This window comes from Anolis sagrei, chromosome 6 (genome assembly GCF_037176765.1).
Source record: "Anolis sagrei isolate rAnoSag1 chromosome 6, rAnoSag1.mat, whole genome shotgun sequence".
Taxonomy (NCBI): domain Eukaryota; kingdom Metazoa; phylum Chordata; class Lepidosauria; order Squamata; family Dactyloidae; genus Anolis; species Anolis sagrei.
In genome coordinates, this window is record NC_090026.1 from 22,113,789 (window position 1) to 22,185,877 (window position 72,089).

General features: G+C 42.3%; 2 protein-coding genes across 4 annotated transcripts; both read left to right on the plus strand.

Moving 5' to 3' along the window:
- Nucleotides 1-4,235: 4,235 nt before the first annotated feature.
- On the plus strand, nucleotides 4,236-43,139 carry SLC6A16 (solute carrier family 6 member 16). 3 transcript variants are annotated; one of them, XM_060780500.2, is made up of 13 exons: nucleotides 4,236-4,334; nucleotides 17,771-17,908; nucleotides 24,234-25,045; nucleotides 26,765-26,922; nucleotides 29,701-29,827; nucleotides 29,915-30,093; nucleotides 32,060-32,170; nucleotides 33,728-33,969; nucleotides 35,322-35,505; nucleotides 36,342-36,543; nucleotides 38,082-38,241; nucleotides 38,437-38,599; nucleotides 39,322-43,139. In XM_060780500.2, the coding sequence occupies exons 3-13, from the start codon at nucleotides 24,850-24,852 to the stop codon at nucleotides 39,577-39,579; spliced, it is 1,980 nt and encodes a 659-aa protein (XP_060636483.2). In that variant the 5' UTR covers nucleotides 4,236-4,334; nucleotides 17,771-17,908; nucleotides 24,234-24,849; the 3' UTR covers nucleotides 39,580-43,139. The 3 variants fall into 3 exon arrangements, with proteins under 3 accessions (XP_060636483.2, XP_060636484.2, XP_067326004.1); XM_060780501.2 differs by having other exon boundaries at nucleotides 4,237-4,334; nucleotides 29,918-30,093; XM_067469903.1 differs by lacking the exon at nucleotides 4,236-4,334 and adding an exon at nucleotides 9,407-9,469.
- A 6,793-nt stretch (nucleotides 43,140-49,932) lies between these two features.
- Nucleotides 49,933-69,514, plus strand: LOC132777943 (apoptosis regulator BAX-like). The gene is made up of 6 exons (XM_060780502.2): nucleotides 49,933-50,179; nucleotides 56,688-56,736; nucleotides 57,100-57,267; nucleotides 61,394-61,529; nucleotides 62,434-62,538; nucleotides 63,431-69,514. Exons 1-6 carry the CDS (start codon nucleotides 50,116-50,118, stop codon nucleotides 63,530-63,532), a joined length of 624 nt encoding a protein of 207 aa, XP_060636485.1. The 5' UTR covers nucleotides 49,933-50,115; the 3' UTR covers nucleotides 63,533-69,514.
- The last annotated feature ends 2,575 nt before the right edge of the window (nucleotides 69,515-72,089 follow it).

Consider the following 72,089-nt stretch of genomic DNA (forward strand, 5'->3'; position numbering starts at 1 on the left):
TAAAATGATCAAGGGTCTGGAGAACAAGCCCTATGAGGAGCAGCTTAAAGGACTGGGCATGCTTAGCCAGCAGAAGAGAAGGCTGATAAAAGACATGATGGCCATGTATTAATATGTGAGGGGAAGGAAGTCATGGGGAGGAGGGAGCAGTATTGTTTTCTGCTGTCCTGGAGACTGGGATGCAGAACAATGGCTTCAACTTACAGGAAAGGAGATTCCACCTGAACATTAGGAAGAACTTCCTGACCGCAAGAGCTGTTCAACAGTGGAACTCTCTGCCTCGGAGAGCGGTGGAGGCTCCTTCTTTGGAGGCTTTTAAACAGAGGCTGGATGGCCATCTGTCAGGGGTGCTTTGAATGAGATATTTCTGCTTCTTGACAGAGGTTGGACTACATGGCCCACTGGTCTCTTCCAACTATGATTCTAAGGTTTATACTAGACTAGGGATTTATCTATATATACAACAACAAGAATATTAACTCATTTCAAATCCAGCACTGGCAGTCTTCAAAATGGACAGCGACTTTCGCTGAATATCTCAGTTCTTCTATCTTTAACCTGACTTTGGCCCCTTCTACACTGACCATTTAATTCAGTTTCAACCTGGTATTGAAGAAAGTGGTTTTGCTGTGCAGGTGATTACATTGCTCTCTAGCTGCTGCAGTTTTAAACTAGCTTTGAACTGCGTTAAGTGATCATATAGATCAGTGGTTCTCAACCTGGGGTCCCCAGATGTTTTTGGCCTACAACTCCCAGAAATCCCAGGCAGTTTACCAGCTGTTAGAATTTCTGGGAGTTGAAGGCCAAAAACATCTGGGGACCCCAGGTTGAGAACCACTGATATAGATGGAGTCTTTGTTCTGTTTAGGTATAGTCAGGGCCCAGGGATACTCCAAACTTTGCAGTAAATTGGAGGATTCTACAGCTTTGTGGCCATCAGATCGGGTACATTTTGGTCTGATTCACTTCCCCAAAAAATGTTTCAAGGTTTCCTCCAGGCTAAAATGGTTTGGAAAGTCTGCATTAAATTAAACCTTTAGGGAAACTACTCTTTGGATTAAAACAGAACTGGGGAGATCTTGTTGGTCAGATGAAGTCCCCATCCAGCTAGAAATTTAGGGAACTATAGTCCAAAAAGTAATGTTTGGAAACACTGTGCTGATTCAGGCAGGTGGAGAATCTTAGATGACAGGTGCTTCTGCACTGTAGAATTAATGCAGTTTGATACCACTTTAATTCCATGACTCGATGTTATGGAATCCTGGGACTTGTAGTTTGTTCAGACATCAGCACTCTTTTGGCCGAGGAGGCTAAAGACCTTATAAAACTACAACCTCCCAGATTCCAGTTAAAGTGGTGTCGGACTGCATTAATTCTACAGTTTGGATGCATCCTACATTGCGGTCAGAAGGGAATTTATTTTAAGCTGCAGTTATGGCAACTCACCACAAGAGGTACACAGAATTGCAGCTTTGCTCTTCCAGCCCTGGCAGTTTCTGGAGTGGAAGATCTTGTGCAAACACCATAAGCCTCCATTCCTTTAGATTTCAGGGCGTGCGTGCCATGCTAACATCACAAAGCTCTTGGTCTTTTGTCTTACTTTTTTCATTTGTTTTGTGTTTATATTTTTCCCTAGATACAATATTATAAACAATGGTTTTGACATCACAAGGAAAAGAATAACTGGAATTGTATGAGCCTGTTGGTTGTTGTTACTGTGTCCCTTTTAAGGCCCCTTCTACACTGCCATACAAAATCCAGATTATCTGCTTTGAACTGGCTTATATGGCAGTGTAGAAGGGGCCAAAGTCGTTTTTTTTTTTACTTAGGTCAACTCTAAGACCCCTGCTACACTGCTACATAATCCAGATTAACAATGCAGATAATCCACATTATCTGCTTTGAACTGGATTATATGAGTCTACACTGCTATATAATCCAATTCAAAGCAGATAATATGGATTTTACATGGCAATGTAGAAGGGGTCTAAGGCAAAGCCCTCATAGGGTTTTCTTGGTAAGATTTGTTCAGAGGGAATTTGTCTGCCCCTGACACTGAAATAATTTGACTTGCGCAGAATCACTCAGAGTGCATCTACACTGTAGAATTAATACAGTTTAACACTACTTTAAATGCCACAGCTCGATGCTATGGAATCTTGGGAGCTGAAGTTCTACAAGGTCTTTAACCTTCCTTGCCAAATAGTGTGGGTGCCTCACTAAACCACAACTATTATCCTACCGCAGTTAAAGTAGTTATTTATTTATTTTATTTATCGTGTCAGTGCAACCAGTCGATTAGATTACATTTCTAACAGAACAAAGCAAAAAAAAAGTGGTTAAAGTTGTATCAAACTGCATTAATTCTACAGTGCAGGTGCACCCCCATTGGGTCTTCATAGCTGACAAGAGTCCTGGGGCACATCTACACTGTTCATTAATTAATGCCTCTTAACAGCAATTTAATTGCTATAGCTCAATGCTTTGGAACCGTGGAAGTTGTCATGTGGACCCATGCACTGTTCAGAGAAAGGACTAAATACCTTCTAAAACTACAACTCCATTTCCACAGCATTGTGACATTGTAGTTGAAGTGGTGCCAAACTGCATTAATTCTACTGTGTAGATGCAACTTGAATCTTCATCTTCCCCTCCTCCCTGTCTAGTTTGGTGAGGCACTAGCGGGCTTTGGCAGAAAAAGTAAATAGACCTTATAAAACTACAGCTTTCACGGTTCCATCTTTAGAGCGGCCTCACCGTACAATAAAGACGCACCCTGACATAATAGCTGTTGTATAGAGCCATATCATGCAATTTTATCTGCATTATATGATGACTGTTGAAGAAAATAATACAGTTCACTGGAGTCCAAAGTGCATTATATGGTTCTACACTGCCATATAATGCAGTTTGAAACTATGTTTAATGAGATCCAGAGACTTATGCATTCTTGCTCCAGGGATACCCGGGAGAGAGGAAGAAAAATTTCTGCATCACTGAGCAAATAATTTTGCTAGTTTTGGATATTATTATTTTTTTCTTACTCTCAGACTCTCCCCATGGCTCAAGGTGGATTGCAACATTGCTAAAAACCCATCATCACCACATCATCATCATTGGCGATCACTTGTGTCTGAGGGTGATGGCCTTCCAAGAGAAAGGTCTTAGCGGTGGGTTCGTAGGTAACTGTGGAGACCTAATCTTGACCCACATGCTCTTCCACAGTGAGGACGTTGGTTTCCAGATGGAAGGTGGTCCCGGTCAGGTTTGGCTTGACACGCCTTCCTCTTGGCTCTTTTCTCCCTTTCCTCTTGGCTCTTTTTTCCCTTTCATCCTCCATTCATGCCTCTTCAAATTCCACAGCACTGTTGGTCACAGCTGACCTCCAATTAGAGCACTTGGGGGCCAGGGCTTCCGAGTTCTCAGTGTTTATGCCACAGTTTTTAAGGTTGGCTTTTTGGGAGTTTTGGTTCACCTACATCCAGAGAGCACTGTGGACTCAAACAATGATGGATCTGGACCAAACTTGACACGAACACTCAATATGTCCAAATGTGAACTCTGGTGGAGTTTAGGGAAAATAGACCTTGACATTTGGGAGTTGTAGTTGATGGGATTTATAGTTCATCTACAATCAAAGAGCATTCTGAACCCCACCAACGATTGAATTGGGCCAAACTTTCCACACAGAACCTCCATGACCAACAGAAAATACTGTGTTTTCTGGTAGTCCTTGGTGGCCCCTCTGACACCCCCTCGTGTCCCCTCCTGGGGTCCTGACCCCCAGGTTGAGAAACTGGTTCAACCCATTGCACCAAGATGTTGAATAGGACCAAGCCCAGGATGGAATCCTGCTTATCGCACACCACTTATCACTTCTTTCAAGGATGATGAGGAAGCATTGTTGAGCACCCTCTGGGTTCGTTTGCTTAGCTAATTACAGATCCACCTTACCGTAGTTTTGCCCAGATCACATATATTCAAATACACAGAATAAACATTACAATATAGTGAATAGTGAACAGAAAACAAGGCACTAGTTTAAAATTCATGATGAAGACTTGACTTGGAGGCCTGTAGATGGCTTTTCTTAGAGGCAGGAGGCTGTGTTGGCCTCAGGCAGCCAATCCCCCTGGGTGGCACTGCTGCTTCCTTGAATCCAAGCAAGAGGAGGCCTTATGGCAAGACCACAGCTGCAGCATTGCAATGCCAAGCCCACTGGGCGGGGAGAAGGGCTGAGCCTCCTTCTCTTTTTCCTTTCCACTGTTTCTGGCTGATGCAACGTGGCCAGGCTTGCAAAGCAGCCCCAGCTCCCGCGCTTGATCCGGCACAAGGTATGGGGATTTGGGGTGCCAAAGGAGGGGGGAGTCCTGGGAAATGGTTAATGGAGGGGAAAAGAAGCCCGGCAACCTTTTTTTTTGGAGGAAATGAAGGCAATCAGCCCTGGTCCATGTGGCTGGGGAAGAATTGCATCAGAATGCCTGACATCTCCAGCCTGTAAGTAGGCTTCTCTAGGTTAGGGCTCCTGGCTTCACCTGTTTGGCAGCATCTACACCAGGTATGGGCAAGCTTTGGCCCTCCAGGTGTTTTGGACTTCAACTCTCACAATTCCTAACTGCCGGTAGGCTGTTAGGAATTGTGGGAGTTGAAGTCCAAAACATCTGGAGGGCCAACGCTTGCCCATGCCTGATCTACACTGTCAAATTAGTGCAGTTTGATACCACTTGAACTGCTATGGCTCAATGTTATGGAATCCCAAGAGTTGTATCTTGGTGAGACACTCGCTCTCTTTGGCCAAAACAGACATTGTCAGACTACAACTTCCTTGTTCCCGTAGCATTGAGTCATGGCTGTTGAAGTGGTATTGAACTGCATTAACTCCACAGTATAGAGGTGCATCCCAAGTAGCGTTCAGCGTAGAGGTTGGCAGAACAAGTCCATAAAAGTCCCTAAAAGAACAAGAAGAGGTTCCAAGGGCTGGAAAGGTGAGAAGGGCTATACAAGAAGTCCAAGTTATCAGCTTTGAACTGGATTATATGACAATGTAGACTTTGATCCAGTTCAAAGCAGTGGATTATCTATGGCAATGTAGAAGGAGCCTAAGCCATGGTAGAGGCTTGTGGGAAGGTGAACTATATTTGGAATGTGTAATTCACGTCTGTGACATCAAATAACAGCAGAGAGTCTAGTGTCACTTTAAAAACTAAGGGTGCATCTACAATGTAGAATTAATGCAGTTTGACGTAAGCGAAGCGTATTGGGTTTCTCTTCCAAAGAGTGCTAGTGCCTCACCAAACTGCACATCCCATGATTCCATAGTGTTGAATCATGGTAGTTAAAGTGATGTCGAAGTGCATGAATGCCACAGTGTAGATCAGACATGGGCAAACTCTGACCCTCCAGCTGTTTTGGACTTCAACTCCCACAGTTACTAACAGTCTCAGGATCCTTCCTTAAGCGGTTGAGCGGGGAAAGAAAAGGGCCTCAGGCTGTTAGAAATTGTGGGAGTTGGAGTCCAAAACACCTGGAGCGCCGAAGTTTCTCATACCTGTTGTAGATGCACCCTAAAACGGTTGTGTCTGCTATATACACGGCAATGAACCACATTATACGAGGCCCCTTCTACACTGCCCTATATCCCAGGATCTGATCCCAGATTATCTGCTTATCCCATATTATATAGTAGTGGAGGCTTATATAATCCAATTCAAAGCTGATAATATGGGATCAGATCCTGGGAAATGAGAAAGTGTAGATCACTGACTATATAATGCAGTTTCAAACTGCATTATATGATTGTATAGATGGTGCTTGAGATGATATTTCATGTGGTCTGGTCCGCGACAACTGGGGCATGTTTTTAATTTTGAGACTCACCTGTGGAACATATGACTTAATAATTAGGATCACAATGTGCGGTCTGTTGAATTGTGTGTATTAGTAATTGAAAAATATTATACCATTCATTAGGTTGAAAAAAAGTAAAGTCTAGTTTAGTTGTATCCAACTCTAGGATTTGGTGCTCATCTCCATTTCTAAGCTGAAGAATCGGCATTGTCCGTAGACACTTTCAAGGTCATGTGGTCAGCATGAATGCATGGAACGCCGTTACCTTCCCTCAGAAGCAATACCTAGTGATCAACTCATATTTGCATGTTTTCAAACTGCTAGGTTGGCAGAAGCTGGGGCTAACAGCGGGAGCTCATCCCATTCCCCTGATTCAAACCATCAGCCTCTCAGTCAGCAAGTTCAACATCTCAGCAGTTTAACCCACCTTGCCACAGGTTTAACCCGCTCCAATTCAATACCCACTATATATTCCTGGGAACAGTATCTACGGTTTCAATAATAGCAACAATAATTTTATTGATTAGCCCTTTGGCCATATCACAATATGAAACCAAACAACAAAGCTTGATAAGACTTGATTGCACTCTATGTAGTAAGTTAAAAGAAAACACAACAATGCAGTAAATAAATACGATAAAACTGAGTATATACATCATATTTCCTTATCACCCTTACAATTTTCCCCGATCAGCGCCACATATGTGGTTCTCAAATGCATTGTTTTGCTTAAATACAGAGCTGTTTTATATGTTATTTTTGAGTTTTGGCCACACATAAAATACATTGTTGTGATGGGAGAATCCCAATATCAATTTGATATATGGACCAAGGTCTCTCACCTTCTGATACAATTTAGAATCAAATAATATGGATCTACGGTTTCATTTATCCACATCTGACACAATTTATCCTCTATAGGCATTTTCTAGATCCTTGGGTATTCTTGGGACGGAAGGCCTATATTTCAACAAGGTTGCCATTTGTTGTGTTCCCTATTTCAAGCTGCCATTGTTTCTCCCCCACAGAACATGTGTGTATACATAAATTTGGTAAATTGTAAATAAATAAATAAACAACAACAAGTAGAAGTGAATTTACCCTAGCATGTGCAAAGGACTATCTTAGTATTCACACCAGTAAGCTACCACCAAATAGTGTGACGCAATGGAGGTTGTGGGATGGTCACACTAGATCAGAACTTTCCAAACATTTCATGTTGGTGGTACACTTTTTAGACATGCCTCATTTCCCGACACAGTAATTCAGTTTTACTTGCAAACCAGAGGTTAAACCAAGCTCATATAAGAAATATGGGCACACACATTTATTTTAATAACAAATTGTGCGGGGATCCAATATATCTCATGTAAACTTTTCATTTATATTGGCAGCCCCCAAGTTATGAACAAGGTAGGTTCTCCAGGTTTGTTCTGCACTAGATAAAAAGATAGCAAATAATTTGGATCTGGCTACAGCAGTGGTGAATAAAATTGGGGAGAGGTAGCTCCAGCATATTATTGTTGTTGTTGTTGTTGTTATTATTATTATTATTATTATTATTTGATACACAACAAGATTAGTGCACAACAAACAAGATCGCTATGCTGGCTGTTGCATTGGATCACACATCGGACACTTCCCAAGTGTCTAGGACTGTGATGTATCGGCGAGTAACGTGTGCAAATCCAAGTAGGTTGGCCTTTTGCAGCTGACAGATGGTAATTTTGTCAGTGCCAATTGTTTTTAAGTGCAGACCAAGGTCTTTAGGCACTGCACCCAGTGTGCCGATCACCACTGGGACCATCTTTACTGGCTTGTGCCAGTGTCTTTGCAATTTGATCTTCACAAGTGTGAATGGCAGGGACAAGGGACAGGGACTTCTCGGTGCTGGCCCCTCGGCTGTGGAACTCCCTCCCCAGGGAGATCTCATTTGCCCTATCCCTCCTAGCTTTTAGGAAATAACTTAAGACCTGATTATTTAAGAAGGCATTAGGTGAATGACAGAAATATGGAAGTAGTTAAAGATATTTTTGGGATGCAAGGCCTAAATGTTTTATGTATTGCGTGTGACTGTTGTTTTACAGTTATATGCAGTATCTAAGTGCAATAAATAAATAAATCCTCGTATCGTGCCAGCTTTTCCAGTTGCTTCTTGTCAATTCTGCTGTTGCCTGTGATTGTTGTTGTTGTTATTGTTATTATTTCTGTCCCGCATTATCTCTTAAAAAGAGACCCAAAGTGGCCAATAATAAAAGCAATCAGTATATAGCATAGCATGGATGGATGTCATGTAGATGAAGGTGTACCTGCAAATCTATAGTGTGGTTGTCAACATTTTGGACAGACAATCTTAATGACAGCATCAAGAAAATGACACACACACCAAACTTAAATCAAGAAAATTTGGGTTAATTAGGAGCAGGGTTTAATAGCAAAAGAAGGATTTAAACAATGTCTAATTATGTCTAGTAGTTGGCCGTGTGGGTGTGTTTGTATATATGGGAGTGATGGGGCTTGGATGGTAATTGTGGGGTAAAGCCAAGGTTCCCAGAATCCACTAGTATTTAGATACTAGGGGCTTTGTGTTGTGCGGTTTAAGGGTGGTACCGCTCCTGTTCCCAGAGATGGCGTAACAGGAATGAGAAGATAGGAAGCTTGTTTCTGTGATGCAAAAGAGAACTTGGCCTGGAGGCACTTAGGTCCAAAAAAGGGTAAGAACAGTTGGGGAGTGTTCGTTTTCCCATAGAGGTGTGTGCCAAACAGCATCAGAAATATCTTAAATATTAATATTTCAGAAATATTCATAATCATAGTATGTTGTTAGTATTGTTTTGGAAAGTCACATTTGGGGTTGTAATTCGTAGAATCCCCCAAACTGTATGACTTTTGGTTGTGTTGCCTTTGAGGATTCTGAGAGTTGTCCAGATGGACACTGTGCCATCACCCTTTTACTATTTAGTGCAAGTAAAGGTTGATGTCAGAATGTCCATAGTGCAAGTCAAGTGCAAGTAAAGGTTTAGTGCAAGTAAAGGTTGATGTCAGGGTATCCATATGGATACCGTAGACAAGCTGGGATGTGTCCAGTGGAGGCCAACTAAACTGATCCATGAGGAGCGGCTTAAAGAGCTGGGAATGTTTAGCCTTCAGAAGAGAAGGCTGAGAGGAGACATAATGGCCATGTATCAAGATGTGAGGGGAAGTCATAGGGAGGAGGGAGCAAGCTTGTTTTCTGCTGCCCTGGAGACTAGGACACGGAAAAATGGCTTCAAACTACAGGAAAGGAGATTCCATTTGAACATGAGGAATAACTTCCTAACGATGAGAACTTTTCAGCAGTGGAACTCTCTGCTCTGAAGTGTGGTAGAGGCTCCTCCTTTGGGCGCTTTTAAACAGGCTGGATGGCCATCTGTTGGGGGTGCTTTGAATGCGATTTTTCTGCTTCTTTGCAGGGTGTTGGACTGGATGGCCCACAAGGTCTCTTCCATTTCTTTGATTCTATAGAGAACAGGACTGAATTCGACCAGACTATCACAAAGCCTGGGATACTCTGGTATTTCCGTCTCACTGTAGAGCAGTGGTTCTCAAACTGTTCCATGGAGTCCTTGAGGCTCCACAAGAGGTACTTAAGGTCTCCATGGGAGCTTTATCTACTCTGGGGTTTCTGCTATTTTTGTTGTTTTCTTGTTGCTGCTATTGTTATTCCAGAAGCTGGATGGCCATCTGTTTATTTATTTATCGTGTCAGGAGCAACCAGACGTTTGTATTACATTTTTAACAAAACAAACAAACAGACAGACAAAACACCAAGTTTGCAAGCTTTGCAAGTCCTTTGACCAGTATCTGGCTACTTGGAGTGCCTCTGGTGTTGCCGCAAGGAGGTCCTCCATTGTGCATGTAGCAGGGCTCAGGTTGCATTGCAGCAGGTGGTCAGTGGTTTGCTCTTCTCCACACTCACATGTCATGGATTCCACTTTGTAGCCTCATTTCTTAAGCTTGACTCTGCATCTCGTGGTGCCGGAGTGTAGTCTGTTCAGCGCCTTCCAAGTCGCCCAGTTTTCTGTGTTCCCAGGGGGGAGTCTCTCATTTGGTATCAGACATTGATTGAGGTTCTGGGTTTGAGCCTGCCACTTTTGGACTTGCTTGCTGGGGTGTTCCAGTGAGTGTCTCTGTAGATCTTAGAAAACTATTTCTTGATTTAAGCCATTGACGTGCTGGCTGATACCCAGACAAGGGATGAGCTGGAGATGTCACTGCCCTGGTCCTTTCACTATTGGCTGCTACTTCCTGGCAGATGTCAGGTGTTGCAAATCTGGCTAGACAGTGTAGTTTCTCCAGTGGTGTAGGGCGCAGACACCCCGTGATAATGCGGCATGTCTCATTAAGAGCCACATCCACTGTTTTAGTATGGTGAGATGTGTTCCACACTGGGCATGCATACTCAGCAGCAGAGTAGCATAGCACAAGGGCAGATGTCTTCACTGTGTCTGGTTGTGATCCCCAGGTTGTGCCAGTCAGCTTTCGTATGATATTGTTTCTAGCACCCACCTTTTGCTTGATATTTAGGCAGTGCTTCTTGTAGGTCAGGGCACTGTCCATCTGTTAGGGGTGTTTGATTGTGTTTGTGTTTTTCCAGCATGGCAGAAGGGGTTTGGACTGGATGGCCTTTGGCATCTCCCATTGAAATACTATTAAGTTTATGTTGGCTAAAATTGTTCTTCATTTTAAATATTGTAATTTTTTTTCACTGTGTGAATTAGTTCACACAAACATTCTCCATCTATTTGCCACTGGCCCAGCTCATGTCTGATATATATACATTATATTAAATATAATATAGGTTAGGTAAACGTTTTCCCCTGACATTAAGTCTAGTCGTGTCTGACTCTGGGGTTAGTGCTCATCTCCATTTCTAAGTGGAGGAAAAGGTGGGATAAAAATGGAAACAATAAATTGCCAATTACGTAACATGAAGTTCGGGGAACTACATACAACTGCACATTGAAGTGAGGTTAAATTAGTACAGCTGGGCTGGGTGACGGATTGCTTTGCTTGGACTCGTCAAGGGTTGCTCTCAGCCAACTTGCAACTTGACCCTACGAATCTTTACACAGCCATAAGGTGCAAAAAGCTCCAAGGGCTCACTTGTAGACTGGCTGAGTCACAAAATATGGATTTAAACTGAGTGAGATGGGAGCAGTGGAATCAGCGTTCATCCCAAATGGTCCCCTGACTTAAGAAGAAGGAGCCAGTCTATTGTTTAATTGTGCTTTGTGTCCATGCCTTTTTAAGCAAAGCTCTCGAGGCCACTTCTGAATGACAGCCACCACTGTGACAAGGCTTGTAGGTCACTTTGTAATATGATGCTGAGTTTACGGGATAGTTAGGAGAGAGCACTTGGAATCTGACGCTGGGACTGACCCGAAAGAGGGCACAGGTTCCACTGATTTGTAGGCAATAGTTGTCCATCTCAATACCTTATGCCTCTTCTCAGTTCCAAACTCTGCATGTGGTCATGTGCTGATAAATAACTCTTGTGTGCACCAACTGAACTATTGTGGTGCCACAAATTCAATTACTGTAATTCCCTCTTTAATAGCACATCTGAAATTCAAAGCATGTCAGCCATCTGTGAAGGCAGGCAATTTTCAGTGTTGCATTTAATGACAGCCTTCAAATAATATCACTTCCATGACAATAGCAACTGCTTTAGGAGTCACCCCTCTAAGCATTTCTAGTTCTTCTGGATGTTATATACAATCAGCCCCCCCATATCTATGGATTCTTCATCTATGGCAGTGGAGTATCTTCTGAAGTATTGGCTATCCCTCCCAATTTGGTCCCATCTATAAACTGGATGATCATGCCATCTAATCCTTCATGTACGTCAGTGTTTCTTTCTAATGCTGCGACCCCTTAATACAGTTCCTCATGTTGTGGTGACCCCCAACCATAAAATTATTTTTGTTGCAACTTCAGAACTGTAATTTTGCTACTGTTTTGAATCACAATGTCAATATGTGATATTCATTCACTGGACCAAATTTGGCACAAATAACCAATACGTCCACATTTGAATACTGGTGGGAATGAGGGGGGGGGGGAGGATGTTGTCATTTGGGAGTTGTAGTTACTGGGATTTATAGTTCACCTACAATCAAAGAGCATTCTGAATCCCACCAACAATATAATTGGGACAAACTTGGCACACAGAACTACCATGACCAACAGAAAATACTGGAAGGGTTTGGTGGGCACTGACTTTGAGTTTTGGAGTTGTAGTTCACCTACATCCAGAGAGGACTGTGGACTCAAACATGATGAATCTGGACCAAACTTGGCACAAATACTCAATATGCCCAAATGTGAACACTTTTGGAGTTTGGGGAAAATACACTTTGACGTTTGGGAGTTGTAGTTGCTGGGGTTTATAGTTCACCTACAATCAAAGAGCATTCTGAACCCCACCAATGATAGAATTGGCCCAAACTTCCCACACAGAACCCCCATGACCAACAAAAAATACTGTGTTTTCTGATGGTCTTTGGTGACCCCTCTGACACCACCTTGTGACCCCCCAGGTTGAGAAACACTGATCTATGGATTCAACCATGCATAGCTTGAACATATTTTTTTAATCCCAAAAGCAAACCCTTTTCTACAAGGGCATCGTTTTACTATCCCACTGAATTTGTACTCAGGCTTTCTGATGCAGTTTAACTCTCAAACCATCAACCTTATTGCCCGTGGTTGATGGTTATCTGATGAAGTTGCAATGGTCTTAGTATGATAAAATCTATGGTTAGCTTTAGTGTGGTGAAAGCCTGTTGATAGGAATCCTGTTTTCTTAAAATTTGGAGCAGGAATCACTGGGTTTGCCCATATTGCTGCAAGACCGCCCCGGGTAAATAGTATTGTATAACTTTTTAAAAGTCACACATGTGATTTCGTAATACTTTATGCATAGATCTCAGGGTGTCCGAAAACATATACTTTAACAAGAAATAGTTGCTATGATGCTTATTTGAAAGCTAATTAAATACATTTATACTAAAGGTTAAATGTTACAGTATCAACTTAAGACTAACAAAATCTGTCCAAAATTGCAGTTTCAGGTAAGGTGTTTAAATTGTAGTCACAACACAGCAATGCAAAGTTGCACGCCTCCTTAGAGTTTCTCTTGTAATTTCGTGACACTTCTCCACTATAGTATTGGAATTATTGATCCTGTTAACGGTGTATACATTTGGAGGGGAGGAATTGGACATCCTCCTGAATTAAACATTGTTAAGAGTGTATATATGCCTGATTTTGCTGTCCTCAGTTGTCAGAAGTTTGGGAAACAACACTGTGGAATTTTTTGGCTACTAAAGAAATACATTTTATTTTTAGGATACGGTGGCCTTCCAAATATTTGTGTCCTACAAATCCCTTTAGCCATATCTGGAAAATCAAGGGATGAGGAATTATGGAAATTTGTCTACCATTTAGAACAGGCATGCGCAAACTTTAGCCCTCTGGGTGTTTTGGACTTCAACTCCCACAATTCCTAACAGTCTACTGGGTGTTAGGAATTATGAGAGTTGAAGTCCAAAACACCTGGAGGGCCAAAGTTTGCCCATGCCTGATCTCTAGGGCCACAGTTTACTGCCCTTCCTAGCGTATCATTGTGACACTTTTGTACATGGGCACAATGTTTATCCTCCAAAAGAGGTGTGGCCTTAGTGATTGCTTTGATCGATGCATAAATGCCCAGGCATAGTAGTAGTAGTTAATATCAGACACAAGTTTAGGTTTTCAGCCCACCAAAAATGGGTCCACTGCAGAATAGCAAACTATGTTTCTGCTGCTGAACTCATCCTCAGTATTGCTGTTTGCTGTTTGTTTATTCGTACCATTAATCGTCAGGAAAAGATGGTAGTTTTGATGCCCTGTATCACACGTGTCAAACTCAAGGCTCATGGACCAAATATGTCCCACCATGTCATTTTATGTGGCCCTCCAGATGCTGGACTACAACTCCTGTATTCCTCATCATTAGACAACCTGACTATAGCTGATGGAGTTGGGATACAGTGACATATGGAAGGCTGTGGTTTGTTCAATTTAGTCAGGATAGTATGGTTTTTGTTTAAATACAATGACCTTCAACCTTTCTCCAACCTCAGAGCCACAAGTGCTGTTGGGTTGCAATTCTCATTAACCCCAACCTGCATGGCAGGTAATAACAAGTGGTGGGAGTAGTTGTTCAGTAGTATTTGGGGAACTAAACTGGGTATAAACTAAAAAGCAGTGACCACTAAGTAAATCAATTATAATTGGCCCTCTGTACCCACGGATCTTCTGCACATGGATTTAATGGCCCTTTGAAGGCAACCATAAGGTTGATGTGGCCCTCGGCGAAAATGAATTTAACAACCCTGCCCTATATGGACAGTGAATAATTCAAATTGGACCTGATCCAGCTGTCTACAATATCCCAAAGCTGCAAAGCCATTTCACCCAAGGTAATCCACAATGGAGCCCCCAGTTGCGCAGTGGGTTAAATTGCTTAGCTGCTGAACTTGCTGATCGAAAGATTGCAGGTTTGAATCTGGGGAGTGGCATGAGCTCCCGCTGTTAGCCCCAGCTTCTGTCAACCTATCAGTTTGAAAGCATGCAAATGTGAGTAGATCAATAGGTACCGCTCCAGCGGGAAGGTAACAGAGCTTCATGCAGTCATGCTGGCCACATGACCTTGGAGACATCTACAGACAACGTCGGCACTTCACCTTAGAAACAGAGATGAGCACCACTCTCCAGAGTTGGACATGACTAGACTTAATGTCAGGGGAAAACCTTTACCTAACCCACAATACCTTGACACCCAGGACATCAACTCAAGGTGAATCTGGGTTTTCATGGCCATGTAGGCTCATTGTTAGTTGTATTTATTTCTTGTTTTCTTCCTTAAGTGAACTTAAGTGTACCCTGGAAATAGTTGAGACTGACCCAACATCTTTAGTGACTCCCTGCTTGATTAGATGCTGGATCACAATCCAGCACAACCACAACACCACACTGCTGGTATTATAACACTCTGATTCTGATAAAATAGCAAGGCTGAGTGAAAGCTCACTGTCAACCAAACAAATCCTTGTTTATTATTTTCTTCTTCAATGCTTATTATAGTAATGTGTCAGCACTAAAATACCTTTGTAAGGTAAACAGTTCTGCCCATTAATTGCAGAACTGGCTCCTTCGCCAGTTAATCAACAGGATCTGTAAAACTTCTGTTCAGTTGAACTCTTTAAGCTCCAGCATGTCCGTGGGGAGATGATCATCCTGTGAATAGCAATCTTTTGGTCAGGTAACAGGAAGCTCTTTTTGGGTAAGGACAAACAGGCCAACTGAACTAATTTGGCTCTTGGGTGAGACTTCTGCCAGTCTCCTCCTGAGAAGCAATGGGATTGTTGTTTCACGGGATGCCAGCATGCCAGCGACCATGCCCAGTTGTGTAAACATTGATCACCTCAAAGAGCAAGATCCTTGTGTACCTGGAGACTCAATCTAGATCTGCTGCTTAGTCATGCATGGTTTTCCCCAATGTTTGACGAAACGCAGCCATGGACGTGGCAACCTCAGTGGAAAACTTGTGCCCTGTATATGTGCTTGTATCGTTTTCCTTGTGGAGCAGAAAGCAGTTTGGTGTGGCATCTGCATGCAGTTTTTAATGGGGGAAATGGGGTAAGAGTCATGGAGATGGCCACATACCCTCTTCCCTTTGTGGTTTTGATTGAAACACTGCCGCATCTCAGGGATCTTTATCTGAACTTACGACAAGATCGAACGTGCAACAATTTTCTTACTAAATCACTATCTTCAAAAAGGAAAGTGCAAGCTTGACAAATCATAGTTCTGAATCCACGTAAAGGTGGAGATTTGCAGTTGTCAAAAAGGATTAAGTATAGGATTTTGTTCATCTATGATACCAAGGAATAGTTAAGGAAACTTAAGTTTGCTGCAGTGCCTGATTTTTCAAACTAGGGTTCGTAACTAGTAGGCATGCCAAAACTGGAAACCAATTTGGACTGCGTTTCTAAACCACAGTTTATTCTAACTGTAGATTGAAATAATATTAGACAGAGCCTTTTCAATGGTGGTCCTGCATCTCAGGAATTCCCTCCCTTAACATATGTGTGTGACTGCATCAAACTGTCCTTTAAACTCTGTTTATCATGAGATGCTTTACCTTTCTCATCATCTATAATGGTGTTATCATACAATCATAGAGTTGGAAGAGACCTCATGGGCCATCCAATCTAACCCCCTGCCAAGAAGCAGGAAAATTGCCTTCAAAGCACCCCATCCAGCCTCTGTTTAAAACCTCCAAAGAAGGAGCCTCCACCACACTCCAGGGCAGAGAGTTCCACTGCTGAACAGCTCTCAAAGTCAGGAATTGCTTCCTCATGCTCAGGTGGAATCTCATTTCCTGTAGTTTGAAGCCACTGTTCTGTGTCCTAGTCTCCAGGGCAGCAGAAAACAAGCCTGCTGCCTCCTCTGTATGGCCTCCCCTCACATATTTATACATGGCCCTCATGTTTCCTCTCAGTCTTCCCTTCTACAGGCTAAACATGCCCAGCTCTTTAAGCCACTCCTCTTAGGGCTTGTTCTCCAGGACCTTGATCGTTTTAGTCACCCTCCCCTGGACCCAATCCAGCTTAGAGTCAACATCACCCTTAAGTTGCGGTGCCCAGAATTGGACATAGTGTGATTCCAGGTCTGGTCTGACCAAGGCAGAATAGAGGGGTAACATGACTTCCCTGGATCTAGACCAGGTGTCCTCAAACGTTTTAAACAGAGGGCCAGGTCATAGTCCCTCAAACTGTTGGAGGGCCAGATTATAATTTTAAAAGAACATGAATGAATTCCTATGCACACTGCACATATCTTATTTGTAGTGCAAAAACATTTTAAAGCAATACAATAATTAAAATGAAGAACAATTTTAACAAATATAAACTTATTATTATTTCAATGGGAAGTGTGGGCCTGCTTTTGGCTGATGAGATAGGATTGTTGTGGTTGTGTGCTTTCAAGTCGTTTCAGACTTAGGTTGACCCTGAGTGAGGGCCGGGTAAATGACCTTGGAGGGCCATATCCGGCCCCCAGGTCTTAGTTTGAGGACCCCTGATCTAGACAGAAGACACCATCTTCCTATTTATGCAGGCCAAAATCCCATTGCCTTTTTTAGCTGCAGCATCACATTGTTGGAACCTGCTATTGGTGCAGCGAGTTTAATTGCTGTGGTGCTAAACTTGCTGACCAAAAGGTTGGCACTTTGAATCTGGGGAGCAGGGTAAGCTCCCGCTGTTAGCCCCAGCTTCTGCCAACCTAGCAGTTCAAAAACATGCAAAGGTGAGTAGATCAAGAGGTACGGCTCCTGCAGGAAGGTAATGGTCCTCCATGCAGTCATGCTGGCCACATGACCTTGGAAGTATTAATGGACGTCGGCTCTTCAGCTTAGAAATGGAAATGAGCATCACCACCCAGAGTCAGACACAACTAAACTTAATATCAGGGGAAACCTTTACCTTTACTTTTATCACATTGTTGGCTCATGTTTAACTTGTTGTCCATGAGGACTCCAAGATCGTTTTCACATGTACTTCTGTCGAGCCAGGCACCCCCCACTCTGCAGCTTTGCATTTCTTTTTTTCTGTCTAAGTGGAGTTTCTTGTTATGTCCAACCTGAATATTGATTTGTACTGCTGTTCTAAAGGGTTTTTAAAAACCTGAAAATTTGGGGTTATATTACAGAGTTATTTCTCATAAACCAGATTGTGAGAAATTTGCTTTTATATGCACCTTAGAAATTTTTTAGGTAAATAAATGTTTGAATGGACAACCCAGGCTTAAGGTTATGATTGCTCTATCTTCCTAGGCTGCTTGCTGCACCAGTAGAAGCTTAAATGTGAACTTAAGAAGTCAAGACCTGAAAGAAGAAAACTGGAAAAGCGCACTCTGCTATATCTTACTTGTCATATTCTTGGATGAGCACATGAGAAGCCTCCCATTGCCGGTAAATATTTTAAGCCTTCCTCTGTTTGTGATTTAACTGGAGCCTGGAATTGGATACACTTCTTTAAATTCATAAATTACAAATACTAAAATAAAACAAACACAATTCAAACAAGCACCACAGAAAAAACAATCACTTGCTTATTTCTTAAATACTTGTACAAATAGACCACTCTTTTACCTGGAACCTGATGGACAAAAGTGGAGGATAACTGAACCTCTGATAGAAGGAAGCTTCACAACTAAGATTCCACCGCTAAGGAATACTGGCCATATGTAGCTATACTTTCAGTTACATTACTCCAGGAAACTGCAAATAGAGTTGCAATGCTGGGCATTTTGGTAGTAAATGTACTCATTTAAGTACCTGTGTCTCTAACTGTTGGAGGTTTATATGCCAGTGGTATCACCAAAAGGTAGTGTAGTGATTTGAAAACCTGAGTTAAAATCTCTGCTTAGCCATGGAAACCTATTACATGACCTTGGGCAAGTCACACTCTGTCGGTTTCAGAGGGAGGCAATGGAAAATCCCCTCTAACAAATTCTAACAAGGTCACCTTAGAGCAATGTTTCTCATCCATCTTAATGTCAAGACCCCTTAATACAGTTCCTCATGTTGTGGTGACAACCAACCACAAAATTATTTTTGTTGCTACTTCATAACTGGAATTTTGCAACTGTTATGAATTGTAATGTAAATATCTGATTTGCAGGATGTATTTTCATTCACTGGACCAAATTTGGCACAAATACCCAATATGCCTAAATTTGAATACAGATGGGATTGGACGGGGGTGGGGTTAATTTATTTTGTCATTTGGGAGTTGTAGTTGCTGGGATTTATAGTTCTTCTACAATCAAAGAGCATTCTGAACTCCACCAATGATGGAATTCATCCAATCTTGGCTCACAGAATTCCCATGATCAACAGAAAATACTGGAAGGGATTGGTGGGCATTGACCTTGAGTTTGGAGTTGTAGTTTACCTATATCCAGAGAGCACTGTGGACCCAAACAATGATAGAATCAGACCAAACTTGGCATGAATACTCAATATGACAAAATGTGAACACTGATGAAGAAACTAGACTTTGACATTTGGGAATTGTAGTTGCTGGGATTTCTAGTTCACCTACAGAGAGCATTCTGAACCCTGCCAGTGATAGATTTGGGCCAAACGTCCCACACAGAACCCCCATGCCTTGAAGGGACTAACTGGTTCAAGCCTTCCTCCAGCCTTGCATGCTCTCCCTCACCCGCACATGCCGCCATGTGCCGAACACGCCTGCTCTCCCCTCCTCATTTGGAGTCTCAGAAACAGCCCTCTCCTTGGCTGAGAGGGTGGTGAGTCACAGCAGAGGACGGCTTTTGGTGGAAGAATTCACTGTCTGTTTCCAAAAAAGTAAGAGAAGGAAAGGCAGAGACATCTTCAGCTTTTTGTGCCAAGGGAATTCCTAAGACCATCAGAAATATGTTTTCTGGTGGTCTTTGGTAACCCCTCTGAAACCCCTTCACAACCCCCAGGGATCCCGACCCCCAGGTTGAGAAACGCTGCCTTAGAGTCTCCATAAGTAGAAAATGACCTGAAGACACAGCAACAACACAAAGTAATACTCAAATTGCTCTGGTTGTTCACTGGCAACAGTTATCAGTTGGTTACCCATGAAAGAGCAAGTTCAGTATCTGTTAATAGAGAAGGAAAACCAAATGTTTCCTGGGAACTTTGTAGAGGGGACAAAATGATAAGTCACCTGGAAAAAGAGCCCTCAAATAAACCTTGTCTTGCTTCATATTTGATTGTACAATATATGTTACATGCGTAGTCTGCAGACGTAAAGATATTAATGCCTCTTTCGAAGTCACAAAAGATTATGGCTGGCAAACAAAGCCTCGGAGCCTTTGTGGAAAGACATCTGGCCTTGCCTGATAGGAAGGCACAAGTTGTCCTATGACCACTCTGCCCCTTTCCTGAACTCTTTCTTTCCCCCTTGAGTTGGCACTTGTTGCTTTTGTTTCCTATCTGACCTTGGGCACTCTTCTCCTGCAGAGGTTACCCTGGCCTCAAGCCTTCATTGTTGGAAAATAATGAGAGCTTGGCATTGGCACTGGCAAAAAGGGGTGGGCAGAGAACAAAAGATTACCATGAGCACGAAGCTGGGCATGTCGGTTGGTAGTGCCTTTCAGTCTCCCACTGGAGTTGCCATGACTCTCTTTAACAGTTCTTTTAATAGGGTCATAGTGTGGGCAACTTTGGGTGGTAATCCAGCGGGCAAAAAGAAGCAGGAAATAATGGAAGTTATTATGTAGGTCTACATTTCTAAGAGCTGGGGAAAACCTGTTTCGAAATACAGTTCCCAAAATTGCCTGGTCGAAGTAACAGCAGCTGCCTGCTGGACTGTAGGAGTCACCATTCAAAAATATCTTAATAGCCTTTGCCAGTTCTGTAACAGATGGTAACAAACACAATGAATAATTACAATTTCAATCAGACATTGACTTGTGGGAGAAAGAGAGGGAGAAAAAGATGAATAATGCTGGAAAAATTGGAGATTGTTAGGGGAAAATGTGGGACTCTTTAAGGAACAGACCACACACTATATGCAACCCCCAACCTGCTTTGCAGTTCTTGAATCTTATTACCCCCAAGAGAAAAATTGTAGGAGAGATGCTGGGCATCAAAACAAGATAATTGTTATGGTATATACTCATTGCATGCCTTTAAGTCATTTCAAACTTAGAGTGACCCTAAGTCGAAAGTTTAGGTCTGGGGGCCTAAGAAAAATGATAACCTTCAGGTTACCATAAGTTGAAAATGACTTGAAGACATACAAAAACAAGAACCAATTCAATCTACTTATAGAATAACCAGGTAGATCAGTGCTTCATAACATGGGGGTTGGGACCCCGGGGGGGGGGGGGGTCATGAGGGGGTGTCAGAGGGGTCACCAAAGACCATAAAAAACACAGTATTTTTTATTATTATTTACTTCCTATTTATTAGAGCACATGAAATGAATGGCAATAAAAATTAAACAGGATGAGAGATCTGGCTTCCTTCTCCTTATCTTCCACACCCAAATGTTTGATTCCAAGTATCATATAATTCCAAATCTTTGGATGACACACTGGGGCACATGGTTTTTAAAGCACTGTCAAAGTCTTCAAAAGTAATGGATCGTACTTGCTCCGGGTTGATCTTTGTAATGGAGCCCCGGTGGCGCAGTGGGTTAAACCCCTGTGCCGGTAGGACTGAAGACCGACAGGTCGCAGGTTCGAATCCGAGGAGAGGCGGATGAGCTCCCTCTATCAGATCCAGCTCCTCATGCGGGGACATGAGAGAAGCCTCCCACAAGGATGATAAAAACATCAAATCATCCAGGCGTCCCCTGGGCAACGTCCTTGCAGACGGTCAATTCTCTCACACCAGGAGTCACTCCTGACATGACAAAAAAAATTGTAATGTCAACAGACTGAAGACTGTGGATGGAGTCTAGCGAAGCCTCTAGACAAAGTTGAGTCATGTCGGCCCCAGAAAGCCCCTCTGATTTTTTAACTATGAGATATACTTCTTCATCCGTTAGGGAGCAGTGTTCCTTTGACATCAGACAAGACACAATCTGCTTTCTTGCAGTATTTTCTGTTGGTCATGGGGGTTCTGTGTGGAAAGTTTGGCCCAATTGTATTATTGGTGAGGTTCAGAATGCTCTTTGATTGTAGATGAATTATAAATCCCAGCAACTACAACTCCCAAATGCCAAGTCTATTTTCCCCAAACTCCACCACATTTGGGCATATTGAATATTTGTGCCAAGTTTGGTCCAGATTCATCATTGTTTGAGTCCACAGTCCTTTCTAGATGTAGGTGAACTACAACTCCAAAACTCAAGGTCAATGCCCAGCAGACCCTTCCAGTGTTTTCTGTTGGTCATGGGAGTTCTGTGAGCCGAGTTTGGTTCAATTCCATCGTTGGTGGAGTTCAGAATGCTCTTTGATTGTAGGTGAACTATAAATCCCAGGAACTATAACTCCAAAATGACAAAATCAATCCCCCTCCAACCCACCAGTATTCAAATTTGGGCGTATTGGATATTTGCACCAAATTTGGTGCAGTGAATGAAAATACATCCTGCATTTCAGATATTTACATTACGATTCATAATAGTAGCAAAATTACAGTTATGAAGTAGCAATGAAAACAAATTTAGGGTTGGGGGTCACCATAACATGAAGAACTGTATCAAGGGGTCATGGCATTAGGAAGGTTGAGTACCACTGAGGTAGATGAACTATCTTTCACTTTTACGTTTCTGATCTTTATAGCTTCTGAAGAGCAAACAGGAATATTTTTGGAGAGTTGTAAAGGTCTGGTGAGGACAAAATTGAGCACTTTGGGGGAATAGTTTAATTCACTACAGCTACCACAGGCTTTCCCTAAATTACCCTGAGACATCCAGAGAATTTTTTATTCTTGAGCAACAACTTTTCTTTCCTAGCTATGAACAACCATCCTGTTTGTTCAGCAGAAAAACAAAGTTGCAAATGACTGCAACCAGAATGTGCAAAGCAGCTAAATGAAGTGCATTCATATCCCTTTAAATAATTACTTGGCCCAAATTTAGGTCTAGAAGGATACCCAATTTGAGATCATTTGAATCCCCCTGGCAGCAATAGTCAGAAGATGCCCAAACAAGTGTTTGAATGGCACACTGTGCTCAGGTATTTTTGGCACAGAAAAGCTGCTGCACCCAGTTTGTGGTTATCAATAATTCTCATTAATCTTCTGGAAAACAGATCAGAAGCAGGCTAGGATCTTCTGGAAAACAGAAAAGCAGGCTAGATTTCCATCCATCTCTTTGTCTATTATATTCCTTTACCAACTGGTCGCTTTTCTGTCAACAAAATTATATCCCAAAGTATCTCATTATAGTTAAATTTCAATATCCCAGCCTTTCCAGTGCTGGCACCTTCCAGGCATGGATTATAAGTCCTTTCTTTGGCATTAGCTGGAGTCATGCTGTATTTTGCCGTCGCCTTAGTTTTTCTCCCATATGTATGCAACATCCCAGTGATTCTTTTCTTTTGGCAATTGACATCATGGAGAAAAGTTACTTTTTAAAGACCAGGACTTACAGAATTCCAAAGTGTATTTTTTCCAAGCTGTATGCTGGCATACAGTTTGGTTGGTAAGAGAAAGGAGGTTGCCAGTTTAATTCGCATCTCCACCAGACCCTGAGGTGGGGGGGTGTATTTTTTTCTTTATTTACTGTATTCATATACCACCTTTCTCACCCTTGGGAGGACTCAAGGCAGTTTATTCGTAGTATAAAGATTGTATTATGCCTTACATGCAATGTTATGCAATGAGATTAAAGCCTATATCCAGACAATGACATATTCTCAGTGGTGGCCCCTCAGCTGAGGAACTCCCTCCCTAAGGACATTAGATTGGGCCCCCTCCTAACTTTCCGAAAAAAAGTAAAAGCCTGGCTCTTTGAAAAAGCCTTTGGAAATTCAGCATAATACATAAACATGGAACTATGAAAGAATGAAACATGGAACAGCTTAGACAATACTACTGGAAATGAGATTAACAGGAAGACATTGGTGATTATATGGTTTTAATGAACTTTTATAATGTTGTTCTAAGTGTTTTTAATTATATTTTATGACTACTATGGCATCGAATCGCTCTAATTTGTAAGCCGCCTTTGGGCTGAGAAGGGAGGGATAGAAATATCATAAATAAATAAAACAATACTTGTGTTTTTTCTTAAGGAGAATGTTTATATTTGAATATCTATGAGTATATATAGACAAATAGAACACCAAAGAGTCTTGTCATTTTCCATGTGATTTTTTTGAAATTTCCAATACTTACGAATGCTAACTCTGAACTGCGTGTTCGGAAGGTAATAACAGAACCACAGACAGAATCCAGATTATTATTTGACAAGTGGTCCTCAATCTGTCAGCTTTAAAAGATAAGGAACCATGCCTGTTTCAATACCCAAACAATCCTAAACTATGCAAGCATTCAGTCTCCTAGCCAAAATTAAGATTATACCTTAAACTAGGGTTCAGGCTCTGGTTCAGAGGCAAAATTATATATATCTAAAAACTTGAGACAAAATTTTATAATTGGAGAAGGAGAAAGTGAAGTAGATGCAGGGAAATGATGGTAGATTTGTACAAATTCCCAATTTTTCTGAAACTATGGTTTGGAGGCTGGAAAAGGTTATATCCAAACTGATTTGACTCTTCAGCATCTCTTGCTTTTATATCTCTTGCTCATTTGTCATTTCTGTGAATCTCTTTTGCTTTTCCAGGCTGGAAACGTTTTGCTTTGGAGAGTGACCAACAAGTCCGCCTATGTGCCTGTCTCAATACACACACTGATTGGACACTCTTTTAGCTCTAGCTTCTGTCTGTGTGATTCTGAATGTGTGAGTTTGTAATATTCAAATGTGATCAAATTCAGCTACCTGTCTGTGTCTGAAGACAGGCAAGAGCAAGTACTCCTTTTTGAGTTGGTAATTTAACAGCATTGCCTGTAATACAGGAGATAAAGAGGGAGTAATACCATACTCTCGCTAAACTCTAAAAGCCCAACTTTTTAAAAAGTCATTTGGAAATTTTATATTTAAATGAATTTTTTATTAAAACCATTTTGAAAAGCAGTAGAAGAAGGCAAGGTGTTGGGATTTTAAAATAACATTCCAAATCTGTGATTAATGAACAAGAAGCATATGAATTTTCAGCCGTGCAATTTCCATTTTTCTAGAACTACATCTCATAAGGCTGTGTGCTAGAACAGGCGGTTGTATCTGCATTGTGTGGATTTGGGTACACACTTCCAAATCACACGTTTGAAAGTGTATGAATGTGCAAACATTGTAGGATCTAGTCGTGTGCACTGCGTGTGTGTTGAATATCCCCACCACAATGGAGAAGTCCAAAGCAGACTTAGAATCGGATGTTATCCCTGATGTCGAATCAAATCAAGATCTGCTCTATGAGGAATCCACTGCCCGGCCTGCCTGGGGATCAAAGATCCAATATATCCTTGCCCAGGTTGGCTTTTCTGTTGGACTCGGCAATGTCTGGCGGTTTCCCTACCTCTGTCATCAAAATGGAGGAGGTGAGTTAATAAAGCAGTTCTGAGAAATTTAAGATTGGGGTAGAGTAAGGCCCCATCTACATTGCATTATTGGTTGATACTGCATTATATGGTCGGTGTAGAGTCATATAATGTATTATCTATTATTTATTTATGACATTTATATCATGCTCTTCTCAACGAAGGGGACTCAGGCAGGCCATACAAAGGCAACAATTCAATGCCATATATTAATACATCAGTAAATAAACAAAAATGTTAAAACGGAACCCATTAAAAACATAGCATTAAAACATAAATTAAACTCACATGATCCAAATTGTATTCCAGGGCCAGTCTGAGTCGTCATTACATTAATTTGTAGTCTCATATTGCACTACTCCCGTTACTGGCCAAAAGCCTGATCCCAAGGTCATGTTTTCAGTTTTTTCCTGAAGGTCGGGAGGGATGGGGCAGATCTAATTTCACTCGGGAGTTTCATAGGCAAAAGGCACCACTGAGAAGGCCCTGTCTCTCATCCCTACCAGTCGCCAGTGGGACCGAAAGCAGGGCCTCCCCCAACAATCTTAACCTCCGAGGTGGGTCATAGAGGGAGATATGTTTGGACAGGTAAACTGGGCTGGAACTGTTTAGGGCTTTATAAGCTGAAGCCAACACTTTGAATTGTACTCGGTAGCAGACTGGCAGCCAGTGGAGCTGGCGTAACAGAGGAGCAATCTGGCTGCTGCCCATTGGACCATTTGAAGCTTCCGAACAGTCTTCAAGGGAATCCCACATACAGCCCGTTGCAGTAATCTATTCCTGATGTAACAAGAGCATAGACCACTGTGGTCACTGCAGTCAAACTGCATTATAGGAATGAATCTACTCCAACCATATAGTGTAGATTAAAGCTGCATTATATGGCAGTGTAGATGGGACCTAAGACTGAGTCAGTGTGATCTGAACATTGGAGTAAGGGTGTATCTCCACTGTAGAATGAATGCAGTTTGATACCACCTTAATTGCCCTGGCTCAATACTAGGAAATCATGGGAAGTGATCGTTTTTAAAATTCTTCGGCTTTCTCTGCCAGAGTGTCCTGGTGCCTCATTATTATTATTACTGTTACTATTATGTTTATGTATATTCCACCTTTTCTCTCCACAAAGAAGACATGATACATTTCAAACCCCATGATACCATAGTATTTAACCATGGCAGTTAATGTGGTGTTAAACCGCATTCATTCTACAGTGTAGCTGCACCCTGAGACTGTGAGAGACCAGGTTTCGAATCCCCATTCATTCTCCACCTTACAGAAAGGCAATGGCAACCCTCCTTTGAACAAATTGTGCTTTAAAAACCCTGTCTTAGGGGCACCATATGTCAGAATTATTTTGACTGCGAAACCCAGTTAGATCCCCACCTTTTACCTTTCCAAGAAGGCACCTTGAGCTTGCAATTATTTCTGAACTCTCTTTGCCACCTTTTCATTATACTGGGTTTTTAAAGGGGTTAATTTTCCTACTTAATGCTAAAAAAAAAAACAAACAAAAAGCAGAAAGTGAATGAAAACCAACCTTGAAACAGGCCAAGTCCCACGCCCACTCTTGCTTACAGGCAATCTGTCGTCACCTTTAAATGTATCACAGGTGAAAGATAAGGGCTGGTGAGGCTGGTTTGTCAGGAGGCTGTAACCTCTGAAATGAATGGCAAGGGGGATGCTGCAGCTTGTGGCTTTTTCTCTTCCTGAACACAGGTGCATTTCTGCTGCTTTATCTGATGCTCCTCTTAATCATCGGGATCCCGCTTTTCTTCCTGGAGTTGGCAGCAGGGCAAAGTATCCGACAGGGCAGCATTGGGGTCTGGAAGTACATCAGCCCTCGCCTGATGGGCATTGGCTTTGCAAGCTGTGTGGTGAGCATCTTGGAGAAACACATTCAGACGTGCCTTTGTGTTTTGTCCATATATTTGTGTTCTTTTCAAAAATTGAATTTGAAACAGCATCTGCTTTTTTTCTGTGTCAGAAGCGATGAGAAACTACAAGTTGCTTCTGTTGTGAGAGAATTCGCCGTCTGCAAGGACGTTGCCCAGCAGGCGCCCAGATGTTTTACCATCCTGTGAGAGGCTTCTCTCATGTCCCCTCATGAGAAGCTGGAGTTGAGACGGGAACTCACCTCACTCTCCAGATTCAAACAGCCAACCTTTTGGTCAGCAGTCCTGCCGGCACAAGGGTTTAACCCATTGCGCCACTGGGGGCTCCTACAGCATCTGCTGAAAGTTGACCATAGCATCATGGTAGAGGACCTAGAGATCAGGCCTGTAGCGAAGGGATGGTTTTAGGGGTTCAAACCCCCCCCCCCCCGAAATGTTTCAGATTTTTTTTAAAAACGTGGTTTACTCATGAATTTTAACTGGTTAACCAAATCCCCATGCTAAGTCTATGAGATGCAAAAAATTAAGAGTCCCTGCAGAACTGTAAGCACTATCTCAAGCAAATATTGACAGTTTATTCACAGTCATTACTTGCAGCAATAGCTGATGTAGTGAAGCAACCAAGTTGGGGGTGTGTGTGTTGAATGCTCTCATTAAGGAGGTCAGACTTGGTGGAGGTGGTTGACAGGGACAGAGCTGCAGGCTATGGAAGGTTGCTCTGCCCCCTGCTGTGCTCTTTGCTTCAGCGTGAGCTAGGAGGCAGGTTTCAACCCCACCCACCCCCCAAAATTTTCAACCCTCCCTGAAATTTTCAACCCCCCCCCCCAAATTTTCAACCCCCCCCCCCCCCAAATTGTCAACCCTCCCCGAAATTTTTTTCTGGCTACAGCCCTGCTAGAGATACTTGGAAGTTGACTAAGAATCGCAAACTTCCAGTGTGATTCTATGGTCAACTTTCAGCAGAAGTTCACCATATAGAGTCATGCTGGTGGACCTAAAGATTCTTAATACTTCATCACACTAGGGAATGAATTTACTTTAAATCTGGTTTCTGCAGGAGGTAGAAACTGGATTTAAAGTGGATTCATTCTCGAGTGTGATGAGGGCCTGAGATATTCTCTCTGGTGAAAAAATAAACTTTTTTGTATTTGCTATTTTTCACTTTTGGTGAGTCCTGTGCCCCGAACTCCAGCAAATGTAGTAGGTCCAGTGTGTTTATAATAAGTAAAAGGATCTTTATAGTGTTTGTGCATTGGGGTCTTCTTGCTGTTTGTCAGCGTCTATCAGGCACTCCCTGCAGGGTTTGGACAGAACCTGGCAAAGTTACTTTTTGGACTGCAGTTGCAAGAACTATCTTAGTCAGCATGGAAAAAGTAGTCTAGAACATAACTTTTCCAAGAGCTGCAATATCGCAATGTAGATTGCTATCCCATTATCCCGTATTGACCATGAGCAAAGGATTCTGGAAACTATAGTTAACAAAAAAGTCTCTGAGCTTTGGCATTCAAGAGAGTGGACAGACTTTGATTCTCCCCTTGCTGCCATACCATCTTCACCCCCAAAATTGCCTATGGTCAGAATGTAGGTAAAGGTAAGGGTTTTCCCCTGACATTAAGTCTAGTCATATCTAACTCTGGGGTTAGTGCTCATCTCCATTTCTAAGCTGAAGAGCTGGCATTGTCCATAGACGCTTCCAAGGTCATGTGGCTGGCATGACTGCATGGAGCACTGTTACCTTCCTGCCGAAGCGGAAGCTATTGATATACATGTTTTCGAATTGCGAGGTTGGCAGAAGCTGGGGCTAACAGTAGGAACTCACCCCATTCCCCGGATTCGAACCATCAACCTTTTGGTCAGCAAGTTCAGCAGCTCAGTGGTTTAACCTGCCAACAGGGGCTCCAGAATGTAGGGATCATAACATAGCAGTTTTCAATAGTAAAGTAGTAGAGATATTAGCCCTCTTGTGAATGCAAGTATCAACCCATTTTGGATACCTGGGCCCCCATATCTTTCGTAAACAAAAGGAATTGAAGAATGTTTTCACTTTTGGGGTTGAATAATACCGTAGTGCAAGCAGTGGAAAATCTTCGGATTATTCCTCTTCTGGCAAATCAGATAATTATCCATTGAACAATTATTTGGATTGTTATGGAGAAAGATAATCCAAAGCGACATTGGTAAAGTGATTGCATGGGGCGGGGCAATGGATCCCAGAAACTGTGGTCAGTATGATCATTTGCCATAAAGACTAATGAATTATAAGAATTTTAGGCTGACTCTACACTGCCATATAATGCAATTTAACTGTATTGAACTGGTTTATATGACAGTGTAGACACATATAATCTAGTTCAATGCAGTTAAACTGCGTTCTGAAATTGCATTATATGACAGTGTAGATCTGGCCTCAGTCTCTCCCCATGAAAACCCTTTTCCAAGTTTTGTGCCAGAAAGGTCATCCTTAGTACACCACCACTTTCATCACAGTAGAGAAAAAATCCACTTAAAATCCAGTTTCTGCCTCCTGCAGAATTCTGGGGTTTATAGTTTAGAGAGGCTACTAAAGGCTCCTCCCAAAACTACAAACCCAGAATTCTGCAGGAGGCAGAAACCAGATTTTAAGTGGATTTTTTTCTCTAGTGTGATGAGGCCACGGGATTGCAGCAAAGTATCAGTTAATCGTGATGTCTAAACATAGCCAAACTTTATTTTGCTGTCTCTCTACATCAGTATCTAGTGAGAATGTCTTGTTCCCTTTAGGTTTGTTCCTTTGTTGCCCTATATTACAATGTCATTATTGCATGGAGTCTTTTCTACTTGGGTAACTCCTTTCAGTCTCCGTTACCTTGGAACGACTGCCCAGAAACAGTGAACCAAACCATCTCAGGTAAGTGAAAAATCACAGGTTGGTGGGTGGACACTCTAAGGATACCTTTGCAGCACAGACTAAATGGCTTGTTTGTTTGTTTATTAGTAGAAACGGAATGTGAGGCCAGTTCTGCCACTGTCTACTTTTGGTACCGTAAGGCTTTGCATGTGTCCGATTCCATTGAGGAGAGTGGCGGTCTCGATCCAGCGCTTACCGGCTGCCTCTTTGCCGCTTGGGCTCTGGTGTGTCTGGCAATGATTAAAGGCATCAAATCCTCAGGCAAGGTTAGTCTTTCATACACTTTTTTTCCATTTTAGGCTCAGCATCTGGGCCATAGCCATGGGTCAGTAGGGCATCCAGACCCACTTCCTATATTGTCACTATCTGGTTTTAAAGAACATCAAGTATATTTTCCTTTTAGCACTAGAGTTGTTATTTAGAATGATTCTGCAGGAAGAGCTCTACAAATTGCATAATTATGCAAAATGACAATACAGTAGAGTCTCGCTTATCCAACCTTGGCTCATCCAATGTTCTGTATTATCCAACGCAGTCTGCCTCCCACCCAAATCTACAACTGTTTCAATACAGTGCGATGTTTTGGTGCTAAATTAATAAATACAGTAATTACTACATAACGTTACCGTGTACTGAACTGCTTTTTCTGTCAATTTGTTGTAAAATAATAATAATAATACTTTATTTATACCCCGCCACCATCTCCCCAAGAGGACTCGGAACAGCTTAATTTTTAATGATGTTTTGGTGCTTAATTTGTAAAATCATAACATAATTTGACGTTTAATAGGCTTTCCCTTAACCCTTCCTTATTATCCAACATTTTCACTTATCCAACGTTCTGCCAGCCCATTTATGTTGGATAAGCAAGACTCTACTGTATATGGCTCCGATAGTATATTAAACTGAAAACTCTCTAGATGCCAAAATGAAGGTTATTATAATTTAGACATATCATGGGGACTGCATTGCAAATGAAGTGACACTGGAGAATGAATCCATTTAAAATCTGGTTTCTGCCTCCTGCAGAATTCTGGGTTTTCTAGTTTACTGGGGCTGTTAAAGGCTCCTCCCTAAACTACAAACCCTAGAATTCTGCAGGAGGCAGCAACCGGATTTAAAGTGAATTCATTCTCTAGTGTGATGAGGTCCAAAGAATTCACAGCTCTGCTTTTTCAAGAAATGATCAGGGCTGTGCTTGATGAAGGCTCAGTGAGATCTTTCATTTGTAGGTTTCCAAAAGTCAAGGCCAACTTGATGCAAATAGTAACAACAAAGCATACAGGACTGCAGATTAAATAATTCCAAATACATTGGTTCTGGCTATTCTTTGTTGACCATATTCTAATATGGAACACTTCTGGCACCAAGCATTTCTGATAAGCTATATTCAACTTGTAATTAATTTAGGAAGACAAACAAGCACAAGCAAAGGGAGGCTCGGCAAAAATAACCTTCTGTTCCTCTTACTGTGTATATATGAGTAAAAATACCTACTTGATACTATAATTGATCTTTTTCAATTTGCCATCAAGGAAAGACTAAATAATAATAATAATAATAATAATAATAATAATAATAATAAATGTCTATACTGCCCTATCTCCCAAAAGGGACTCAGGGCAGTGTTTATTCAGGCAGGCTTTTGACTTATTATATATGTAGCGAAAATAATTTTAATGAGGCTGTGTGTTTATCTTATTTACTATGAGTTGTTTGTTTTTCACGTTACTTTAATATTTTATTTTTTAACTGAACTATTCTTTAATTTTTTTAACTTTGGTAGAAATATTGTTTAACGTTTTCAATGTTTAAATGCTTGCAAACTGTCTTATTCAATGTTTAAATGCTTGCAAACAGAATAGTAAACAAACAAATAAGATTGGATCTTCCCTTTTTCTTTTTGAGATGTGGATTTTTGTTGCCATTAAGCTGCCTCCTAAGACATTTTACTAAATTATTATCAATTTTTAAAATGTCCAGTCAAATGACAGGTTTTCACACAGAGTCTGTAGAAAGCACACTAGCGTTCAAAAGTCTTGCACCAATGGATTCTGTTAGTAGCTATCTTTTCCTGGGTTGCTATGAGTTTTCTGGGCTGTATGGCCATGTTCCAGAAGCATCTCTCTCCTGCCCTTTTGCCCACATCTATGGCATCCTCAGAGATTGTGAGGTCTATTGGAAACTAGGCCAGTATCTCTTCCTGATTTTTTCTCTTTTCCTTCCTCCCAGGTGCTGTATTTCAGCTCTCTGTTCCCATATGTAGTTCTCTTTTGCTTCCTGGTCCGTGCTTTGCTGTTAGAAGGGGCTGCTGACGGGATCCGGATCATGTTTACACCCGATGTAAGAGGCCATAGCTCCATGTAGGCTTAACCAAAGGTTGAAATGGTTAATTTTTTGGACTTCCAACAACTGGAATCCCTCAGTCAGCATAGTTGTTGGGAGTCCCTAGCATTTGGAACTGTTTGTTAAAAAAAGTAACTGTTACAGATTCAGGACATAGCATTTTTATCGCAGGTTCTCTCTTCCACTACTGCATGGATATTCCACCTTTTAGCACCTACCATGTCATGTTATTTCCCTTGTTTACTAGGTTCTCTGGTACAAGAGATATTTAAGCAGTTAAAATTCATGAAAAAAATGCAATCAAAATGATTTAAAGTAATTCATTAAAGCAGTAGAAAAATAAACTGAATCCCTGTTGGCTAGGCTGGCTAGAGAGGATGAGAACTGAGAATTCAACAATACCTAGAAGACCATGCCTTCACAACTCTCTAGAGCAGTGTTTCTCAACCTTCCTAATGCTGCAACACCTTAATATAGTTCCTTATGTTGTGGCGACTCCCAAACATAAAATTATTTTCGCTGCTACTTCATAACTGTAATTTTGCTACTGTTATGAATCGTAATGTCAATATCTGATATGCAAGATGTATTTTCATTCACTGGACCAAATTTGGCACATATACCTGATACGCCCAAATTTAAATATGGTGGGGTTGGGGGGATTGATTTTGTCACTTGGGAGTCAAAGTTGCTGGGATTTATAGTTCACCTACAATCAAAGACAATTCTGAACTCCACCAATGGTGGAATTGAGCCAGTCTTGGCACACAGAACTCCCACGACCAACAGAAAATACTAGATGGGTTTGGTGGCCATTGACATTGAGTTTTGGAGTTGTAGTTCACCTACATCCAGAGAGCACTGTAGACTAAAAAAATGATAGATCTGGACCAAGCTTGGCACAAATACTCAATATGCCCACTGGTGGAGTTTTAGAAAAATTGACCTTGACATTTGGGAGTTGTAGTTGCTGGGATTTATAGTTCACCTACAATCAAGGAGCATTCTGAACCCCACCAAACTTCCCACACAGAATGCCCATGCGTGAAGGCCCTTGCTGGTATGAGCCTCTCTCCAGCCTCACAATCTCTCCCTCGACCACACATGCGCACCATGCTGCTATGTGCCGAGCACGCCTGCTCTCTCCTTCCCACTTGGAGTCTCAGAAACTGTCCTCCACTTGGCTGAGAGTCCGGCCAATCACAACGGAGGAAGGCTTTTGGGGGAGGGTTCACTGTCTATTTCCAAAAAGGAAAAAAAGTACTGGCGGAGACATCTTCAGCCTTCTCTGCCAAAGGGATTCCTAAGATCATCAAAAATATGTGTTTTCTGGTGATCTTTGGCAACCCCTCTGAAATCCCCTCATGGCCCTCCCAGGGGTTCCAACTCCCAGGTTAAGAAATGCTGCTCTAGTGGGAGAAGAAACCATGATGGTGTCTAAAGTAAAGGGATCCAGTAGAAATTAGAACTAGTGTGATAGTATTGATAACTTCTGTTTCACTGTTAAATGGCTTAATCTTTTGTTTCCCTCCTTTCTCTTTCTGTACCCCCAAGTTGACCATCTGGGGCGACATGCAGGTTTGGCGGCAGGCAGCCACCCAGGTGTTCTTTGCCCTGGGCCTGGGCTTTGGCACCATCATCGCTTATTCCAGCTATAACAAACAAGACAACAACTGCCACTTTGATGGGCTCCTTGTGGCTTTTGTCAACTTCCTTACTTCAGTCCTGGCTACACTGGTTGTGTTTGCTGTGCTGGGCTTCCGTGCCAACGTCATCACGCAGAACTGTGCTGAGAGGTTGGTAAACATCTTCATGTGGCTCTCCCCAAGCAATATTTCTGCTAACTATACATTGGGGGATTCTGGGAGTTGTAATCCCCAAAAGTAAAGTTTAATAGTGCTAAAACAGAATTTCTCAACCTGAGTGTTGGGACCCCTGAGGAGGTCGCAAGGAGGTTTTCGAGAGGTTGCCGAAGACCATCAGAAAACATATATTTTGGATGGTCTTAGGAACCCCTTTGGCAGAGAAGGCTGTAGATCTCTCGACTGTCCTTCTCTTCCTTTTTGGAAACAGACAGTGAATCCTCCCACCAAAAGCCCTCCTTCTCTGTGATTGGTCAGTCTTTCAGCCAGCTTCTCAGCCAAGGGGAGGGCTGTTTCTGAGACTTCAAGTGGGGAGGGGAGAGCAAGCTTGCTTGGTACATAGCAGCGTGGTGCCAATGCACAGGCTAGCGAGAGCATGAGAGGTTGGAGGATTGCACCAGCAGGTTCCCTCAAGGCATGGGGGTTCTGTGCAAGAAGTTTGGCCCAATTCTATAATTTGTAGGGTTCAGAATGCTCTTTGATTGTAGGTGAACTATAAATCCCAGCAACTACAACTCCCAAATGTCAAGGTCCATTTTCCCCAAACTTCACCAGTGTTCACATTTGGGCATATTGGGTATTTGTGCCAAGTTTGGTCCAGATCCATCATTGTCTGAATGCACAATGCTCTCTGGATGTAGGTAAATTACAACTCCAAACCTCAAGGTCAATGCCCAACAAACCCTTCCAGTATTTTCTCTTGGTCATGGGAGTTCTGCGTGCCAAGTTTGGGTCAATTCCGTTGTTGGTGGAGTTTAGTCTGCTCTTTGATTGTAGGTTAACTATAAATCTCAGCAACCACAACTCCCAAATGACCAACTGCACCAGCATTCAAATTTGGGCGTATCGGGTATTTGCGCCAAATTTGGTCCAGTGAATGAAAATACAACCTGCATATCAAATATTTACATTATGATTCATAACAGAAGCAAAATTACACTTATGAGGTAGCAACGAAAATAATTGTATGGTTGGGGGTCACCACAATATGAGGAACTGTATGAAGGGATCATGGCATTGGGAAAGTTGAGAACCACTGTGCTAAAATGAAAGTTATGTGTATCACTTTTGGAACATAGTTTCACCAGAATGCCTGAAAGGCACCACTTCGTTCATCCTTTACAATCCAGGATGTATGGAGGCGGTTACTTATTTATGTTGCTATTTTAAACCTGCTTTTATAAAAATGTTGCATAATTTTTCATTTGAATTTCACTCTTGTTCGCCACCTTGCCTGCTCCCTAATCTGTCAATCTTTCCCTTTGCATTTTGTTTGTTTGTTGCAGGAATATAGCCATCCTCTCACAACTAGCAAGCAATGGTCCCCTCTCTGCTGTCCTCCCTGAAAACTTCACAGATTACTCTGCCTCGCAGTATAGTGCTTGGTATCGAGAGCTGAACAATGACACAGAGCAGCTGCTGCTGAAGTTGGAAGTCGGAGACTGCCGTGTAGAGGACGAAATGAACAAGGTGACCAGGCAGGGCGAAGAGTAATAAATTAGCAGAGCACCTGATGAACCAGCCTGGACACAGCATATTATTTGATAACACAGAAATGCTGGACCACTCCAACAACCACCATGTCAGACTACACAGAGAAGCCATTGAAATCCACAAGCATGTGGACAATTTCAACAGAAAGAAGGAGGAGACCATGAAAATGAACAAAATCTGGCTACCAGTATTGAAAAACTCTAAAATTACAACAGCAAAACAGCAGAGAGGAAACAACCAGGCACATCTTAACACCTCTCAACAAAAGATTCCCCCAGGCTCAGCCAGGCCTTCAAATGCTAATGAAGGTGGTCAGTTGAAACATTCACACCTAGCTCCAGCAGAGAAAAGCTATTTGCCCCACCCCAGTCATTCCACAGATATATAAACCCATTTTCCTAGTTCCAACAGACCTCACTACCTCTGAGGATGCTTGCCATAGATGCAGGCGAAACGTCAGGAGAAAATGCCATATAGCCCGAAAAAAACCCACAAGAACCTAATAAATTAGCTCCTTGCCCCCTACCCACTAAATAGCTACATTGGGATTATTTATTAGGGGAGGGGGATGTGAAGCCATTGAACTGTTCCTGTTCAGCTTCACATCTATTAACAAATATGCAGCCTTGGGTTGTAGGTTTTTCGGGCTATATGGCCATATTCTAGAAGCATTCTCTCCTGACGTTTTGCCTGCATCTATGGCAAGCATCCTCAGAGGTTGTGCAGCCTTGTTGTCCAAGGGAACCCTTATGTTTAGCTTAAGCCTGCCACTTGCCATTTTCCATGCATTGACTCTCTCCTTCTCTCCGCAGGGTGTGGAGGGCACCGGCCTGGCTTTCATTGCTTTCACAGAGGCCATGACGCTGTTTCCGACTGCCCCCTTCTGGTCTGTGCTCTTCTTTTTCATGCTGCTGAACTTGGGGCTGAGCACTATGCTGGGGACCATGCAAGGGATCATCACTCCTCTGCTGGACAACTTCCAAAGTCTCCAGCGTCATCGGACCCTTTTCACAGGTACATAAGAGTAGCCGTCAACAGCATGCTGGGTGAGGAACAGAACACTGACCCCCTTGTACTCTCTTCCCTTTCTGAATGTCTGGATGGGAAAATAGTGGTGCTGGCATTTGCCTGTCTCTGCAGAATGACCCTTGGCTTCTCTAAGGAACATATAAAAAATCCATTATTTTGGCGCCCAAACTTAACCTCAGCTTGAGATCGATTTATCCATGAGCATATATGGTATAGATTGATTAGTCTCAGGCAGTAAAATGGCAATTCTGCAATCGCACCCCTTCTTGTTGGTTGCCTGAGACACCTGGTCTTTGGACCTCAGGTTCACTTCTCAGTCCTCAACAAGTCCAAAGAGACCAAAAAAATGTTAAAAGTGTTGTTGAAGGCTTTCATGGCCTGAATCACTACGTTGCTGTGAGTTTTCCAGGCTGTATGGCTGTGTTCCAGAAGCATTCTCTCCTGACGTGTCACCCACATCTATGGCAGGCATCCTCAGAGGTTGTGAAATCTGTTAGAAACTAAGCAAATAGGGTTTTTTTATATCTGTGGAATGTCCAAGGTGGGAGAAAGAACTCTTGTCCACTTGACGCAAGTGTGAATGTTACAATTGGCTACCTTGATTAGCATTGAATGGCCTTGCAGCTTCAAAGAATGGCTGATTCCTGCCTGGGGGAATCCTTTGTTGGGAGGTGTTAGCTGGCCCTGATTGTTTTATGTCAGGAATTTCCCTGTTTTTTAGTGTTGCTCTGTATTTACTGTCCTGATTTTAGAGTTTTTTTAAATACTGGTAGCCATATATTATTCATTTTCATGGTTTTCCCCTTTCTATTGAAATTGTCCACTTGCTTGTGGATTTCAATGTCTTCTCTGTGTTGTCTTGACATTGTGGTTATTAGAGTGGTCAAGAATTTTGGTGTTCCCAAATAATATGCACTGTAGATTAATTCAACCAGAAAATTCCTCCATATCAGAGCACCTGATGGATCAACCTGGACACGGCATATTATTTGAGAACACAGAAATGCTGGACCACTGTAACAACTACCATGTCATGTAGTTGGCTAGTTTCAACAGAAAGGAGAAAACCATGAACATGAACAAAATCTGGCTACTAGTAGTAAAAAAATTAAAATCAGAACAGTAAATAGAGGAACACTAGAAGAATTCCATACAAGAAACAATCAGGGCCAGATAACACCTCCCAACAAAGGATTCCCCGGGCAACAACCAGCCAGGCTTTGAAGCTGCAAGTCCATTAAATGTTAATCAAGATGGCCAATTGTGACATTCACACTTGCCTCTAGCAGACAAAAGTTCTTTCTCCCATCCTGGACTTTCCACAGATATATAAACCCCACTTGCCTAGTTTCCAACAGAACTCACAACCTCTGAGGATGCCTGCCATAGATGTGGGGAAACATCAGGAGAGTATGCTTCTGGAACATGGCCATACATCCCAGAAAACTCACAGCAACCTACTAATTATTTACCAGTGTCTTAAGTCTGATCTGCCAATGTGCTCTTCTTTTCTATTCTTGCAGTGTTGTGTTGCATTATTGGATTCTTACTGGGCTTAGTTTTCGTTCAGCATTCAGGCAACTACTTTGTCACCATGTTTGATGACTATTCAGCGACACTTCCCCTGCTTGTTGTTGTGACTTTTGAAGCTTTTGCTGTGGCCTGGATCTATGGCGCAGACAGGTAATTATCTACCTTGCTTTCCAGTTTTTCTTAACCATCTGCTAATTTGTCCTTTGATTGTTTGGGAGTTGCTGGTGTCGCCTTTGTAGCCTCAGGCAAAGCCTGGATTTTTTTCCCCTAGGAACTTCAAAGACATCTTCCTCTTTCCACTCATTGTCCCATATTCCATCATGGTCTTGTCTTTTGCTTCCACAGATTCTTAAATGACATAGAAAAAATGCTAGGGTGGCGCCCTTGGAGAATCTACAAATACATGTGGCGCTTTGTGAGCCTTGGAGCAATGTTGTGTTTGCTGCTAGGAAGTCTGTTACGTATGGTTTTGAAGCGACCCACCTATCAGGCCTGGAACAGAGAAAAGGTAATCTAAAATATTAATTTAGACTTCTTAAGATTTTAAGAAATTGATTTGTAAATAAATGTTGCAACTATGGATACAGTTTTGGCAATTTAATTACAGGCAAAATGTTGATGCCCTGGGTAAGTTCCTGACTTTATGTCAGAGGTAACTTCTCTGAACCCAGAAGTCTCTTTGTTTCACAGCAGATAGAGTAGAAACCATAAAAGAGAATTCCTAGCACATGTCATAGATACAGCTTCTCTCTGTATAACAATGCAGCCATGATATGAAAACTCTTCTAAACTGTATTGTCGAAGGCTTTCATGGCTGGAATCACTGGGTTGCTGTAAGTTTTTCGGGCTGTATGGCCAGGTTCCAGAAGCATTCTCTCCTGATGTTTTGCCTGCATCCATGGCAGACATCCTCTGAGGTTGTGAGGTCCGTTGGAAACTAAGAAAATTGGGTTTATATATCTATTGAATGTCCAGGGTGGGAGAAAGAAGTCTGTTGGAGGCAGTTTTCAATTGGCCACCTTGATTAGTATTTAATGGCCTAGCAGTTTTCAAGGTGTGACTTCTTACTGCCTGGGGGAATCCTTTGTTGAGGTGATTAGCTGTCTGTCCTTGATTAGCTGTCTTCTAAATTATTTTGAGCCATGCAGCCACTGAAAGCATTAGACACAATGGACTGCAAGCATAGATGGGTCCATGCATTATCTTTCTTCCCCGTCTTTCTCTTTTCAGGCAGAGGAACAGCAGCTGGAATATCCACCGTGGGCCCTGGGTGTTCTGGTTAGCCTTATTGTTGTGGCTGCTCTTCCCATCCCGGTTATGTTCCTCCGGCAGCTATTGATAGAGCGGTTTGCTGGGCACAGTAGAGGGACTGGCATGGCAGTACCCACGGAAGAAGAAGATGAGGCAGAAGAAAAAGAGAGTCCAGCTGATCCAGATCACCGAGGCAATGGATATGTGTTGGTCAAGGCAGAAGATGGACAGGATTAAGAGGCATTGCCTCATGTGAGGTGTGATGTATTCCAGCTCGTAGATCATGAAGACTGCTGATTTCTTCCCCAACCTCTGCCAATCCTTGATCATGGGAGACATACATTTTAGCCCACTCCTCCATGGTGCTATATTTATACTGCTGGAGAAGAGATCTTCCAACTCATGACACTCCCCATCCTGCCTGTAGAAGTTCTTCTACTCTTATCAGTGGCTGGAGATAACACATTATTTAAAGACTGGTACAGTTCTGAGCTCAGGTTTGGAGACTGACAGCAGTTTGCATTCCTAAAAACATATTGCACCATTACAACTGGTCCTGAGCACTTTGCTTTGATCCCAGTTTGAACCATCCTATAGAACTTCTGCCCTTATCTGTATTTGGCGATTGGAGATCATTGATTATTTATAGACTGCTAAAATCTGTACAAAAAAGAAGCTTGGGTTTGCAGACAGGCAACGTTTTGCATTCCTGAAAGATGCTGCAGTGGGGTAGAGCAGTACAATTCACAACTAGTCCTACCTATTTTGCTTTGACCCCCGACTGCTTTTGCCCAAGGCAGTGTTGTAACGTGGTTTCCAAGACCCTTTGCTGCTTGAAATTCAGACCTTCAGCCAAAAAGCATTCCAAACCCCTCGTGTAGAGGCTGGTTGTCAAAGCAGGATGCTGAAACTCAATTGCTTAGGCTGATTCAAGTCAATACCAGCCGTTTTTCGACTTAAATTGCCTCCAGATAGGAAGTCCCTTGTGCCAATTGGTCATTGCATTTCCACTGTAAACTAGGGCTCCTTCTACACAGCGGAATAAAATCCACATTGAACTGGATTATACGGCAGTGTGGACTCAGATAATCCAATTCAAAGCAGATATTGTGGATTATCTGCCTTGATATTCTGGGTTATATAGCTGTCTGGAAAGGCCCTAGAAGTATGGTTGCACTTGGATTTCCCATACCATTGAAGATAATGCACTTTTTGTGTGTTTGTTCCACTTGTTCTGTCCACACTAGTGGGCTAAATGTGTGGTCCCATGACGAAAATATATGAGTAGCCATTAGAAGGGCTAAAGCAATCATCTTTTTTTTTTAAAAAAATTTATTTAGCATTAGATACTTGTTCATCTGAGCATAATTGTCCAATAGTAAACATAAAGGTTTCCCCTTGACATTAAGTCTAGTCAAGTCCGACTCGGGGGTGGTGCTCATCTCAGTTTCTAAGCTGAAGTGCCACCATTGTCCGTAGACGCCTCCTAGGTCATGTGGCCGGCAGGACTGCATGGAGCACTGTTACCTTCCTGCCGAAGCAGTACCTATTGATCTTCTCACATTTTGATGTTTTTGAACTGTGAAGTTGGCAGAAGCTGGGGATAACGATGAAAGCTCATCCCGTTCCACGGATTTGAACCACCAACCTTCCAGTCAGCAAGTTCTACAGTTTAGCAGTTTAAGCTGCTGCGCCACCATGGCCCCCAATTGTCCAATTTCAGATGTGAAATACTTTCACAAATCCAAACTATTTTAAACAGTTGTTTTGACTCAGAATGGGGTCAAAATTGTAAACAGAGAAATGTTAATGGGTGGATAGGGGGAAATCATATTTCTGTAATGGTAGTGCTTGAATTTTTTCTCCTGTTTTTGAAAAGTGACAATGTCATACTGCTAGTAGCACTCCTTCATGGGTATTTTTATGGCTTGTTATGATTGTAAGAACAGTTCCTGCCACATATCTCTCCTCCTCAGTGCTATTGTAAGATAGATGCATATGAATAGCAGTCACCAGACTGTCTGTTTTTATAATATTCTCCATGGGGAATTACTAAAAATTATTTAATAGTTCAGTCATTGAACTGTGCAAGGGAGTTACATTTTCTTTTGAAGTAGGTCAAAACAAGAAACTCAGATGGAACTCTCCCTGTTGGGATGAGGGACCTGTGTTTCATGGGAAATATAACTTGTGGTTCCCTAAAGAAAGCTATAGACAGGGCAGCAAAAAGTCTGGTAAATGAGAATGCTCTTTTTTTTCTTTCTTTCTTTTCAATAAAAGCTATTTGGGAGAAACAAGCAATTCAGTTGTGTTTTCTGAAATCTTTGGGGAGATGAACTTTTGCATAAAATCAGATATTATTTTTGTCTACCTGCATTTTAGCCTTGTTTCTTAAATAACATAAGTTGCAATTAAGAGGAAATTATTAAGTACTGAGTTTGTTTAATCAAGGCAGAGCATTTTGTAATACAGAGTGCATCTACACTACAAATGTACACTGCAGTTTGACACCAGTTTAACTGCCATTGCTCAATACTATAGGATCCTGAGGCACCAGCACTCCTTGCCAGAGAAGACTAAAGACCTTGTGAAATTATCATTCCTGTGATTCCATAGTACTGAATCAGTGCAGTTATGTCAAATTGCATTAATTTTACAATGCAAATGCACTCATAGTTGTGCTTCTTTGCAAGCTCAGTTTCCAATGGCATTGTGTAATTCTTTACAGGGCAGAACACCAATGGTCTCACAACCTGTTTTGTTTTGATTAGGCAAGCTCAACTCTCATTGAAGTTGCCATTTCTTAAGTGATCTAGAGTAGTACTGCTCAGAGTGGCAGTTTGTGGGAATCGGTACAAGTCCTCAAACCATCAGCTTTATGTTCCCTGGTGAGTTTCCAGGGGGGAAAAAAGAAATAATTTTGTGGTGGAGTCTCCATCTCTGGAGGGTTTGAAGCAGAGGCTGGATGGCCATATGTTGTTAGTGCTTTGATTATGTGTTCCTGCATAGTTGGAGGTTGGATTGGATAGCCTTGGGGTCTCTTCCAATTCTGATTCCAATTGCAACCATTGGGGGGAAATTTGGTGGGGTCTCGCTTATCCAATGTTCTGCTTATCGGCAGAACATTGGGTAATAATAAGGAGGAATTAAGGAAAAGTCTATTAAATGTCAAATTACATTATGATTTTTCAAATTAAGCATCAAAACATCATGTTTTACAACAAATTGACAGAAAAAGTAGTTCAATACACGTTAATGTTATGTAGTAATTACTGTATTTATGAATTTAGCACCAAAACATCACAATGTATTGAAACAGCTGTGGATCCAGACTGCATTGGATAATACGGAACGTTAGATGAGCAAAGGTTGGAAAAGCGAGACTCTACTGTATTACACATTGGCATATTGAAGGAAATACTGATTTAAACTTTATAGGGAATTATAGCACAATTAAAGCTTTAAACTATATAAGGTCAAGGGAGAAGACTTGATCTTCTATGACATCCCAACTGTGAAATGTCCTCCTCTTTGAAGCCCAATTGGTGCCAACGTTTACCATATTTTTACATCAGGTTAAAACATGGATTTTTATTAAGAGCCTTTGGATAGGGTACAACATTTTGCCCAAATTGTATAGGTATAAGGTTTCACAACTGTTTATGTGTTTTAAATGGTTTTGTGTGCTTTTAGAGTTTCAAAATTATTTTTACAGTTTAAAATTGTTCTACATTTGTAGTATGTTGCCTTGAGATAATGTTGTATATAAATGTTTTAATAAAGAGAATTATAAATAATATGATGTGCACAGAGTCTGTCATGTATATGTAGCTACAATGTAAGGCAGATCTCTTTGAAGATATTTAAAAAATATATGAAGCCATAAAGCACTGATCTTGTTGTCAGGGATTAGAAATACAACTTTTTGGACTAAATCTCCCAGATGCCCGTGTTTTCTTTCCTTCCTCCCTTCTTGCATACATGTCACCTAGCAGCAGCCAAGCCACTCCACCCCCTTTCTTTCACTGTGACATCGCAAGGGGCCACTTCACCTAGCCACAGCCAATCTGCTTTGTTCCTTTTCTTTCCCTCACTCAAGTCTGGGTCAAAACAGGTGGTTCTTTTAGCTCAAATCAGTCAATTAAGTTGGATAATAAAGAGTATATGTGATAAGTTTGGTCCAGATCCATCAAGCCACACAGGAGCCTTTGTGGTACAAATGGATCCACCAACATAGATACATACCTACATAAATGCACATATACTTTGACTATAGATAGATAGACTAGCTTAGGTACTCAGCAATGTCCAGATTAGGTAATTTGTAATGCTATGTATAAAAAAGGTATTTGTTTTTTGATGTTTTGAATGGTCCTATTAGAAAATGCATTAGGATGTGGGTGAATTACAACACCCATCATCATCTGTGCTCTCAAACCGCATCATATTTAAACTTGGTCATGAATGATATGTGTGTCAAGTTTGGTCCAGATCCATTATCAGTGGGGTTAATGTGGGTGAACTACAACTCCCAACACCCCTATTCTGACTTACAAACAAATTCAACTTAAGAACAAATCTACAGAACCTCTCTTGTTTGTAAGTTGGGGACTACCTGTATATATTCCCCCACACATATATGAACATTCCCTAGAATCTATATACAGATACACTATATATGTGTGTACACTATAACACACATATATGCATACACAACCCATATATATATATATCCTCTATATACACTCCCTCTATATATCCCCATATACATTCTCACTATACCACACACACACACACATATCTATATATATAAATTTGTTAGGGGCATCCAACGAGGAAACAAAACTCAAAAACCCCCCAACGAAACTTAACCAAAATTCCCATGCCCATAACACAACCCACAAGGTACAAACATATCTACTCAAAATGAAAAACAACACAACAACACACTCACAAAACGGCAAAACAACAAAACTAAAAAAAAACCAACGAAACTTAACCAAAATCCCCGTGCCCATAACACAACCACAAGGTACAAACATATCTACTCAAAATGAAAAACAACACAACAACACACTCACAAAACGGCAAAACAACAAAACTCAAAAATCCCCCAACGAAACTTAACCAAAATCCCCGTGCCCATAACACAACCCACAAGGTACAAACATATCTACTCAAAATGAAAAACAACACAACAACACACTCACAAAACGGCAAAAGAACAAAACTCAAAAAAACCCCAACGAAACTTAACCAAAATTCCCATGCCCATAACACAACCCACAAGGCACAAACATATCTACTCAAAATGAAAAACAACACAACAACACACTCACAAAACGGCAAAACAACTGAGCATGCGCATTGGCGCCCAGCCGCAAGTTCCCTGGCACGCGCACATGGCCTTCCGGCCAACGTTCCCTCTGCGGAAACCATGCCCACTCCAAGCCCCGCCGCGCCGCTTCCCGCACACACACACCCCCTGCCGCACACACACACGCAACCCCACGCTCCATCACTCCCCCCGCCGCCGCATACACACACGCAACCCCACTCCCCCCGCCGCCACACACACACACGCAACCCCACGCTCCATCACTCCCCCCACCGCCGCACACACACGCAACCCCACTCCCTCCGCCGCCGCACACACACACGCAACCCCACGCTCCATCACTCCCCCCGCTGCCGCACACACACACGCAACCCCACGCTCCATCACTCCCCTGCCCCAATCTTACCTCCTTTTACTTCACGCCACCTCCAAACCCCACCCCGCCCCTTACCACCCTGTCAAAATCTAGGAAAGACAGGAAGGAAGGAAAGAAGGAAGAAAGAGAAAGGGAGGTAAAGAAAAAGGGGGAAGGAAGGAAAGTTAGAGGAAGAAGAAAAGGAAAGAAAAGGAAAGATGGAAGGAAAGAAAAGAGAGACAGCAGAAGAGAAAGAAAAAGGGGGAAGGAAGGAAAGAGATAGAGAAAGAAGAGGAGAAGGAAAGATGGGAAGGAAGGAAGGAAGGAAGGAAGGAAGGAAGGAAGGAAGGAGGAAGGGAGGAAAAGAAGGAGAGAAAGAGGGAAGATTGGCCACAGCAACACGTGGCGGGTAAAGGTTGTTATTTCTATTATTATTATTATGCTATTGTTCCTATGAGACCCTTTTAGGGGGAATGGGAGAGGTGTCAGGTCCCAGAGGCAATGCATTGCATTATTGTTATTGTTATGATGGTGGTGAAATAAAAGGAAATAAAAAGTGAAAGAAGGAAGCAAACAGGGAGGGAAGAAAGGCAAAGGAAGAAAGGGGGAGGGAATGAAGGAAAGAGAGAAGGATGAAACCAAGTAGTGAAAGAAGGAAAGAAAGAAAGAGGTAGAGAAGGAAGAAAGGAGAGAAAGGGGGAGGAAAAGGGGGAATAGTCTTTCATAATAGTCCAGATATCTACCTCAACTTTGATAAGTTTTACTATAGGCCACAGCAACGCGTGGCAGGGCACAGCTAGTATATATATATATGATCTCACATATTCCCCCACACATATATATACACATTCCCTATATGCAGACACTATTTATATGTACTATAAAAGGTAAAGGTTGTCCCCTGACATTAAGTCCAGTCATGTCTGACTCTGGGGTGTGGTGCTCATCTCCATTTCTAAGCCGAAGAGCCGGCGTTGTCCATAGACACCTCCAAGGCCATGTGGCCGGCATGACTACATGAAGCGCCGTTATGTACTATACACACCTCTCTCTCTCTCTATATATATATATATATACTGCATATATACCTCCTCCAGATATATTCTCACTATTCATACCCTATATATATTTCACACAAAGATTATATATATATATATATATATATTCCCCCCACACACATATACACATTCCCTATACACACACACACACACACACATTTATATATTTCAGATATATATGGTATGCATATATGTATATATATTCAACCTTTATCTGGGATTCCAAAATGATGGTGGCACCTGTAAAGACGTATCAATGCCACCAATAAAATGTAAAGTCGTGCGTTAATCCCACCAAATGGGACCACCAAAAATGTAAGGAAGTTCCTAGACTGCTATTAAATTAAACTGCCACCAATATGTTTAGAGACGCTGGTCTTGAAGTCTCTGTTTATCCCTATTTGCGTTGTGAGGTAACTTTAGTAGAGTGGAATGCACCGAACGTAAAATCAATGGAGGAGGCAGGTTTAAAATACAAAGAGAACAAGTTTATTGTTAAACAAAGCGTAATTGTTGCAATATTGAGATGTTGAGCTTGGCATATGCTTGATGGTTACAATATGGCTTGGTTGAGATACATTCAGGCTTTAGATGTTACAATCTTATAAACTCCTTCTACAGTGAAGTGCTTTATTATTTCAGTGTTCCTTGTTGTGAATATTCTCACTGTTTGTCCTATACCGGATCAAACCACTGATCTCCAGTCTTCCACTACTGGCGATCCTAAAACATCCTCTGTTAGATTCTTTTTAACTCAAGCAATCTAACGAGGTTTCCCTTCAGCTCCCTTGCTGAAGAAATATTCACAAACACTAAGAACTAACTGAATTTACACTGCTTCACACCACAGAGCCCTAACTGACTCTGCCCTCTTCTCAGGGTCTCTTCCTCCTGACTAAACTACTTTTCCAGAGTCCTATCTGACTCTGCTCCTCCTCTCAGGGTCTCATCCTCCTGACTAAACTACTTTCTCAGAGTCCCTCCTGACTCTGCTACTTTCCCAGAGTCCTATCTGACTCTGCTCCTCCTCTCAGGGTCTCATCCTCCTGACTAAACTACTTTTCCAGAGTCCTATCTGACTCTGCTCCTCCTCTCAGGGTCTCATCCTCCTGACTAAACTACTTTTCCAGAGTCCTATCTGACTCTGCTCCTCCTCTCAGGGTCTCATCCTCCTGACTAAACTACTTTTCCAGAGTCCTATCTGACTCTGCTCCTCCTCTCAGGGTCTCATCCTCCTGACTGAAAATTAACTGTCACTTTCAAACCTTTTTCTCCTTAAGCTCCGCCCACCTCCTCTTCTGCCTTGTCACCATGGCAACCTATCTCTCACAGCTAGGCCCTGGCAACCAATGTAAAACATAAATACAGTTTAAACACAGTATAATAAACACTTTATAATAAACACATCTCTACAGCACCTTTGTTGTTCATTCGTTCAGTCGTCTCCGACTCTTCGTGACCTCATGGACCAGCCCACGCCAGAGCTCCCTGTCGGCCGTCACCACCCCCAGCTCCTTCAAGGTCAGTCCAGTCACTTCAAGGATGCCTTCCATCCATCTTGCCCTTGGTCGGCCTCTCTTCCTTTTACCTTCCACCTTCCCCAGCATAATTGTCTTCTCCAGGCTTTGCTGTCTCCTGATGTGGCCAAAGTACTTCAACTTTGTCTCTAGTATCCATCCCTCCAATGAGCAGTCGGGCTTTATTTCCTGGAGGTCGGACTGGTTGGATCTTCTTGCGGCCCAAGGCACTCTCAGCACTTTCCTCCAACACCACAGCTCAAAAGCATCGATCTTCCTTTGCTCAGCCTTCCCTAAGGTCCAGCTCTCACATCCGTAGGTTACTACAGGGAATACCATGGCTTTGACTAGGCGGATCTTTGTTGCCAGTGTGATGTCTCTACTCTTTACTATTTTATCGAGACTGGACATTGCTCTCCTCCCAAGAAGTAAGCATCTTCTGATTTCCTGGCCAGTCTGCATCTGCAGTAATCTTTGCGCCTAGAAATAAAAAATCTGTCACGGCCTCCACGATTTCTCCCTCTATTTCCCAATTGTCAATCATTCTTGTTGCCATAATCTTGGTTTTTTTGATGTTTAGCTGCAACCCAGCTTTTGCGCTTTCTTCTTTCACCTTGATTAGAAGGCTCCTCAGCTCCTCCTCGCTTTCGGCCATCAGTGGTGCCATCTGCATATCTGAGGTTGTTAATGTTTCTTCCAGCAATTTTCACCCCAGCTTTGCATTCATCAAGCCCCGCACATCGCATGATGTGTTCTGCATACAAGTTAAAAAGGTTGGGTGAGAGTATGCAGCCTTGCCGTACGCCTTTCCCAATCTTGAATCAGTCTGTTGTTCCGTGGTCAGTTCTTACTGCTGCTACTCGGTCCTTGTACAGATTCCTCAGGAGAGAGACAAGGTGGCTTGGGATGCCCATCCCACTAAGAACTTGCCACAATTTATTATGATCCACACAGTCAAAGGCTTTAGAATAGTCAATGAAGCAGAAATAGATGTTTTTCTGAAACTCCCTGCCTTTCTCCATTATCCAGCGGATATTGGCAATCTGGTCTCTCGTTCCTCTGCCTTTTCTAAACCCAGCTTGAACATCTGGCAACTCTCGCTCCATGTATTGCTGGAGTCTTCCTTGCAGGATCTTGAGCATTACCTTACTGGCATGAGAAATAAGGGCCACTGTACGGAAGTTTGAGCAGTCTTTCGCATTTCCCTTTTTTGGTATGGGGATATAAGTGGATTTTTTCCAGTCTGATAGCCATTCTTGTGTTTTCCATATTTGCTGGCATATGGCATGCATCACCTTGACAGCAAAATCTTAAAATCTATGTGAAAATGTGATGTAGCACTTTGTTACGACTGAAACTACTTGAACCGTTCACAACAAGAGTCCATGCCCTGTGTGGATTCCTTGTTGTCTTCTGCCTGTGTCTCCTTTTTGCCATATGCCATATTTGCTGGCATATGGCATGCATCACCTTTCACATCTTTTAAGATTTTGAACAGTTCAGCTGGGATCCCGTCGTCTCCTGCTGCCTTGTTGTTAGCAATGCTTCTTAAGGCCCATTCCACCTCACTTCTCAGGATGTCTGGTTCTAATTCATTCACCACACCATCAAAACTATCCTCGATATTATTATCCTTCCTATACAGATCTTCTGTATAGTCTCGCCACCTTCTCTTGATCTCTTCAGCTTCTGTTAGGTCCCTGCCATCTTTGTTTCTTATCATACCAATTTTTGCCTGAAATTTACCTCCAATGTTTCTAATTTTCTGGAAGAGGTCTCTTCTCCTTCCTTTTCTGTTGTCCCCATTCAACTAAAAACTTCCATGCATTGCTTATTTAAAAATAGTTCCTTATCTCTTCTGGCTAACCTCTGGTATATATTTCAGGTATATATGGTATGTATATATGTATATATATTCAACCTTTATCTGGAATTCCAAAATGATGGTGGCACCTTTACGTTCTGATAATTCAATATACACTTTATCCCATGTTCAAATTTTTTATATAAATACTGAGGGGGGAAAGTACAAAGGTATGTGTATAAAATGCATTTATGAAAATCCAACTTATATCCAAATACAGGTATTCAAAAATCTGGGGGGACAGAGAAAAAAAATCCCAAACACTTCCTGTCCGAAAGTTGCCAAAAACAGGAAGAAGGAGCTTGACAACAATCTGGACTTCCGGTTGGAACATTCAAAGAGGAAACAGAGGAAGGGAGTTTGGGCCGCTCTAAGAATGGCGCCGTCGTTGGTAGAACGCGAGGGAGGGAGGGGGGAGGGAGAAAGGAGCTGCCTCTGAGTCACGTGACTGCAGGAGGCGCCCTTGTTGTTCCTCGGCGTCCCGTCTCCTTCTATAGGCTGGCTCTGCCTGGGCTGCTGGGTCACGTGACTTTTTGTAACTGGGCTCGCCGGCTAGAGGCAAAAGGCAGGGCAGGGCAGAGCGCGTTGCATTGCATTGCATTGCATTGCCTTACATTGCATTGCATTGTATTGAAGGCGAGATGGCGGCAGCAACAGCGGATCCCGGGAGATCGCGGGAAGCTGAGGCCCCTCCTCGGAAAGCGGGTGAGAGAGCCTGCCTCCTCCTTCTGCCATTGGCATTGAGCGGGAAGAAGGGATGGGAAGAAGAAAAAAGGGGAGATGATTGACAGCTCTGCATTGATTGGCGGGACATATATATATATCTATATATAGGGTAGGGGTATCAGGTTAAAGTCTACCTCTACATAAGTTCATTGCACTCCATGAGAAGATAAAAGTGCTGCCATCCCAGGCTGCATCTACACTGTGGAGTTAACACAGTTTGACACCGCTTTAACTTCAATGGCTCAATGTTATGGAATCTTGGCATTTGCAGTTTTACAATCATAGAGTTGGAAGAGACCTCATGGGCCATCCAGTCCAACCCATTCTGCCAAGAAGCAGGAAAATTGCATTCAAAGCACCCCTGACAGATGGCCATCCAACCTCTGTTTAAAAGCTTCCACCACACTCCGGGGCAGTGAGTTCCACTATCTTTAGTCACTCTGCTAAACAGTGCTGGTGCCTCACCAAGCTACAATTCCCAATATTCCATAGTATTGAGTCAAGGCAAGTGGTGCCGAACTGCATTAACTCTACAGTGTAGATGCATCTCTAGACACCCTATTCAACTAAAAGTGTAGATGCATCCCTAGACACCCCATTCAACCCCATTCATGCTATCCACTCTGACCTGGGAACAAGTCCCATTCATTTCCTTTACGTCCTATGGGAAGAAAGATGCTGTCATCCTGTAAAGTCCTACCTGGCAGCAAGAAGCCCCATTCAACTCTGGCCCCATCTACACTGACATTTAATACAGTTAGAAGCTAGCTTCAAACTGCGGCAGCCAAATGACAAACTCTCACAAAAAGCGCGCGAAAGAAAGTCCTTAATGCGTATCGCTGCTCTGTTGTTTGTGTAATCGCCGTCCAGTCCTCAAACCAGTTTCAAGAGTACTCATTTGCACAGTGAAACCACTTTCTTCAATAACAGTTTGAAACTGCATTATGTAGTCAGTGTAGATGGGGCCTCAATCGAATTGTATGGGGATTATTCTCTGGCTAGACTCTTATCAAATGGCAGCACTATGTTTTCTATACAAGGCATGCCTGGGCATGAAACTTGGTATTTACTGCAGTTTATTTCGAAGACCCTTCATGAGAACCCAAATCCATGGCTGCTTGGGTCCTATTATACACAATGGCATAAGAAAACTGTGTCCATTGTATCAAGTGTCAAAATCAAGGTTTGCTTTTTGGACCTTTTTTGGAGGGGAATATTTTTTTCAACCATGGGTATAGATCTGTGGATATATAGGACCGACTGACTACATTTTCGTTTTGTCTCTTGGCAATTTATTCTTTTCCCCTTTGTTTCAGTTGCCTAGACTATGTAATGTATTTTTGACTTATTATTATTATTATTATTGACACAAAACATAGTATGTCACAGCATGTGGGATTTCATATCAAAATCACAAGTTGAACACTTCCCAAGCGTCTAGGACTGTATTTCCAAATGATGCATGCAGATCCAAGTCAGGTGGTCTTTTGTGGTTGACAGATCGTGATTTTGTCAATGTTTATTGTTTCCAAATGCTGCCTGAGATCTTTTGGCATGGCACCCAGTATGCCAATGACCGCTGGGACCACCTGTATTGTTTTATGCCAGAGCCTTTGCAGTTCAATTTTGAGGTCCTGATAACAGCAGAGTTTTTCCTGTTGTTTTTCCTCAATGCGTCTGTCACCTGGAATGGTAACATCAATAATCCGAACTTTTTTCCGTAGTAGTAGTAGTAGTAGTAGTAGTAATAATAATAACAACAACAACAACAATGATGATGATAATAATGGCATTCCTCCCTTATAAGACCCATAATGGTTGTAATGCTAACACTTTTAAGGATTGGTGTGTTTTCCAGGCTGTATGGCTATATTCCAGAAGCATTCTCTCCTGACATTTTGTCCACATCCATGGCAGGCATCATTGGTGTTTGTGTCACCTCACAACCTCTGAGGATGCCTGCCATAGATGTGGGCAAAACGTCAGGAGAGAATGCTTCTGGAACATGGCCATACAGCCCAGAAAACTCACAGCAACCCTGTTATTCTGGCAATGAAAGTCTTCGACAAGACTTTAAGGATTACTCTTGGCAATGGAAATGTCTTTAATGGCTTTTGAAAATAGGGCATTAAATGATATGGAAACAAATGCACATATCTATTTACACATTAAGACTGTTGGCTGCAATTTTTTCTGTTTACCATAAATTGGCCTGATTTTTTTGTAAATCGAAACTATAAAGCATCACCATATCTTTGGCGGTAGATAAGTTGATGATGTCACATTACACAAGGAACATAAGAAAAGCCAAACAGGATCAAAGTCCATATAATCCAGCCACCTGTTAGCTACAGTGGCACGTTTGACATTTCTGGAGGTAGACGTTCAATGTAGTTCCTCCTCTCTGCAATTTTCTGCAAGTTTCTTTCTGGGGGGAAACCGTGTTAGTTATTAGTCATTGCTTGGTCTCATCCCTTCTTCCTTGAAGTTTACAATCTACATTTAGATCAGGGTGGGGAAGAATGTATGGGAAATGGGTTGTAAACACCAGGCCAAAAGTCACAAAGGCGCCTGATGTTTGAATAAGTTTTTGGATTTTCTTTGAAAAATATATTTTACACATAATGTAATATAATTGTATTTCCCATAAACGCTATGTGTGATGTTATATTAGTAATATTAACATAATAACTTTATTCATGTATCCCACCACCGAAGGGAATCGGGGTGGCTTTCAGATGTGTCGAAAAACATACATAAAAGTAAACACAATATAAAATACTAACAGCTAACTATGGCGGTAAATACTGGCGCCATGCCCAGTATAGCATTAGTATAGTAGTACTAGTCCATGCTCCAGGAAATAAAGCCCGACTGCTCACTGGAGGGAAGGATGTTAGAGGCAAAGGTGAAGTAGTTTGGCCACATAATGAGAAGACAGGAAAGCTTGGAGAAGATAATGATGCTGGGGAAAATGGAAGGAAAAAGGAAGAGGGACCGACCAAGGTAAAGATGGATGGATGGTATCCTTGAAGTGACTGGCTTGACTTTGAAGGAGCTGGGGGTGGCCACAGCCGACAGGAAGCTCTGGCGTGGGCTGGTTCATGAGTTCACAAAGAGTTGGAAGCAACTGAATGAATAATCAACAACACCACTAATGATGCACTCCCTGGTTACAGGGAAAGTGAGGACAGGTGTCTCAAGGACTGAATCAATGTCTTGCTGAAGACCACTGTATTGCCAGAGAATGGTCTTTCACTGTAACTTAAAAACAAACAAACAAATAAATAAAGGAGTTCTTAAATATTGAAACCCCATTGTAACTTTTGACCTACTCTGTATGTTGCAGATTGTATTTTGTTTTGGAAATGAAGATGTAAACATGACACCAAACTTACTTAAGTTAGCTTGGAAGAAATGCTTGAATTATACTGATTTCTTTCTCCAGCGGTGTAGGGTGTAGACATCCTGTGATAATGCGGCATGTCTCATTAAGAGCCACATGCACAGTTTTAACGTGGTGAGATGTATTCCATACTGGCGTGCGTACTCAGCAGGAGAGTAGCAAAGCACAAGGGCAGTTATTGTCACTGTGTCTGGTTGTGATCCCCAGGTAGTGCCAATCAACTTTAGTATGATATTATTTTTAGCACCCACTTTTTGCTTGATAGTCAAGCAGTGCTTGTTGTAAGTCAGAGCATGGCCCAGAGTGACTCCTAGGTATTTTGGTGTGCTCCAGTGCTTTAGTGAGATTCCTTCCCAGTGATCCTCAGAGCTCGAGATGCTTGTCTGTTCTTAAAGTGAAAAGTACACGTCTGTGTTTTAGATGGATTAGGAATCAGCTGTTTTTCCCTGTAATAGACAGTAAGAGCACCTAAAGCTTTAGAAAGCTTTTGTTCAACCATTTCCAAACTCCCTGCTTGAGCGGTAATGGCACAATCATCGGCATAGATGAAACTCTCTGTCCCTTTTGGCAGTGGCTGGTCATTTGTGTAATTTACGTGATAAATAAATACTGATTTCCTTGCTATTTGCTTATGTTGTTCTTGAGAAACTAGTTGGTGAGATGATGGAAGGAAGCATTGCCCTGGTCAGGAGTAAAAAGGCCGCCTAGACCACCTTTGATCCTTTTCTGACTCAGATTTTATTTATTGATTTTCTTCATTGCCTATTAAGGAATTGCTTCACCAGTCAGATCAATATTATTTTCCTCTCCACTTTAACCTCACAGCAACCAGTAAACTAGGTCAGGCAAAGAGGAAGTCCCAGTTCAACACTTCAACTGCAGTCAACTCTTCACATTCGCTGGGGTTAAGAACTAATCAAATCTATAAATAATCATATCCGCAAATGACAAAACCACAAAGGTTGAAGGCTAGCTATTTTGTACTATATACAACTGTGTTCCAAAATGCAGCTATATGTTAGAGCATGCGAATAAAAGACTCTTGGCCTAGCCTTATAGATGCCCTGTGAGATGCATTACCACCAGCCTCTGAGTTGTGGGTGTAACCTATAGACTTTGGGCCTGACCCTGACTTTTCTTTCTGCACATAATACTTTTGCAAAGTTGCTGAGTCTGACTAACTGTAAAGGGCAATAAAACCTGCAAAACAAATTATTAGTCATAATGATTGTATTGCACTGATGAGGAAGGGGGAAGAGCCACTTGAGAAAACAGAAGGGAAAGAGTTTATTTGCTTGATTGAGTTTCTGTTTTGCGTCTTTAAGTCATGTTGCTGTGTCTCCAAGAAAGGTAAGGAGCCAGTTCCAGTATATGAAAGACAGGTGGAATCCAAGTGTCTTGTTTTTTTCCTGGTGAACTCATGCACTCAGCTATGAGCTCATACATTGCATTTAGGAAGAGCGATATGGAGGAAAGTAATTGCTTTTTTCTTTCCTTTCCATGATGTTAGAACTAAATTTGGACATGACGGTATCTAGTCATTCACACGTTGGACTCTGGCCGACAGTAAGGCCATGTTGCTTAGGATTGAAGAAATTGGAGTCCAACATGTGAATGACTAGATATCATCAAGCTCCAATAGAGTTCTAACAGACAAGGATTTTCAGTTTACATTGGTATGAAAAGTTATACAGTCAGCTCCCCACAGATTAAACCATTCATGTTTTGAAAATATATATTTTTGAATTACAAACGACAAATTTTGATTTGAAAGCAAAACCATAAATTGCAATGATCTGATACTGTGCACAGTTTTACGTAACAGTCTTAATAATAATAATAATAATAATAATAATAATAAACCTTTATTTGTACCCCGCTACCATCTCCCGGAGGAATTGGTTCGGCTTACAAGAGGCCGAGCCCAAATACATCAGTAAAAACACAACAACAAAATTAACTCAAAACAAAGCAATAAACATTAACGAAACACAACGACACATTAAAATCCATGGCAGGGCCAAATGTAATAGTTAAAATTAAAAATATGCTGGGCATGACCAGGTGAAAAGTGTAGGTATTTGGAGGGGGATGGGGCATGCAGATATCCTGGTAAAGTGCATTTGGGGACACATTGCTTGGAGTTTCCTTATTCTGGGAAGGCACACTGGAACAACCACGTTTTCAAGCTCCTCCTAAAAATTGCTCTTCCTCTTATGTAGTTCTTACAAACCATTTTGGGGGAGTCAATTTATGAACATCTAGTTTTATATGTTTTGTCCATCATTCTAAAAGTAAATATTGTACTATTGGTAATTTTAATTTTTCCCATTTTCAGGGGGAAAGGGACTTCGGGGAAAATGGAAAATTATGTCAATGCTAATCAAGGTAGCCAATTGCAACATTCACACTTGCCTCAAACAGACAAGAGTTCTTTCTCCCACCCTGGACATTCCATAGATATATAAACCCCACTTGCCTAGTTTCCAACTGACCTCACAACCTCTGAGGATGTCTGCCATAGATATGGGCAAAACGTCAGGAGAGAGCGCTTCTGGAACATGGCCAGACAGCCTGGAAACCCCACAGCGACTCAGTGATTTCAGTCACGAAGGCCTTCAAGAACACAATACTGTGTAACAAAATTTTTTAAAAAATCTATTCCTGGTTTGAACTTATTATTTCATGTTGAAAGTGTTATTTCCAGCCAAGCCTTGAAGCTGCTAGGCTGTTCAATGCTAATCAAAGGGATCAATTGCAGCATTCACACTTGCCTCAAACAGACAAGAGTTCTTTCTCCCACCCTGGACATTACACAGATATATAAACCCTACTTGCCTAGTTTCCAACAGACCTCACAACCTCTGAGGATGCCTGCCATTGATGCAGGCGAAACGTCAGGAGAGAATGCTTCTGGAACATGGCCATACAGCCCGGAAAACTCACAGCAACCCACTGAAAATAATGTCTTTTTTCATATTATTACTCTTTCCTGTCATGCAAACCTCTATCTCCCTAAACGAGCTACATTGCTCTCCCCCCCCCCCCCAACTTTTCTTATTATTGTCCTTTCTTACACAGGCACCAGTTCGGATCAGATCCTTCAGACAGGAACGGTGCTTCTGAAAGGGTGAGTATGCAAAGAGAAATAGATATACTATAAAAACCTAGAGAAGATATATAAGGAAGGTTGAGAAACACTGCACTAGAGGTCTCTGGCTAAGAATTATTCCAAATGCCCTTACTAAATAGCCAATCACAGGATTTCATAGGATGGGACCATGGCAGTTAAAATAGTATAACAGCACTACAAAGGGGCAAGAATGTTTGGATATGGTGAGGATTTCTGAAGACCAGGGCAAAAAGCCATAGTGGTGTGTTGGTTGAACGGAGGACATCAGGACAAATTGAGACAGTAGCGCAGCTGGAATTGTCTTGCTTTCTAAATAGTTTCCTTTGAGGCCTCATTTTTTCTATTTTCCCCTTGTCACAGATTTATCTGGGACCGAGTGCAGAGCTGTGGAGACTCTGAACGCATCCAGGCAACGTTGGCGGAGCTCAAGGAATCAGAGTCTCGGATTTGTGACCCTAGCACCAAGAAGTTGAGTGAGTGCCTGCGCAGGATCGGAGATGAATTGGACGGAAATATGGAGCTGCAAAGGTGTGTTTTCTTGTTTCCAGTTACTGCTGAAAAACCACATGCCCAGCATGGTATAGTGCTTTGGACTATGACTCTCAAAAGGCCCTTCCATACAGGCCCTATATCCCAGGATCTGATCCCAGGTTTTCTGCTTTAAACTGGATTATATGAGTCCACACTCCAGATAATCTGGGGCAAACAGAAAACCTGGAATCAGATCCTGGGATATAGGGCCTGTATGGAAGGGCCTTCTGAGAGTGATAAAAAGAACAAAAAACACACAGACCAATGTTATCTCTTCCATAGGAGGCTTTTTTAATAGCAAAATAATATGGTTGCACTATTTACAAGACCATAGAATCATAGAATCCTAGAGCTGGAAGAGACCTCATGAGCCATCCAGTCCAACCCCCTGCCAAGAAGCAGGAATATTGCATTCAAAGCATCTCTGACAGATGCCCATCCAGCCTCTGTTTAAAAGCTTCCAAAGAATGAGCCTCCACCACACTCCAAGGCAGAGAGTTCCACTGCTGAACAGCTCTCACAGTCAGGAAGCTCTTCCTCGTGTTCAGATGGAATCTCCTTTCTTGTAGTTTGAAGCCATTGTTCCATTGTGTCCTAGTCTCCAAGGAAGCAGAAAACAAGCTTGCTCCCTCCTCCCTGTGGCTTCCTCTCACATATTTATACAAGGCTATCATATCTCCTCTCAGCTTTCTCTTCTTCAGGCTAAACATGCCCAGCTGCTTAAGCCGCTCCTCATAGGGCTTGTTCTCCAGACCGTTGATCATTTTAGTCGCCCTCCACTAGACATATTCCAGCTTGTCAATATCTTCCTTCAATTGTGGTGCCCAGAATTGGACACAGTATTCCAGGTGTGGTCTAACCAAGGCGGAATAGAGGGGTAGCATTACTTCCCTAGATCTAGACACTATGCTCCTATTGATGCAGGCCAAAATCTCATTGGCTTTTTTGCCGCCACATCACATTGTTGGCTCATGCTTAACTTGTCCACGAGGACTCCAAGATCTTTTTCACACATACTGCTCTCGAGCCAGGTGTCCCCCATTCTATATCTTTGCATTTTGGTTTTTTTCTGCCTAAGTGGAGTATCTTGCATTTGACCCTGTTGAACTTCATGTTGTTAGTTTTGGCCCATCTCTCTAATCTGTCTAATCTGTCAAGATCAAGGTTTCCATAACATGAACAAAAAATTCTTTATACTTCCTATTTTGAACAGCTTCCATGCTGGGCTTCTTTCTCGTGCAGATAAACAGCTTCACTCTCACAGAGCCTCCTCTCACACTGAAGTAACACAGGAGCTTCACACAGTAGCTTTGCACACAGCAGTCTTTACACTGGAGTTTCACACATGAACATTACACACAAGGCCTTCAACCTGGGGATTCCCTCACCAAAGCTTCTCACACACCAGGCCTTCTCATACTGAAGCCTACTTCCCATTGAGGCCTTCTCACTCTGAGGGTTCTCTCAGACCGACGCCTCTCATACACTGAGGCGAACTAAGCTACAGTCACACCTGCTTATACTGAACTACAGCTTTTGCAGAGTCATTGCATCCATTTAACTCTTTCAGTGCTTCACTCACATTTTTATAATTAAAAATACTTAGTTAATAGTTAATATTTCTGACACTTTCCCCTCTTTTTGGAATTATTTGCAGTAAATCTGTTCGATGCTAGAATAGAATTTATTTTGTTAGATGCCTCAAACTCCATGTTTGTGGAAGAAAAGACAATGCAAGGCAAAGAAATAATAAGGCTATTGGCTGATGAAACATACCGTTTAGCTTTCTGTAAGCTTCTTAGTTGTCATTCAGCATAAAGCCGACAGGGAGGTGTACCATAGAGCAAAAGGAGCACACGGAAATAAGAGTTACGTCAACCAAAGACCAGCTAAGCCATAGAATAACAACAGTAACCAGCCGTTCAAGGTGCTGGAATTCTTGTGCAGAGGAGAAAAATAAATAAAGCTTTGCCTGGTATCAGAAAAAGGTCAAAGTTGGTGAGCTGCTCTTGGGTGTGTATTCCAAGTACGCTCCTAGGAAGTGTGGCTTTTGTGGCAGTAAAGGTATTGGGGCTCCCTTGGGACTTGCAGGATGCACTAATGTCATTGGGGGAGATGTAGCTTTAGATAAGAGTGAGTTTTAAACATTCTTTTGTGGCCTTCTCTGAAAGACGGGTTCGGTTTTGTGCTCCATTTTGTGTAAATGGTCACATAGAAGGAATTTCCCCCCATGCCATTGAGGTTAGTGTCTGAGCATAGTTCCGTTCGTCACTGAATTCTTTTGTAGCGTGTGGTTTGGTTTCCTTATTCAGACTCTGTGGTTAAAAGAATGTTCGCTGATTATTTTATACCCCACTTTGCAGTTCGAAAAATATCTCAGTGGTGATTTGTTTCAGTTTAATTCAGGAAAGTCCCGTGTCTCTTGCTTACGACCTGAAAAAATATAACACAAGAGGAAAATGATATGAAGAGGGACACAACAACAACAACAACAACAACAACTTTATTTATACCCTGCCACCATCTCCCCCAATGGGGACTCAGAGCAGCTTACGTGGGGCCAAGCCCGAACAATAAATTACAATACAAAGAAAAAAATTCAAAATTACAATAAAATAAACAACATGACATTAAAGTATAAAAACATCAGAGTATATAAACAATATACACAGAACATAGAAAAATAACTAAACCAGGCATAAGTTTTCAATGCTATTAAGTTCCACTGGGGAAGAGGCAAAACTTGGAGTTGACGGTATTATTGAAGGCTTTCATGGCCGGAATGACTAGGTTGTTGTGAGTTTTCGGGGCTGTATGGCCATGTTCCAGAAGCATTCTCTCCTGATGTTCAAAATCTGGCTGCCAGTATTAAAAAAAACTCTAAAATCATAACAGTAAATGAAGAACAACACTCAAAAACAGGGGAATTGCAGACAGGAAATAGTCAGGGCCAGGCAATCACCTCCCAACAAAGGATTCCCCCAGGCAGTAAGAAGCCAGACCTTGAAACTTCTAGGCCATTACATGCTAATCAAGTTGGCCAATTGCAACATTTATACCTACAATAGCAGATTCCCAGATTAGTTTAGTGTTTACACCTTATTTTATTTTTCTGGTTATTTAATATTTAATGTTTGTTTTACTTAAGTGATATTTGTCTTTACTGTTCTAACGTAGCACAAATCCTATGTAAAATCATAGAATCATAGAGTTGGAAGAGACCTCATGGGCCATCCAGTCCAACCCCCTGCCAAGAAGCAGGAATATTGCATTCAAAGTACCCCTGACAGATGGCCATCCAGCCTCTATTTGAAAGCCTCCAAAGAAGGAGCCTCCACCACACTCCGGGGCAGAGAGTTCCACTGCTGAACGGCTCTCACAGTCAGGAAGTTATTCCTCATGTTCAGATGGAATCTCCTTTCTTGTAGTTTGAAGCCATTGTTCTGCGTCCTAGTCTCCAGGGAAGCAGAAAACAAGCTTGCTCCCTCCTCCCTGTGGCTTCCTCTCACATATTTATACATGGCTATCATGTCTCCTCTCAGCCTTCTCTTCTTCAGCTCTTTAAGCCGCTCTTTAAGCCGCTCTTCATAGGGCTTGTTCTCCAGACCCTTGATCATTTTCGTCGCCCTCTTCTGGACATATTCCAGTTTGTCAATATCTCTCTTCCATTGACATTCCACAGATATATAAACCCCATTTTCAAAGTTTCCAACAGACCTCACAACCTGTGAGGATGCCTGCCATAGATCCAGGTGAAATGTCAAGAGATAATGCTTCTGGAACATGGCCATCCATCACCGCAGGACATGGAGTTGACTTCTTAATTGTGTCTTTATGAAGAGGATGGAACTGTTTTCCTTCTGTCTTCCTCCTGCTTGGTGATGTGATTGATTGCTTTCTGCTTTCCTACCAATGATGACTCTCCAGATCCATTTGTTTACTCACCAAATTGAGATGATCTAAGACTTACGGAGGATGAACCTCAGCAATGTCCCCATTACCTCATATTTCCTTTGCGTGGTCTGCATTGCATCAGACACTCGGAGATTTCATTCCCAGGACACACAACATTGTCGTTATCCTCCTCTGACCGGGGTTGCTTTTTTAATCCTGTCTCCCACAGTATGATAGAGCAAGTCCAGGTGTATCCGCCGAAGGAGGTTTTTTTCAGAGTCGCTGCCGAGATGTTCTCTGACGGGACCTTCAACTGGGGACGAGTGGTAGCTTTGTTCTACTTTGCGTGCAAGTTGGTCCTGAAGGTAAGTATGCTGCGGCCACTCTTCCCTTCATTTGATTGTTGTGCAGAACTTGGAAAGGTTACTTTTTGAACTGGAACTCCCAAAACACACTGGTCTGCAGAGCCAATGGCAATTTTGGGGGTGAAAACAGAGGGCCTTCTCGATGGTGGCCCCCCGACTCTGGAACTCACTTCCCAGGGACATCAGACATGCTCCAACTCTGGCAGTCTTTAGGAGGAACCTGAAAACGTGGTTGTTCCAGTGTGCCTTCCCAGAATAAGGAAAACTCTCAGCAATATGCCCTCAAAATGCACTTTACCATTTATTTATTTATTTACTTTGCTTATATACCGCTGTATCTCAAGCCCGAAGGCGACTCATAGCGGTTCACAAACAGTAAAAACAGTAGAAACAGCAGTGGTTCCATACAACATATAACACTTGACTTAACACATTATCCATAAATTACCAATAAGCAATAACAATGCACAATTATTACAATTATTACAATTATTTAGGACTGACTGCGTTCCCTCACTTCTTTCTGAAAATGTTCACGTCATGTCAGCATTATTTTAATTTTAATCTATTACATTTGGCCTGGCCATTGGTTTTTAAATGCTTGTATGCCACTGTTGATTGTTTATTGCTTATTTTTGTTTATGTGATTTGTATGAGTTGTATTGTATTGATTTTTTTTTATTTGATGTTTTGTTTATAGATGTATTGTGGGCTTGGCCTCATGAAAGCCGCACCAAGTCCCTTGGGAAGATGGTAGCGGGGTACAAATAAAGTTTATTATTATTATTATTATCACTGCACAACCATTGGTAGTGTTATAGTCCACGAAAGTAACTTTCCCAGCTCTGTCTCACCTTCACTACTGCTTAACACCTGGTTCTTCCCTTTCATCTCCCATTAATAGGCAATTTGCACTAAATTACCAGAGCTCATAAAGACCATCATTAGCTGGACAATGGAGTACATCAAAAATCATGTCGTGACCTGGATCCAAGCCCAGGGAGGATGGGTGAGTTGAAAGCTGATCCCTTAAGCAAATCAGTGTAGCTCCCAAACTTGAAACCCAAGGTGACATTGAACAACAACTCCCAAAATCCAGAATTATTTGCTCCCTGACTCTAAATATAGGCTCTAGTGCAGGTCTGGGCAAACTTTGGCCCTCCAGGTGTTTTGGACTTCAACTCCCACAATTCCTAACAGCCGGTAGGCTGTTAGGAATTGTGGGAGTTGAAGTCCAAAACATCTGGAGGGCCAAAGTTTGCCCATACCTGATCTAGTGCTTCAGGTGAAGGAGATGCTGAGTGCTTGTGTTTTTTTTTCTTACTTCAACATTCACCAATTGGAGTTACGTTCAATTAGGTTTCTCAACTGTTAAACTGATATACAGTAGAGTCTCACTTATCCAACCTTTGCTCAGCAAATGTTTTGTATTATCCAAATGCAAGGATAGAGAATGGGCGACGTGTGGCTCGAGAGAGGTATGTGTGAAAAAGATCTTGGGGTCTCGTGGACAACAAGTTAAACATGAGCCAACAATGTGATACGGCGGCAAAAAAAGCCAAAGGGATTTTGGCCTGCATCAATAGGAGTCTAGTGTCTAAATCCAGGGAAATCATGGACCACACCTGGAATATTGTGTCCAGTTCTGGGCACCACAATTGAAGAGACAAAACATAGTTTTAGTAAATCACCTGCCTTGGGATGTGTGAATGTGGTGAATTTCACCCAAGTAAAATTCCATTAATGAAGCAAGAAAGGCTTGTCAGAAAACCAACTCTGAATAAAGAGTCAGAATGTCTCAAGCCTTATGTTTATTTATAGAGGGGTGGGCTACTGTGGAAGGCTAGGGGGGTGTATTCCTGAAGCCTGTCATTTATTTTCCACTCCCCTCTTTGTTCCAGGAGGGCCTCCTGTCCTACTTCGGCACCCCAACTTGGCAGACCATTGCTGTATTTGCGGCTGGCGTCTTGACTGCCTCGCTGACCTTCTGGAAAATGTCTTAATCTTCAGCCCCCTTCGGTGGGGGTGCATTTCTCTTCTGTGGGAACAAATAGGGGCAGGTCCCTCTGGTTCCCCAATTCAAGGATTAATATGTACTAAGATTTTTATTTCAGTTGTGGGCTGGGGAGATTTTTCAAGCAAACCAACAAACTCTGATGCTCTTTATCTTGGTGCCTTTCTACAGGGAGAAAGCTCACTCCCTTATTATTTTTCCTTCTTGGCTTTGCTTTTGACCATCTGGCCTCGGGCTAGAAATCAGAAGGCCATGAAGCTTGGAAAACAAGACAAAGGATGTGAGAAGGTTGTTCTCGTTTGCTGGAAAATCAGTTCGCACTGCTGGACTTGAATGTGGTTTTCGGGAAGAAGGCTCCAAGATCTTTCTTGACCAGTACCAGCAGCTCCCCGGCTTTCTTGATACATCTGCATAAAGCAGGTTTTGCCTGTCTTCCTTTATCTCTTTCTCTTCCTTGATATGAAAAATCTCAGAAGCTGAATGTGGACAGATCTTCAGAAATGCAGATCCAGAATCTCACCCTGATGGCGACTCAGAGCGGCTTCCAAATTGGCAATGATTCAATGCCATGCACACATTGTTTTTGTTTGGAAAGAATTAGAGATATTTCACCTGAGGAAAAGATAATACTTTGAATTCATAAATTCAGTCTTTTTGAGATTTTTTTTTAATGCAAGCAACCAATCAATCAGGACAAGATTGAATACTGCTAAGGAGGTGAATTTCAGCAGACACTTTATTGCAGATTCCTGTGTGTTGTGTTTCTTGCTCTTTTTTTAAACGGTGCAATTGTAAAATGGAAAAATTGAAGCCATGTTTTCGTTCTACCAGACCTATTTGCTTTGCTAGAGAAATGTTTCAGGGAGCAGTAGAGAAAAGAAGAAATGGATTTCCTGCCCCGGATTGAGAAAACAGAAGCATGGCTTTATAAAACAGTTAACTCTCTAAGTCTAAATGGAACAGAAGACTTCTTCTTTTGCAAGTTTTCTTGCTGGTATGAAGGATTCATCTGCTGTTGAAGAAACTTTCAGCTACTTTGAGACTTTAGTTATTTCAGAATTGGAGGAGAGAGTAGGTCAGGTTTCTCCCTGTAACTGTGGAAGAGCCTCATCTCACTGGTGTCCTGTTCTCTTTTTTCTTCTACTGAATGAATGACTTCTTCTCCAAGTCTGTTTAACCTCTCAGCTCAGAAAAAGTAGCCACCAAACGGTCCTATCGAATCCACTGTCCCAATATGAAATTTCAATTAACTACTGTGATGGGAGAGTTTGGGTATTTGGATCTGTTTAAAGAAGGATGTTGTGTCTTCCTTTCTGTTCTTTCTTTCACGCTGTCTCTGCTTTCTTCCCTTCTTGGCAGCGACCGAGTGTTGAGACTGCATGTCTGACTAAATGCAGAGCCAGTCATCTTCAACACACTTCCACTCAAATTTGAATCTTCCTTGTAGACATGCACCTTGAAGTGTGCAGAATGGTGCTTAATAACTTCCTAACCCAAAGGGTATGGGGCTTTTGTTTTCATCTAGTAGCCTCAGAGTGCCATCGAAGTCTTAATTTTTTCACTTTTCTGAGACATGCATTCAAGTGTGTTCTTATTTTTTTGTAAACATCATTATTATGAATTATTGTCTTCCTTTGTTTCCCAGGGCAGGTGGTTCAGGCAGAAACAGATGGGCCCTAAGTGTAATATAGCATGTTATTGTTTTTGAGAGATATCAAATGGACTTGGGTCCTGTGTTTCCTTCTCTCCAGAGCCAGCAAGATCCCACTTGCTAGGGTTCTTTTCTTTGGTAGGTCATCTTCTGACCCTGAAACTTCCACTCTTGTCTTGTGGACAACTGTATTTGCCATCTATTGTGGCTGCCATAATATGGCTGGGGGTGGGGGTAGTTAGATGTGCTCACTTAAAGGAAATATAGTGGTTGGCAAGCAGAAATAGTTGGTCTCTCACAGCATAAATTAGCATTATAATGCGCCATTTTATAATGTTTGGACTGCCACATGTGGCAATGAAGCTTCTGCCTGATCTAGGAGACCCACTTGAAAGGCAGGAAGGGTCTAGGAGTGAACAGAGAGGTGAAATGCAATCTTTTCTGGATTACAACTCTCCAGATTCCCCAGTCAGTTCCTCACTATTACCATTCTGACTGGGAAATACTGGGGTGGCAATCCAAAACTGTCCAGAACAACTCTAGTGCATGCATAGGAAATTTCTTTGCCTTGGGGCTGGATTGTGGGCCAGGCCAGGAAGGGGGGGGGGGGGCTGGGCACACCCTGGGTGGGGAGGGCCCAGGAAAAGACAGGCCAGGAGGGGACAGGACAGGGCCCGGGTCATCCCTAGGTTGTCCTCCCAGAATAAGGACAGGGCTGCTTGTCCAATCCTCATGCTGGGATGAAGGTGGGACACACGGTGACTGCACTGACCCTTCTTCCCATCCTCCTTTCCTGTTCTTCAGGCTGTCCTCTTGGCATTATGCCGAGAGGAGGGCAAGACAGGTGGTTGCTGAGTGTGCTCCAGAGGGCTCTCAGCCACTGCGTTCCTTCCTCGAGCCATCCTCCCAGCATAAGGATGGAGTCGCTTACAACGTCCCTATGCCGAGAGGAGGGTGAGACACACAATGGCTGAGAGTGCTCCAGAGGGCTCTCAGCTGCTATGTGCCTTCCTCCCCCATCTTTTTGGCATTATACATGGCGAGCCACTGTGTCCTTATGCCAAGATAAGAGGGAAAATGCGGAGGGCCTGTGGTAAGTGCCCAGGGGGCCGCATCCATACCCCGGGCCTTCCTTTTCCCATGCCTGCTCTAGTGGAATGGTGTTTGATCACTGGTCCTTCAGACATTTTGGATTTGAAGCTCCAGAACACTTAGGTCAGTGGTTCTCAACCTGGGGTCTCCAGATGTTTCTGGCCTACAACTCCCAGAAATCCCAGCCAGTTTACCAGCTGTTAGGATTTCTGGGAGTTGAAGGCCAAAAACATCCGGGGACCCCACATTGAGAACTACTTAGGCCCATCTACTTTGCCACATAATGCAGTTTTATAATACAATGTAACTGCATTGAACTGAATTATAAGACAGTGTGGATAGGGCCTCCTTGGTTATGCACTGTACTGTCTGAAGATTCTGGAGGATGAAGTCCACAGCACGATTAGAAAGCCAAAAAAAGGTGGAGAAGTCTTATAGTTGCTTATAAATAAAGTCTAGAAGAGATGGCCTTCCAGATTTTGGATTGCATGTAGCATGGTGAGGGCTAATGTAAGTTGCTGTCCAACAACATTCGGAGGACTGTGTGTTCTTCAGCACAGCCTTGAAAGTCTTCCACCAAAATATTACGATACAACTATAAATAATGTTTCTGCTCTCTAATGAGTTGGGATCATGTTTATTATTAGGAAACCACACTAACTTCCCTTTAAAGCAATGGTTCCCAACCTTTGGGCCTCCAGGTGTTTTGGACTTCAACTCCCAGCAATCCCAGCCATCTTACCAGCTGTTAGGAACTGTGGGAGGTGAAGTCCAAAACACCTGGAAACCCAAAAGTTGGGAACCACTGCTTTAAAGTTCTGAATTCGTCTACTTGTCCAGGCAGATTGCTTCAGCCAGATGTTGCATTGCAAATCTTTAGAGTGGGACAACGAGAGATGGAGGTTGGTGAGCACAATATCCAATGAGTTGCTTGATAACCAATTGTACTTGAATACATATATTGGAGTGAGACTTGTTTGTTTGTTTGTTTGTTTGTTTCCTCAGGGTTTGGGTTAAAGAGGGAGTGACGTCATTAAGGGATGGACAGGGCAAGCTCCAGTTGTTTCAGAAATGAGAACTGAAGGATACTGTATATGTCGGTGTGTTGGGAATGCTGGGCTCGTTATTAGAAGTCATTATGAAATATATATATATACACGATTGTTTTTCAGGATGCCGTGACATTGGCTTTGTGAAATAAAACAATCTGGGAATGAGCAGTTACTGAGCCTGGGGGTGGGAAGGGAGGGCTTTCTCCAGTGTTTTGGGGAGGGGGTCAGTGTCCTGGATTTTCAGTGCTTTGTGTGTTCAAGCGTTGGTCTTACTTTACTTGTCTTCCCAACTTCTTTTCACATGAGGTTGATTTACCAAACTTGGATCTTAAGGAAGGTTTCCTAGGTCATTTGCATGGCGTTAAGTTCTCCCAAAACATTTGTTTTGTGACAGTTGCAGTGTGATTTGATGTGTTCAGGGTTTGATTCTGACCCTCTTAACTACTTCTACCAGTCTCCGGATTGGCACCTTTCATAGTGTTTCTGTCTCTACAATCTCTACTCCATCTGCCTCTCGCACAAAGCACTTGGTGTCCTTGCACACTACACAATTATAGCACTACGATTCCACTTTAATGCCCACAATTCCCTTCTTTTGTATCTTAGGATTTGGAGTTGGGAGATTTAATTAGAATTCTGAGCCAGAAAGCGATAGAGTAGGCATGGTCCAACTTTAGCCCTCTGGGTGTTTTGGACTTCAACTCCCATCATTCCTAACAGCCTCGGGCCCTTTCCTTTTCCCCCTCAGCCGCTTAAGCGGCTGAGGGGGAAAAGGAAGGGGCCTGAGGCTGTTAGGAATGATGGGAATTGAAGTCCAAAACACCCAGAGGGCCCAAGTTGGACCATGCCTACTATCAAGTCTCTCCAGACTACAACTTCTATGATTCCATAAGTGGAACCATAGTGCTATAATCGTGTACATGTGAAAGGTCCCTTGGATAGCATTGTGAGTTTGGAGTTTGGTGGAGCTCTCAGGTAACAAAACTGGACAAACACACATGTATCAGTAAAAAGTAAGATCACAGCACTATATATAGTGCAAAAGGTCCCCATCAGTCTGCTTCCAGGAAGGGGCTTATTATTATCGGACAGTAGAAATTTTACTTTTTTTGGACTGAAACTCCCACCATCTCCTGTGTAGCATGATTTGGGACGATGGTTTGCGGGTTGCAATCCGAAAAAGGTAATTTTTCCCCCATTAACAAGAGAAAACTGGATAAATGTCCTGCCCCTTTAAGCATTAAAGGTGCAGGAATCCTCTCTAGTTTTTACTCTGGCTGCCCTATCTCTAGATTGGATCTACACTGCAGTGTAATTCAAATTATCAAAGTAAATAATCCACATTTATCTGCTTTGAACTAGATTATGTGAGTCTTCACCGCCATATAATCCAGTTCAAAGCAGATAATCTGGATTTTATATGGCAGTATAGATGGGGCCTTAGAACTTCAGGACTAGCACTGTTTTCCCCTTGCCTTCTCTGAACTTGATTTTGGATTGATCTAGGATCCTTCTTTGAGGGCTTTTTAGGGAAGGATACTTTCAGGAGAACCTATACGAGCATCATATTTTTACATAGGTTTGTCTGCTAGACAGTACCATTGACATCACATGCCTTCTTTTTCTAGTGGCACATTTTGATAGCATTTTTATAGAATTTTAGCATAGATTTAACAGCTACAGACCTAACAACCACATGGTGTTTGATTCTAAACTGTGGGTGCGTCTATATTGTAGAATTAATCCAGTTTGACAACACTTCACTGCCGTGGATCAATACTATGGATTGCTGGGATTTGTAAAACTACAACTCCCATGTTACCATAGCATTGAGTCTTGGAAATTAAAGCGGTGTCAAACTGCATCAATTCTACAGTGCAGTTGTGCCCTACAGCAGGCACAAACCGAACACCAGTTTCGTTTGCTGTATTTGAAGACAGCTGTCCGAACGGTAAGATCCCTTCCTAACTAGCTGTTCTATGCAATTGTTGCCTCTTTTCTTATGCAATACTTTCTATGCTTTTTTAAAGAAATTAAGTACTTTCTTGTTTTATAATTTTTTTACAAAACATGTTTGATACATCTTTTATCACTCGTTTTACTTGTTGAGTTATATAATGTTAAAAAAAATGTCGGTTGTTTTTATTGGTGTGTGGACATTAAAAGGAAAATGGAATGCAAGCTCCAGATTCGTTTGTGTGGTGGAAACGGGATGGGGAGGGGAGGTGATAAGCAATGCTGGGACTCACATAGTGGATCATAGTGATAACTGTAGAATGGTCCTCATCAGTTTAAACTCTTTATTCTTCCTAAGTGTTCATCAGATTGCTGAATAACAGGGCAAATCTAATACATACATTTTGTTATTTGCCATCAAGGTGGCATTGAATTTGGTGACTTGAATAATAGACTTCCGAGAGTCATCAAGGGATATTAAATGAAGAAGAGGAGAAAGGGAGAGAAAAGAGAGAGAAGGGAGTTATACTACAGAGATTACTGCAACGCTCTCTACGTGGGGTTGCCTATGAAGACTGCCCGGAAGCTCCAACTAGTCCAACGTGCGGCAGCCAGAATGCTAACACGAGCAGGGTACAGGGAGCTTACTACTCCTCTGTTGCGCCAGCTCCACTGGCTGCCAGTTAGCTTCCGAGCACAATTCAAAGTGCTGGTGTTAACCTATAAAGCCCTAAACGACTCCGGCCCAGTTTACCTGTCCGAACGTATTCTCCCCTATGAACCATCTAGGTTGTTAAGATCGTCTGGAGGGGCCCTGCTCTCGGTCCCACTGGCCTATCGGGTGCGTCTGGTGGGGACGAGGGACGGGGCCTTCTCGGTGGTGGCCCCTCTACTCTGGAACTCTCTCCCACTGGAGATCAGAACTGTCCCCTCCATTCTGTCGTTCAGAAAACGGGTGAAAACCTGGCTATGGGGTTTGGCTTTCGACGAGTGAATCAATATTTCTGTGATCGGATAGATGACAATGAATGATGGACAACGAATTCACTATAACGACTGACCATTGTTATGTGATTGCATTTTGCTGTTATAACGTTTTAATTGAATATGTTATATGATGTTTTTAATTATTGTTTTGTGATTTTATTGTTGGAAACCGGCCCGAGTCCCCCGATAGAGGGGAGAAGACCGGTATACAAAATTGTTAAATAAATAATAAATAAATAAAATAAGGGAGAAAGGAGGAGGGAGAAAGAAAAAGAGAGGGGAAAAGGGGAGAGACTGAAATTGAGGGAGAAAGCGTGAGGGGGAGACCGACAGAAAGAACGAAAGGAGCTCTGCATTAGCAGAGCCAAGACTGATTCCACTGAGATGGAGGTTGCCTCCTCTGTGGGCTGGATAAATGCCCTCAGTGGGCCGCATGTGGCCCCCGGGCCGTAGTTTGAGGTCCCCTGCTCTATACCATGCAAGAATATACAACTAAAGCACTCCTGACAGATGGCCATCCAGCTTTGGTTGAAAAAACGTGAGAAGGAGACTTCACATTCAAGAGAGACAGTGTATTCCACATCAGACAGCTCTTACCATCAGGAAGTTCTTCCTAATGTTTAGATGGAATCTCTTTTTCTGTATAGTCCTTTCACAGAACACAGCACTATAATTCCTCTGTATTTATTTATTATTTATTTACTTTACTTTACTTGTATACCGCAGTTTCTCAGCCTAACCGGCGACTCAACGCGGTTTACAACAAGGATAAAATCAATCAACGATATACAATTTAAAACCATAAGAGCACAATATACAATATTACACAACAGTAACAACACAATGCATCTCATAACTAGAGTCGTGATCCAAATTCGTCGTCCATATTTCCATTCCTGTAATCGTCACATTCATTGCACTGATTAACCAAATGCCCGTTCAAACATCCAAGTTTTTAATCTCCTTCGGAACACCATTAGCGAGGGGGCTGATCTTACCTCCATGGGAAGGGCGTTCCACAGCCGAGGGGCCACCACAGAAAAGGCCCTGTCTCTCGTCCCCGCCAGCCGCACCTGTGAAGCAGGCGGGATAGAGAGCAGGGCCTCCCCAGAAGATCTTAGGGTCCTGGCGGTCTGATAGGCAGAAATACGTTCGGATAGGTAGCTTGGGCCAGAACCGTTTAGGGCTCACACAGTTGGATTTCTTTCTCACTGTCAACCCTTTACTCCCTAAAGGAATATTGTTCTAGAGCAGGGGTCCTCAAACTTTTTAAACAGAGGGCCAGATCACAGTCCCTCAAACTGTTGGAGGGGCGGATTATAATTTGAAAAAAGCATGAGAAGTCAGCCATAGCAGAGCACCTGATGAGCCAACCTGGACACAGCATATTATTTGAGAACACAGAAATGGTGGACCACTCCAACAACCACCATGTCAGACTACACAGAGAAGCCGTTGAAATCCACAAGCATGTGGATAATTTCAACAGAAAGGAGGAAACCATGAAATGAACAAAATCTGGCTACCAGTATTTAAAAAAACTCTAAAATTACAACAGCAAAACAACAGAGGGGAAACAATCGGACCTCTAATCACCTCTCAACAAAAGATTGCCCCAGGCAATGCTAATCAAGGTGGTCAGTTGAAACATTCACACCTAGCTCCAGCAGACAAGAGTCCTTTGTCCCACTCTGGTCATTCCACAGATATATAAATCCATTTTCCTAGTTCCAACAGACCTCACTACCTCTGAGGATGCTTGCCATAGATGCAGGCGAAACGTCAGGAGAGAATGCCTCTAGAACATG

Coding starts and splice junctions, on each gene's coding strand:
- SLC6A16 (XM_060780500.2), top strand. CDS start 24,850: ATGGAGAAGTCCAAAGCAGACTTAGAATCGGATGTTATCCCTGATGTC. Junction 25,046..26,764: donor CTGTCATCAAAATGGAGGAG/GTGAGTTAATAA, acceptor TCCTGAACACAG/GTGCATTTCTGCTGCTTTAT. Junction 26,923..29,700: donor TTGGCTTTGCAAGCTGTGTG/GTGAGCATCTTG, acceptor TGTTCCCTTTAG/GTTTGTTCCTTTGTTGCCCT.
- LOC132777943 (XM_060780502.2), top strand. CDS start 50,116: ATGGCGGCAGCAACAGCGGATCCCGGGAGATCGCGGGAAGCTGAGGCC. Junction 50,180..56,687: donor GGCCCCTCCTCGGAAAGCGG/GTGAGAGAGCCT, acceptor TTTCTTACACAG/GCACCAGTTCGGATCAGATC. Junction 57,268..61,393: donor GGAAATATGGAGCTGCAAAG/GTGTGTTTTCTT, acceptor TGTCTCCCACAG/TATGATAGAGCAAGTCCAGG.